Source organism: Benincasa hispida, chromosome 4 (genome assembly GCF_027475165.1).
Source record: "Benincasa hispida cultivar pf3 chromosome 4, pf3_genome.v1.1, whole genome shotgun sequence".
NCBI classification, from domain to species: domain Eukaryota; kingdom Viridiplantae; phylum Streptophyta; class Magnoliopsida; order Cucurbitales; family Cucurbitaceae; genus Benincasa; species Benincasa hispida.
In genome coordinates, this window is record NC_143481.1 from 25865266 (window position 1) to 25936304 (window position 71039).

A 71039-nucleotide genomic window follows, 5' to 3' on the forward strand; every position below is an offset into this window, starting at 1 on the left:
CCTTAGGTTTCCTAGTAAATCCAGAGTCAAACACAAGGATTACTAGTAGATATGCGACAAACACCTTAATTCTATTGAGGTGGTAAAAACAAATGAAGTGGATAGTGTTTTGATTTAGAGTTTTCCTCTACGACGGATTTAAACGTGGAGTGATGAAAGCGTAGAGTTAAATGAGTATACGATGAAGGGGTTGAAAAGGGTTTTAGCTAACATTTCCTAAGATTTTGCATAAGTTATGCGATCATACTATACACAAATTTCAGTACAACATCTCTCAATGCAAAATGCCTCAATTCCTATTTCTAGGATGCATGCGATGTATATGCGAAACAGTCGATAGGACTTATTTCTAAGTCTCTACTCTTGCATATACGATGATGAATGATGCACACATAAAACAAGGTGACCGCATACCACCATTCCTATTTCTAGGGCGCATGCGATGTGTAAATAGCAATAGAACTTATGCCTAAGTTTCTACTTCTTGCTTATGTGATTCTAATCCGACTCTCTCAAGCCTAGATTCTATCTTTAGACTCCTCTCTCAAGTATGTCCAAAGGGTGAATGATGCATACATAAGACAAGATGATCGCATAAAATGTAAATCTTAAGTCATGCTAGCTAAGTACTTCGCAATCCATTTAGAAATTTAGCTACTCATGCATGGTACGGAGAGATTGAACATAGATTGAAATGAAGTTTCCATTTTCTGCAGATAAAGTACTGAATACAAAATAACAAATAGATTTGGGAAATGAGAAACCCGGTAAGCAATGTCTTGCTTCCCACAACCTTTTACACTGCTCTTTATCACTTCAACTCGGTTATAGTTGTGTATTCTTGCTCTCGCAAATGTTGGCCCTCTCTCCTTCATGTTTCTTTCCGGCAGTCTCTCGATCTGTCTGGGAGCGATTTCTCTTGGCTTTTTCTCGTCTCGTTGCTCTCTCCGTCCCTTAAGTATATGTATGAGTCTGTGCGTGAATAGACTCATTCTCTCATTTTTCTCTCTGGTGGCCTTCGGTATTTATAGATTTCAAGGTGAAACAGCTTCTCTTGCTAATGATTGCAATGATGGGCGGCATGAATTCCCCTATTCTGTTGCGCCGTTTAATAGTCATCGAAAGTTGAATGTACTTGCTACAGTGTGGCTTTTAATGGCTTGTCAACTAAATTTGGAATTGACCATTATCAGCTTTCTGTCCCATCATAATTTATTATGCTATCACCTTGATGCGAAGTCTTTATGCGATTGTCTTTTTAAGAGACTTCTCACGATCGCATGATTTGTGATCGCAACTTCAAGCGCGCTAACCCATTGTGCCCTTGGATCGCAATTTCATATGCACCATCGCATTGTACCTGCAAAAAATAGGTAAATTAACTGTTTTTATGCGATGAGCACTCGCGATGGCAATTCCTTTTAGTTTAGCTCTTTTGGACATGATATTGCCTATTTTACCATCGTATTCTCTCATTGTTTTACTTATTTGCGCTGTAATAACTTGTATTTCTACCTGTTATCATTATTGTCTCTCGAAAGTTGGAACAATCAGGATTTTAAATGATAAAGTCTCATCTATCTTAAAGGAAAACACATGGAATTCTTCAAACATTACTAGCCTTTACAAAAACATTCTTTTTGATAAAATTGTGTCACTAACGCGTCTCATCACAGGGTTTTAATGCATAGAAGATACATTGGTTTGTGTTGTTCCTATCAAATCATCACTTACAAGTATGAGTATCTGAATGTCGGCGTCTGAAAAGCAACTGAAATGGTAGGCGGCTGACTAGGACATGGAAATGAATGTTTTCATATCACATGTTGCTGAGGGAAAACGCCTATAAATAGAAGACTTGCAACCGAAAAAGCAGCATAGCATAGATAGAGAATCTTAGAGCTTAGATTATAGTAGTTTTTCTAATATAAGAAGAACACGGGAGGAAAAGAACCATTGCCATTGTTAATCAAGGAGAATTGAAGAGAACCAAGCTCGATAGAGAACTTTTCTTCATTTCCTTAACAAGTCGGTTGTATACACATTAAGATCAAGCCAAAGAGGAAAAAAATCGAACTTTACGGCTTGACTCTTTTATTTTTACTTTATTTCCATTCATTATACCATGCGATTAAGTGTTGTTATTGTAAAGACAATTTCTTTCTTTATAAAATCATGTATTTGATCCATCACATTTGCCTCTACTTACAATCTACTGTGTTAAATGCATTTGTGACTTTGTGCTTGCTAAAATTCTAAAGCTTTGATCATTTTGATCATCTAGTTGAAATTACCTCAGCTGAAACCATTTGAAAGAATATGATAGCCAGAAACGCATTAAGTTTAAAGGCACGGTAGCTTTAGAGAAAAAAATACTCATGTTTCACTACTTTCTGTAACCAACGCATGCACCCTAGAGATAGGAACATGTGGCATTTGCATTGAGAAATGTTGAATGATTAGATAAACAGAAACCCAACGCTTTGACATACATTTGATTGTAAACATGCATCTTTCATCTTCATTCCTACCCACACACTTTCGTGTTCATCTTACTTGGATCAATGCATTTACCTATCACTTAGCACCATTCTTTCATTGAACCCTATATTTCAGTTGAGCTCATGTTTCTTCTTGTACGCATGCAGTTAAAATAGTGTAGATAACTTTTCTAGCATTTATTTAGAACCCTTTATATCTATTGCAACGCAAGGCCTGCGTTAATCTAATCTAAATCCCTGTGTTCGTCCCTGGACTTACCAGGAACCTGAATTAGATTTATACTTGGATCTAGCACAGAAAAGCTTGTACGCATTAGCGAAAGAGTGTGACGCATCATCCAATCTTCTCACCTACAGAAGTCATTTACCATTCATCTTCATTTATATCAATCTCGTCTTTTATCTCCATTTATAATGCACTCCTAGCACACATTACGAAACCACGAACAAGTATATTCCTTAGTTTATTATATTGTGTACTTTACTTTGTTTTATGCTTTGTATTGTACACCCCATTAGCTTTAGGACAAGTGGGAGGTTGTTGGGTTGGTGCCCTAAATCTTGCGGGTTTTGTAGTTTGTAAATTTACATACACGAATTATTTATTTAATAAAATAAGACGCTATTTTATTAGACATTTAGTTTTCATTTACGCAGTCCAATAAACTAATATCTAAGATTATTTTATATGTAACTTAAACATGTATGTGATTAACATACATGTGGATCATGTTTAAGCAATAACCTAAATGGTCTGTAGTATAGGGATAAGATTATGTACCTTATCTTAGTGGCACTACGAATACGACCCACTTTGTAATTGTTATAATAGTTGTAAAGCGTTACAATCGATGTGATCCAAATCGTTCATGTGGAGACATGTGAGTGGAAATATCCTATACAAATAGTTCGTATAAGACCAAACCGCCAGATACGCCTACTTAATAAGCTTATCATTTTGGGGATTTGTCCGAGTAGGGAGTTGGGAACACAACTACACAAGATGGAATTCATTCCTTCTCGTCTTTAGGATACCAGATGAATTGCTCATTTAATAGCTAATTCTGGGACTTAAAACCATGAGGTTTCACCCTCTCACTGGTTCGGGAGAGATTAGTTCATAGCTGGACTATAAACTATTTGTTCATTAGAGAGATTGGTGGTACTTAAGGAGTTAGATGTAACTATAGGGGTAAAACGGCAATTTAGTCCAACTGTAGTTACGGGCGACTCGTGAAGGGTCAACTTACTGTTGATTGGTTATATCCATGGAACATAAATATATCTACAATGTGAATAGTGCAGCAGTAGGTCTTTAGTGGAGTGATCTGCAATTAATGAATGTTGATTAATTGAATTAAAGAGTTTCCGTAACATTGAAGCTTTTAATATATAGGTTCATAAGGTCCCCTTTCCATTAAGGGCAAAACAAGAATCAATTATTTTTTCCTTTAATTTGAATTGTTCAAATTAAATAAGAAAATTAATTATATAAGATACAATTAATATAATATATATAAATACATTATATATAAAGTTAATTTTGAATTAGATTCAAGATTATACTATATAATATGTGAGAGATAAATATTTGAATAAGATTCAAATATTAATTATATGAATAAAATTCATATAATACTATAGGTTATAATTAATGTGAATGAGATTCATATTAAAACTATAGGTTATGTGAGAGAATGTGTTATGTATATGATTCAAATGAGATTAAATATGTGATATTTAATTTTTTTTAATTAGTTAATATTATATATATTGAATTTTATATTATTATTATTATTATTATTATTATTATTATTATTATTAAATAACTCCCATCGGGAGTTATTTGTGAAATGGTGGAAGAGAGTTGTAACTCCCTCTCCAACCACTTCATGTGGGGGTAATTATGTTCCAAGAGAAATATACACAGAAAGAAAAATTGTTTTTCTCAGCAATCTTTCTTCCTTCCAAGATCTCTTTCTCACAAAAATACACTATCCCTTCCAAATAAAGGAGACCACCCTTCCTTGATCTCTTGTTCATAGAATAGTGAGGACTCTAAGTGATGGTGTTCTTCGACGGGTTTACTGTTCATGAAAGGTCTTGTTGTTCATGTAGAGAAGATCCCCCATTCTTTGTCAAAGGTAATTTTCTCAATTCTTTGAAAGCATGCTTGACCTTTACTATTTTGTCTTAATTCTGTAAAATTTTGTATTGCAATTCAAAGATAAAGAGCGATAAAACGCTTCTAAAAGATATGTCCCTAATTGGTTAGATAGTCAAAGTTTTACGTTATATTACATCGTTCACAATAAGTAATTTGTCATAAACATAAAACATGAAAAATATCCACTTATCAACTAATAATTCTCTTGTTCATACAAGATCATTAATATCTTTTCAAAGTCATAGGTTATGATAACTCTTATTAAACCTTATATTCAAATATCTCTAATTGTCTAATTCATTTCTCAAAGTGCCAAATTGCCTATAAATAGTGGCATTTGGTGGGCTTTGGAAGACACACACATTGGCCAAATTCCATGAAAATTGGAGAAAGTAGAGAATTTAGAGAAATTTCTTATTTTATGTTTTGTTAATTTATTTTTTTTATTTATATATTATGTTTAATTTATTTTAATATTTATTTATTTTACTATTTTATTTTATTTTATTTATTTTAAATATTATATTTTATTGGTATCCGTGTTCTCATTGTGCTCCTTAAGTTCACAACATGTTATCAACACAAGCTTATTTCATTTCCCTCGCTGAAGGTAGGTCCTAATGGTATGTCGGTTTTCTCTCTCTTCATTATAATCAATAAATTAAATGTTATTCTACATATTTTGATATATATTCAATTTCTAATATAAATATAACATTTTGTAATAGTGTTACTATGCAAATATTACAAAATTAGAATTTGTAGCATTTGACATTAAAAGTAATAATTAGTTGTCATTAGTACTTAATGCTAAAATACACCTAGATGTCATAAACATGTGATCATCAAAAAATAGTTTTTCTTCTTAAAGCTCATCGTCAATGGATGTAGTTGAGGCTCCAAAATTTTAAATCAATATGTTAGAGAAGACATAGATCTACATTTTGGATATGCTCCTACAATAGCAATATCGAGAGAAAGGCGTAAACAGTATTCTGAACTAATTTCATGTATTCTCGTGGCCGAACAAAATAATGAGTTATTGACGAAAAATCAAGAATCTCGACCAACTGAAACAACACCATTCCCTAAAGTGAATGTTGTGAATATTAATAATTGTGGCCAAGGTCGTGGTCGCGGTCGAAGTCAGGAAAAGCTCCACAAAATAAGTGTAGAAAATAAATGCATCCGATGTGGAATGATTGGGCATTAGTCACACCTGTCGTACATCAAAATATTTAGTTGATCTCTATCAAGCTTCCCTAAAAGAAAAAGAGAAAAATGTGGAAAAAAATTTTGCATACCAGGATAATGACATATTTGACCCATCCTATATGACAAATTTGGATGTGACGGGCTTATTTGAATCTCCTGAAGAGAAAATCAGCAAAATTGATGGAACATTAAGTATTTCCTTTGACTTTGAAAATGTCTATATTTAATGTTTTTTTAAATTCATCTTCATATTTTTTTCTTCTTTTAGTAGACATTACCTTTGTATATTCCAAATGTTGTTTTTCTTATTATAATTATTTTCTTTTAATGAAGAAAACTGGACCATTTTCATATGTTGGGTGACTAAAAATTGAGTAAAGAATATCCATGTCTGGCAGACAATGCAACTACACATATAATACTTACTAGTAGAAAATATTTTTTCAAACTGATAATGCTGGAAGCAAAAGTCAATATGATATCAGGTTATGCAAACTTGATTGAAGGCTTTGGAAAACCAAATATTATTTTGCCTAGAGGAACAAAATTTACAATTAACAATGCATTGTTCTCTAGTCAATCAAAGAGACATCTACTTAGTTTTAAAGATAAACGTTACAGTGGTTATCATATTGAGACTGATAGAAAGAATAATATGGTGTATCTTTATATCATATTTACTGTCTCATATAAAAAACATATACTGGAAGAGTTGTCTGCTTTATCTTCTGAAATATTTTATACTCATATACGAGTAATTGAAACATATGCAATAGTGAACCTGAAGTTCATGAATCCAATCATATTTACAAATTGGCATGACAAATTAGGTCATTCAGGGTCTATAATGATGAAAAGAATTATTAAGAATTCAAATGGGCATCGATTGAAGAGCCAGAAGATTCTTCAATCTAATGAATTATCATGTGATGCTTGCTCTTAAGGAAAATTGATAATTAGACCATCACTAGCTAAAGTGGGGACTTAATCATTTAAATTTTTAGAATGAATTCATGGTGATATATGTAGACCTATTAACCTCCCAAGTGAACCATTTAGATATTTTATGATATTAATAGACACATCTAGCAGATGGTCACATGTTTGCTTAATATCAAGTCAAAATCTTGCATTTGCAAGATTACTTGCTTAAATAATTAAGTTAAGAGCACAATTTCCTGATTATACAATTAAGACTATTCGTATTGATAATGCTAGTGAATTTTACATATCAAGCTTTTGATAATTATTGTATGTCAATTAGGACAAGTATTGAATATCCTGTAGCTCATGTTTATATACAAAATGGTTTAGTAGAATCATTCATAAAACGTTAGCAGTTAATTGCTAGACCATTGCTTATGAGAGCTAAGCTTCCTACATCTGTATGGGAATATACTATTACATGCAGCGCCACTTGTACGCATTAGGCCAGTATCGTATCATAAGTACTCGCCATTACAATTAGCTTATGGCCATGAGCAAAATATTTCCCATCTAAAAATTTTTGGATGTGCAGTATATGTTCTAATTGTTCCACCACAATGTACTAAAACGGGTCCTCAAAAGAGGTTAGAAGTATATATTGGATATGATTCCCCATAAATTATCAAATATCTTGAACTCTTAACGGGTGATGTATTTACTGCTCGATTTGCTGATTGTCATTTCAATGAGACAAATTTTCCAACATTGGAAGGGAGGAATTAAGAAGTTGGGAAAATAAATTACATGGAATGCATCGTTATTGTCTCATTTATATCCCCGTACAGATCAATGTGAATTTGAAGTTCAGAAGATAATTCATTGTAAAATATAGTAAATAAGTTACCAGATGCATTTATTGCAAAGAAAGTAACTAAGTCACATATACCAGCTGCAAATGTTCCTTCAAAAATTGATATCCCAACACAACAAGTTATCATTAATAAGTCTGAAACATGCCAAAAGTGTAGTAGACTAGTGGGTTCCAAAAATAAAAAAAATCTTCGAAAAAGAAAAATAATAAATAGTCAAGAAAACTTGGTTAAAGATATCCATGAATAATCCTTGACATGACCGGTGAGGAAGATGAAATACCTAAAGATAATAATGAGATTTTAATAAACTATGTCATGACAGGAAAAAGATGGAACCGAACTAATATAGTTATTGCCAACATTTTTGCATATAATGTTACTCTTGTTATTGTATCTGGAAGTGAGGATCCTGAACCAAAATCTGTTGAAGAATGTCGACATAGAAAAGAATGGCTCCAGTGGAAAGAAGCAATCGAGGCAGAATTAAACTCACTTTCAAAACGTCAGGTTTTTGGACCAGTAGATCGAACATCAGAAGATGTCAAACCTGTGGGATACAAATTGGTATTTGTGAGGAAAAGAAATGAAAATAATGTGGCCACGAGATATAAAGCAAGACTAGTTGTACAAGGTTTTTTTATAAAGACTTGGTATTGATTATGAGGAGACATATTCTCGTTGGTGAATGCAATTACATTAAGATATTTAATTGATCTGCCTGTGTATGAAAGTCTGGACATACATCTTATGGATGTAGTCACAACATATTTATATGGATCTCTTGATAATGATATTTATATATGAATCCCAGAAGGATTTAAGGTACCAGATGTTGGGTTTTATGTCCTAAAACTTGTGGTTTGTAAATGATAACTTATTTGGTAAATTAATAAAGTTGTTATTGAATTTTGATTCAATAAAATTGTTATTGAATTATGAATTGCTTATTTCATTTTAGAAATAAATCCAATAAACTACGAACTTTATGTGGAGACATAAGAGTGGATAAAGTTCGAGTAAATAGTCAAAATGGTCTATAGTATATGAATAAGGTTGGGTACCTTATTCTGATAACACCATTGGATGTGGCCCGCTTTCTAGTTGTTACAATCATTGTAAAGTGCTACAAACGAAGTGATCCTAATTCGTTTATGTAGAGACATAAGGAATTGGAGTGTCTTGTGCAATGAGTTTGTATGAGATCGGACCAAGAAATAAGTCACTCTTACTTTATAACGTTGTTTATTGTTTAAGACTGACTATTTCAAAGCGATGACTTAGGTAACTTAACCTTAATCCTGAGCTAACTATGAACTTCTGTTTATTTGGGATTATCCTTAGATTTGCATGGGTGAGGGTTGGCTCAACAGCTCCAGTTCAATAAGCTCCCATTTTAAAGGTGAGACCGAGTAGATAGCTGGGAACATAGGGTGCAAGATGGAATTCTCTCCTACCCGCTTTTAAGGATAGCAGAGAGGTTGTTTCCTTAAGTGCTGACTCTGGGTCTTTAACAAGGGGTCCCACCCTCTCATTGTCCCCAGAGGGATTCGGTTTGATGAGTAGATCTCAAACCAATTGTTCATTAGAGGATTAGTGGAACTTAAGGAACAAAAAGTATTCTTGGGGTAAAACAGCTATTGACCCAACCATTATTACGAACAATCTATGAAGGGTTAACTTACTAATCATGTTTACATCGAGTGGACACAATATATCTACAGTAAGATGAGTGCAACTAGGGCTTTAGTGGAATGACCCGGTAGTTAACGAATGGGATTAATTCGGTTTAAAAAGTTTAGCCAATTAATCTCAGATCGTTGGAGCCCATGATTTGTAGGTCCATTAGGTCCCCTACTAGCTCACAAATGGAATAAACTTTAGAATAACGTGATGAGTTAATTTGAAACGTTTAAATAAGAATAAAGGGAATTATTAATTATATGCGATATAATTATTCGCTTAATTATTGAATTAAACGAAATTGGAGAATTAATTGATATTTAATTCGATTTAAATATCAAGTTACATGAATAAATATTTGTGGTTGTGGAATTGACATGTAATTAATTTAATATTTGATATTTAATTAATAGAATTTATTAAATTATTTAATTAATTGAAGTGAATTTTGTGAAAATTCAAATATTAGAAAATCAATTTTGTTTAATTTAATTTTTGGAAAATTAAATTAAATTTAGATTTTTATTAAAAATCCATTTAACTAGTTTTAAATTAATTGATTTTTGAAATTAAATATTAATATGATTAAAATTTAATTTAATTAACAAAAAATTGGAAAAACCTAATGTTAGTGGGTTTTTCCAATTCATGTCATCAAATTTCACTTAAATCCTCCAAATAGGAGGGATCTACATGATATGCAATTTGATTGCATGAGTAGACTGAATAAAATTTGAAGTTTTGATTTGGAAAGATCATCATGCAATTCTGAATTCTGAAGAAAGAAAAAAACTGATGAAGAAAGGGTTCTTCATCTTCATAGTAGAAAACCAGTGAAGTTCTCCTCTCAATTCCCTCAATCTCAACTCATCTTGAGTCTCACAACTCAATCTAAGATTCCTAGAGGATAGTTGGAAAGTCCTTGTGGTGGTTCACAATCAGAAGAGAAGAAGATTGCAACTGATTTCGTGGATTGAAGAGAGTCTTCACAGACATTTCTGAAACCCTCTTTTCATTTGTTGAACATGCTTAATTTGAAGCTAAAATTGATGAATTAGAATGCTTAATGATTCTGTTTTCTTCCGCTACACGCTTTTTGAAACTAATACCAGAAATATATAAATCAAATTCACAAGAATTGTATTCAATAAAGTTACATAAATTGCTATATGGATTGAAACAATCAGGACGAATGTGGTACAATCGTCTGAGTGGATATTTATTGAAAAAATGATATCAAAACAATCCAATATGTCCACATGTTTTTATTAAAAAAAATCACAATCGGGATTTGCTATTATAACTGTATATGCTGATTTAAATATAATTGAAACTTCTGTAAAGCTTTCAAAGGTAATAGAATATCTTAAGAAAGAATTTAAGATGAAAGATCTCAGAAGAACAAAATTTTACTTTGGCTTACAAATTCAGTATTTAGCAGATAAGAATTTGTTCATCAGTTAACTAATACAAAAAAGGTTTTGAAAATGTTCTATATGGACAAAGCACATTCATTTAATATTCCAATTGAAGTTCGTTTACTAGACGTGAAGAAAGATATATTTCGACCTCGAGATGATAATGAAGAACTTCTTGGTCCTGAAGTACCCATATCTTAATGCAATTTGTGCATTTATGTATTTTACTAATAATACAAGACCATGTATTTGCATTTTCAGTAAATTTATTTGCAAGATATAGTTCTTCTTCAATAAAAAGACATTGGAACGGAATTAAGTATATGCTTCATTATCTCCAAGGAATGATTGACATGGGTTTGTTTTATTTAAATAAATCAAATTTTGATCTGATTGGTTATGCAGATTCTGGATATTTATCTGATACACACAAAGCTAGATCTCAAACTGGTTGTCTATTCACATGTGAAAAAAATGCTATATCATGACGATCAGTGAAATAGTCAATAACGGCTACTTCGTCAAATTATGTTGAAATTTTTTCAATTCACGAGACTAGTCGAGAACGTGTATAGCTAAGATCAATGACTCAGCACATTCGTGGAACATGTGGTTTGTATTCTAGTAAAAATCTTCCAATAATATTATACGAAGATAATACAACATGCATATCTCAAATCAAAGGAGGATATATTAAAGAAGTTAGAACAAAACATATTTCACCAAAGCTTTTCTACACTCATGATCTTGAAGAAAATTGTGACATCACTGTACAACAAATTTGTACGAAAGATAACCTGACAAATTTATTTACAAAGGCATTACTTATCACAATTTTTAAAAATTGGTGCATAACATTGGAATTCGACAACTCAAAAATCTCAAGTGATGTTTCCATGAGAAGAAGTAAATATATTTTCTAAGAGTATAAATTATATGAAATATGTACTATTTTCCCTTCACTAAGATTTTTTTCCCATTATGTACCTAATAAGGTTTTAACGAGACATATTTCATATATATAATGAGCATCTAAGGAGGGTATTATAAATATTATGATAGTAGATACCCATAAGATGCTCATGTTTAGTGTCTATTAACTTCGTGTCATGCCCTCATTTTCCAAAGAGTCGTCCATATGTCTCAACATTACACATCATTAGTTCTATGTAATCCACCTCTTATTTGCCAAATTGCCTATAAACAATGACATTTAATTGGTTTTGGAAGACACACATTGGACAAATTCTATGAAAATTGGAGAAAACGGAGAATTTAGAGAAATTTCTTATTTTATATTTTGCTAATTTATTTTATTTTGTTTATTTATATATTATGTTTAATTTATTTTAATATTATATTATATTAGTATCTAAATTTTCGTTGTACTCCTCAAGATCATAACCAGCAAAACGCACTTAACTTCCCGCCCTCTCTAGAAGTCAGTTTTTGAAAATTAGCCGCAATGACACATCAAATTTACAAAATCACCCCTAAAAACTCAAGGCGTAGAATTAACGAACAAAAGAAAGAAGAAAATGAAACAGAAGTAAATAAATGATGAATGACTCAGAAGCTTCCGACTGGTCGAGCTGAGGGAGGAGGAGGATAAAGCTATGGCGTCCCTGAATGTCACCACCGCTTTTTTATCCCTCCGGCAGCCGGAGTTCCCTTCCGACAATGTGAATCGCCGATGCCTCATCGGAAATTTCCCTAATCGGAGACCGACCAGGCCGCTCTCCATCGCTGCAAATTCTTCTGAGCCATTTCTGTCCACTCCTGCCGAAAAACCTGAGATCGAGCTTGAATTTATTGGGGTAACTTCGCGTGGAAGAATTCGTTATCGGTAATTTGAGTTTAATTCCGTGGATTTTGTTGTTTGGTAACTGTTTGATGTTTGTGGTTCTTTGGTTCGAACAGCCGAAGCCGGGAAGCGACGGATCGTTTCCGGTGGACAAGGCTAAGGCTATAAGTGGCGAGAAGCTGTTGAGGAATATAATGCTGGATAAAAAAATCGAGTTGTACGCCCCATATGTAAGTTTTGATTTCTGCACAATATGGAGTGTGTTGTGAATTGTGATTTATTTTTGAACCGATTCGTATGTTGCCTAACCCGCAAAGATTTAGCCATCGCAAGAATATAGTGGATTATTAATGTCATTGTCATCAACTTCTAGTAATGTAAGAGAAATGTGAAGGAAAGGATGATATGCGGTGATCCATGGAGTTTGCCTACGACGGTATTGGATAATGATGACTGTTTCTTGAAACCTTTTTAATGAGTTTGAGCTGATATTAGAATACCATATTTAGGACGACGCCTTAGTCTGTCTGATCATCATGCCTCAGTTAAACCATGTTATAAACCGTGGCCTTGCAATTCAGTCTTTATTCCCAACAATTTCGTTAAAGTTTACATAGTTCAATCCAGTAAGGCCTAAAGACTAGAGCAATCGCTTTAGTTAAGGCATTTTTAATAATCATTTAGTTAATAGTATTTGGTTTTTGATAATTAAGTTTGAAAAACACTACTTCCATGCCCCGTATGCTGATTGGGCTCTTCGACCTTGGAGGTTGAGGATGAGGCAGAGTGGTAGGTTGGCCCAAAGGCCCTACTCCCTTCCCTTGGCTCCATTCGCCTTGTTTCGGCCTCTATTCGGCTTCTTTTTTCCCCTATTTATTAGATTTGTTCTTTTGGTCCAAAATTACTCATAATAATGGTTTTTGAAAATTTAACTTAAAAGCACTACTTTCATCATAGTTTGATTTATTCTATACAATCTAAAAAGCTTTAAAATCCACGTTAATTTTTGGAAAATAAAAGTTTTTAACATGCATTTTTTGTTTTTGAGTTCAGTAAAGAATTCAAATGTTTCTTAATGAATGTAAACTCAGTAAAGAAATTGTGAGAAAACAAACACAATGAAGTTGTAATAAAATAGGCTGGAATAATTCAACATTCATTGTTTTGATGATTAATCAATGATTGCCAAATTATTGATAAAATATTTCATTCTACATAACCTGTCAACTTTAAGTTTAACATGTTATAAGAGCAAAAGATCCTTAGGTATGAATGCCTGTATTGTCATTTCTTATCTTGTGCAGATTTCTAAGCGTACAGGACTGGAGGAATATTAAATAATTTAACAATGAAAATAATACTTAATCATTGTCGCCTGTGTTTTCTTGCATGATGTGTTATTGAAATGCATCCAAATGTTCTCAGGGAAAATTGATGAACTGTGGTGGTGGTGGAAGTTGCGGGACCTGTATTGTCGAGGTAGTTTCCTAGCATACCCTTGTAGTTAGAGCTCCAGTACTTTTGCTCTGACCATTTTTTTTTCTGCTAGCCTGCTGGTGAAGTAACATAAAATGAAATTGCGCCTTCTTTGAGGTTGAAGGTTAGACTGTGGTCTGCTTCTTCTGGACGAAGCAGAACAAATGCACGTCAAAGTTGTAAATAATTGAGATGGAAAATTGGAGAGTAGAAAGTTCACCCGTAGGCTAAAGATCGGGATTTTTCTGATTGCAAAACAGTGGGAAAAGATGCTGCTTTTTTTTTATTCAACCATACAAATATTCTAACCATTTGATTTTTAGTTTTTTAAAAATAAGCCTTAGTCTTGTGATCTACTTTTTTCAATGTTTTCAAAAATCGAGTCAAGTTTTGAAAATTAGAAAAAGTAGTTTTTAAAATTTGTTTTTATTTTTTAAATTTGGCTAAGAATTCAACTCTTTTACCAAAGAAAAATAGAAAACATCATAAGAAATTGAGAGAAAATAGACTTAATTTTCAGAATCAAAACCAAACGGTTGCATGACGGGCCTAAATAATTCATTTATTCAATTTTCTCTTTTCATCACTGCATCACGCCTTGTTGAGTATAAATTATAGGTAGAAGAAAATCTAAAGCAGAGGACAGAGATGTGCATATCTTTTCATTTTAATACAAAGAACTGGATATCTGATGAGGGTCGCTACATCATTGTGCAGATAATTGATGGGAAGGATCTATTGAATGAGAGAACAAATACTGAACTCCGTTACCTGAAGAAGGTATGATAGTAATTGATAGACCTATCTCTTTTTCTCAGCCTTTTTTGTTCTTCTAAAACCTTTTTATTCACCATGGTACTTCCATGTTGCGTTATTAGCTATGAATTAGTTTTTATTGGCCAACATAGCTCCTACTGAGCTGTACTCCTCCCTTTCAAGTGAGAGGTTTAAATCTTCACACCTCGCATTTGTTGCACTAAAAAAGGAAGTTCAAGTTTTTCTCTACCCGTCTGTGTATTGTGTTAGGTTAGTCTTCTCTAAGGTCCAATAAGAAAACATTTTATCCCCAAAACTGCATGTGTAGGGCCAAGTTATGATAGGTTCTATAATAACTTCATCACTGTTTCTCTATTGTTAGCCCAAACAAAATCAAAATCATAGTCCAGGTAAACAAGCATTGAGGAATTGTTTGAACAGTTCAATTAATTCTAATCTAATAAGTTCAACTTTCTGAAATATTGTCGGAAGCCTGATTCTTTTTTCTTTTTTTTTTCATATTTTCTTAAAGTTTTTCATTCATTATTTGTTCCCGTGGAGCGATATTAACTTCGGTTGTGACAATTCAGAAACCCGAAAGTTGGAGGCTTGCTTGTCAGACAATTGTTGGCAATAAAGAGAACTCTGGCAAGGTACTGCCAAGAACCCATCATCTTAGTACCTATTTGCTTCTTTGTTCAGATCTACATGACAATCCTTCTATCATTGCATTGAAAATATAAGATCCATGATAGCCCTAGTTGACCTCCACATGATTAGACTGCCTTTCTTTTGATTAAAGGCAAGCTCTCTGGCACATGGCAAAGCCAATTTTGATATGGTGGGACAAAATTTTACTTCAAACTTTTAATACGTGTATATATAGACTAAACTACAATAAATACCCTAAACTTCGTCTTCAAAAAAATACTCCTATTTTTTCAAAAATTGCAATACTATCCAATCTATTATCTGCTCTTCAAAATCAACCACCTTGAAGTAGAAATCCATTAGAATGTTGATCAAACATTCATACTTGGTTGGAACAATGTGGTAATGACCTAGAATGATGTGACAGCCATTCCAATTTTCATTCTAGGTCACACCATATCGTTCTAGGTCTTATTTTCTATTCAACAGTCTAATGGATTTTAAAACACATTTGCGAAAGATCGAAGTTAATTTGACAACTTCTGAATGTTTGTAAGATTATTTTTTGAAACATAGGGCAAAATTATATAGATTCTTAATTTAGGTAAGATTTTGAATCTAAGATAAAGGAGGGATGATAAACAATAGGCTTTCTCCTTCTTTCTTTCTATCCTTGCTCAAGTCCCCCTTCCTTCCATTAATATAGGTGGACCATTGGTTACAGGTTGTGGTCCAAAGGTTGCCCCAATGGAAGAAGTGATTTAGAGTTGCATCTTTATGTAGAGGCTGTGATTTGTTGCAAAATCAATAGATTATATTATTCTACACCAACCAAGACCTACCTTGAAAGCTGCTGCTCATAAACAAATTTGTGGCTTAACACTCAAAATATTAGTTGTTACCACGTTTACTTTTGCTTTACCTTTATGTAAGTTGAAATTGTATATGTTGAGAAACTTAGTGGAAAAATGAGAGATCAAGTCTTTTAATTGTTAATATTGGCACGTGTATTGTTTATTCCCACTTTCTTATACTTCATGTATGAAATAAGATTGCGAAGGAACAGGAAGATTATAGCGTGTGATTTGCTTGGACTTTAACATAATTCAACTGGTATACATATATATTCTCGAGTTTCAAACTCAAGATTCAGATATTCATCTCGATTAAGTGCGATTCAGATATTCGTCTCGATTAAATGTTTTTGAATGGACAGATGTGACTAATTGAATAAAAATAACAGCATAGTTCACTAACACCAAGGATTTTAGTCAAACATGAGTTGTATTTACTCGATGGAGAGAGATTAGCATAGAAGAGAGGGAAAGGTGAAGAATATGCCAAAAAGAGTTTTTTTTGTTTTTTTTTTAAATATTGTGCCAATAAAAGTTGAATACTTACAATTTATTCTCGCAATCAAATTGGTCCTTTTAAAAGAATTTAGAAAAGGCCACCTTTAGTTTAAATTACCACTTTTTTAAAAAGAAAAAACAAAACAAAACAAAAAGTTTAAATTTGACTCATTTAGTTTATTTCGACTCCATAATTTGGTTAAATATTTTTAAAACGTCTTTTTTTTAAAATATCTTTTTAAATATTTTTTTAAAATATCTTTTTCTATTATCAAATGTTGATAAACTTTTTAAGTGGTTGTTTTCTTTGGACACCAATAATATTGTCTCTTTCTACCTCATCCACGGGAAAGAATTGGGACTTTTTGGAGATCTAATCAAATAATTAAGATCGTGACAAAGCTAATAAACCTATAGCAATTCAGTTGTAGAAATGAACAGAATTTAGGTGGGTTGAATAATCATTTGATTTTTACTTTTTTTACTTTCAACAAATATAAATTTTGAAAAATTAGTTATTTATAAACGTGTGGTAATCATTTTATTTTTTGTTTTTTATTTTTGAAAATTAAATCTATTCTTCTTTATTTTTTACAATGATTTTCAATTTTCTTAAGTATAATGATTGAATTTTTAACAAAAATTCAAAAACAAAAACAAGTTTTTAAAAGCTATTTTTTAGTTTAGTTTTCAAATTTTGGCAGGTTTTTTAAATCAGTGGGAAAAAGTAGATAGCAAGTGAAGAAATTTGAAGGTAGAAGTAGTGTCTATAGTTCTCTTCATTCTGATCCTACTACATTTGGATGAAATTTAACCGGATTGAAATCTTTCTTCTGTTTTATTGATTCCTGTGAAGAAAAAAAAACAATTTGAATATCGAGTGGGATTTTTTATTTTAATGAATCCGTTTTTATTTTATGTTATTTCGTACTATGCAAACCTTTGTTTGTGGGATCATTTTCTCACAAGAGGTAATTAAAAGAAATTATAGAGGGGTTGTTACCGATGCCTAGATCCAATGGGATAAATGAAAATTTTATCAATAAGACCTTTTCAATTCCAATATTCGGGGGAAAAGAGACTTAGTTTTCAAAAACAAAATGATTAACAAACAAGACTTTTGTTTTAGAAAAAGTGGGTAGAAAGTAGATAACATAACATACAAATTTTGAGGTGAATATAGACTTTATAACCTTAATTTTCTAAACCAAAAAACTGAAATCAAATAAATATCAAATAAGGGCTTAACTATTAGCATTTGTGTTTGATAATTATTTTTTCAAGTCTTTGAAAATTGTGATTGTTTACTCACAATTTCGTTTAAGTGGTTTTCATCTTGATTGAGATAATATATTTGAAAATGTTTAAAATTACTTCATTTTTTAGTATTCAATTCTTGACACAGGTTTTAAAAATAAATTCATAAATAAAATTTAAAAGTAGTGTTTATAAACTTAATACTTATCTGTTATTCGCTATGAAACGAAACCTCCCCAGGTCGACAATGCTGGTAAGTGGTGAGCAAAAAGGAAAAAGTGGGGAAAATGATAGCAATGGAGCGGAGGTTGTTGTTTTCTAGGCTCCTTCAAAGTTGGTAATAATGTGACTATTTGAAATTCTCTCTTCCCTTTGTATTTCTATTTGAAATGAATTGGAATTTGGGTGCCCCTTATCCTCCTCCAACCACCCCTTCCTTTTGGGACCATTATATTTATCCTTTTAAAAACTAGCCAACGAGACCGTTGGTATGTTGGTTTCAAAGTTTTAATTTAATTAAGTTATAAGTTGGATTGACTCAAAAGTTTCACAGTTGTATTTAATATGTCTCTGAACTTTTATATTTGTACCTAATAAATTTATGAACCCTTTAACTTTATGTTTAATAAGTTTTTTTTAGACAATCGAATATATAAGAAGGATAACTAAGAACTTGGATCGTAATAACTACTACTTCCTATCGAGTTTTTCTATTTTGAGACTATGTCCCAGATGTAAATGCATTCAATGCTTGGGTGTACAAGTGAGGTGGTGTGTGCTTATTGAGAAGAGCAATGATTAGGTTGCACCTAACTCTTATACTCCCCACTTATTAACCACGTAAAAATAGAATTAGAAAAAAAATTATCTTTTAAAAAAACAAAAATGCCACATGGCTAAATTTTATTTGACAATACTTGGGATGTACTAAGATAGGTGCATCCAATGGAGCACCCAATTTTTTTTCTATTGAAAATAGGTGAACCCTAAATATTTTAGACACTCCTAAAGTTTAGGAACTTATTGAAAATCCATAGGCCTATTCGACACGTTTTGAAGTTGAATGAAGTTTAAAAATTAAATTTATAGGACTCGTTTGGTAACCATTTTGTTTTTTATTTTTTTATTTTTTTAATAAAATAAATTAAGCATATGAATACTACGTTCACCTCCAAATTTCTTTTTTTGTTATCTACTTTTCACCAATGGTTTAAAAAACCAAGCCAGAATTTAAGAACTAAAAAAACTAGTTTTTAAAAAGTTGTTTTATTTTTGAAATTTGGCTAAGAATTCAACTATTGTACTCAATAAATATGCAAATGAAATACGTATCAAATGGTCAAAATAAATGGACTCCTCAAACTTGAAAGGTAGCTTTAGGGTTAACTTTTCTTTTTCTTTTAAAAAAATCCAACTCAAAATACTATCTAAAAGTGAGTGATTTGTTAAATATTCTAAACTTAAAACTTTGTATCCATTTAGTTCTTAAACTTTTAAAAGTATCTAATATGTGTTTAAGCTTTTAATTTTGTGTTTAATAAGTTTAGGAACTTTTAAATTTATGCTTAATAAATTTCTTAAAAAATTCAAAATTATTAAAAATTAATTGATCTGTTAGATATATATTATAATCATATTCCGAATGGAATTTTAAAATTTCATTTCCGTATCTAGTAAATCTAATTTAAAATTTTATAAAAATTCAAAGGCTGATTTTGTAATTTTGAAAGTCTAAAAATTAAATAGACATGAAGCTTCCAGATGAAAAACTAAACTTCCAATTTATTATTATTATTACTTTTTTACTTTTACTTTCTTTTTTTAGCATATATACGTCCATACATAGGGTCGGTAAATCGGTTTTATAGTAATTTTTTTGTTTTAACCTTAGATGTGAAACATGATAACTAACTTCCAACTTGAATTTGACTTTTTAGTTTTCAGTGTTTCAAGGACATTGAGAAGAAGAATAATAATTTGATAGCATGTGAATAATCATTTTGAAATTTTAAAATCAGCTGCTCTTTCTAGAAACTCTCGATGTTTTCTTTTTCTTTTTTTTTTTCAGAAAAAATAATAATTTTTTTTAATTAGAAAAAATATTCTTAAATAGGTTTACTTTCTTCCATTTTTATTAATCGATGAATATTTTTATACAACGAATTACTATTCACAGAGCGTTTACTACTTGAGTAAAGTCTTTTAATAATCTATAATTCGGCTGGTGTAAACTCGAATATTTTACTTTTCGTGTTTCATTTCAATTTATTTTATTTTATATAAATATTATGATATTTTAAAACATAGAAAAATAACACAAAATAGCAAATGGATGGTTTATCGATTTCTATCTAGATTTTTATTAGCTTCTATCGTTGATAGACACTGATAAACTTCTACCCGTCTATATTAAATATGTGTCTATCAATATTTTTTTGCTATTTCTATAAATAGTTTAACATTTTTTCTATCTCTGAAAATTTTTCTATATATTATTCGTTAACTAGGTATTCTCTTTTCGTATAAAGTGATCGTTGATGATTGAAATTCGATTTGATAATTATTTGAATCTGGAATACTTGCTAATTTTCTGTTATTATTTATTTCTAATCCTCAAAAAATATTCTTTTAATTATATTTGTTCAACTATTTCAGAATTTGTTTGATCTAATTTTTTTTATAAATATATTTGTGAATCTTCTATTTAATTGCCATTTTTTATTTATTTATTACATTTGATTGGAGTTCCTATACTTTGATATATTCCCTATATCTTACATATATTTAGAGAAATTGCAAAATCATCTTACTAAAGTCGCACTATTGGAACTTTAATTTCGTAAACTTATAAAATGGTTGCAATTAAACTCTAAAATGCAAAATTGTTGCAATAAAATACTTAAAAGTGTTTTTTTCAATCAAAATTTATAGTTTTCAAATTACATCAAAACCAAATTATTTAATTGACGGACTTTTTTGTTTTTGTATTTTTTTTTTATCGAGAGGTTAGCTCAATGTTCATGAGAAAAATTAAGATCTTGTTTGGTAATTATTTTGTTTTTTGTTTTTGTTTTTTAAAATTAAATCTATAGACACTACTTTTACCTCCAAATTTTTTTTAAAAAAAATCATCTACTTTTCACCATTGGTTTAAAAAACAAACTAAAATTTGAGAACTAAAAAAAAATTGCTTTTAAAAAGTTGTTTTTTTAAAATAAAAAAAAAATAGCTAAGAATTGAGTCATTGTACTTAAAAAAGATGCAATTAAGAAATGTGATGAAATAAGTTTAATCTTCAAAAACAAAAACCAAAAACTAAATGGTTACCAAATGGGATCTAAAATATTATAATGGATTTTATACTTTTTAGAGTTAAAAATTTAAATCAAATTGTGACAATTCTATTATTCAGAATTTGAATGGTAACAATAATAAGTGTGGGGGTGTTTGTGAATTATGTCATTTTTCAAGGTTTAATTGCAAGAATTTCCTTAGTTTAAGTGGGTGATTGATTCAAATTGAAAGCTTGATGATTTGATAATATCAAATCCTATAATTTAAGATGGTTTTTGCAATTTTTCAAACAAAAAAAAAAATCTATTTATCTTTGATTTGCAACCAATGACACAAATATTTAGTAAACTTTAATTAAAGTATAAAGACAGTGAACTTGAGCTTTTAAAAGCATAATGTCCAATTTGAAAATGAGACAACCCTATAAAAGAAAATTGTGAAGATATGGACTTTTATTAGAACTGAATTATACATATAATATATTAGAAACTCAATTGGTAATTTTATCAGAATTTAAGTACTTTTATATTATACAATTTGTTTATTAAACATTAAACTAGGGTTTTTGATTTTCCTTGGAGAAAAATATGTTGTCAACTAAAATATTATTGGAGCATAGAACATCAATTAACTTTCTAAAGGTGAGATAAGATAGCATACGAATATAAAAACAAATTAAAGATCATGCACATTTTTTGTTATTATAACGAATATGAGGATCTAACATTTACTGTAAGAAAAATTACATAAATCATATTCAAGATAGTACATGTCAATTACAGTTTAATTATATTATTCTACAAATTTTTTCTCTTTTTCTTTAAATTGAGAGTGTGTTTCGTTTAACTTTTCAAATGTTTAATGTTGAATATAAGTCATTTTGAAAAATGTGAAGTGTTTTGACAACGACTTAAAATAGTTTTTGAAATAATTTAAAATGTGTTTAAACAGATTCAATCAAAAGAATTTAAATAAAATTAAAAATTATTTTTTCTCTAATTACTCGAGGGTCTGAATCTTTCACTTCTTAAAAAGGTATCATGTCAACTACGATTGAACTATAATAAATTAATAAATTATGGATAATATTGTCACTATCCAATTAATTCAAATGATATTTATATGTCTGTTCGGTAGGCGACTCGTTCAAAAAAACTCCATCTTCTCCCCGCTCCTCTTCTGTTGACGCTCCTCGGCCCTGTTCCTCACCCGCTAGCTCCGTCGCTTATGGCTGCCGTCTCATTCCATTTTTATGTGCTCAAAGCTTTGGCCGACTGGCTGATCGGAGAAGATGTTGGAATGGAGCTTCCTGTGATGCTGTAAGCGTAGTTGCGGTTTAACTCCGTTTCTCTTTAGCACGTGCTTGTAGATTGATTATGCGGTGAGTTTTGGATTCAATAGAAGTTTCGTTTTGCTTTTCTTTCAGCTCTTCAATATGCAGCATTGTCTTGCATTTACGATTACTTGATTTCAAAGTTGTCCTGTTCTGTGAACTCTGAAGTTTTTCTTTGTATGTTGATAGCTGCTAATCGGAATTGATGTTTATGCATGCGAATTACAATTCGGATAGCTTGAAATTTCCCTGAAATGTTGCATTTAGCGTTGACTGATTTTTTGTGCGATAGTTGTTCCTTGCTGCAATATTGTTCTATTGCTGAAAGAACGAAATAGAACACTATTGATGGCATCTACGGGTTAAGATCCTTGATCATTTCTCTGGCAGATAATGCAAATGAAATTGCGCATTCGAAGCAGAGCCAATCTGTTAGCCAATAGGAATTGATGTTTCGTTAAAATTTAGCAAGGGATTTTCTGGATATTCTTAGAGACAAGAACGATGTATAGAAGTGTAAAGTTACTTCGGTTTTGTTCAATAGCACAAAAATAGACGTAACATGGTTCTGTATCAACATGCCGAGCTCAATTCCTTTTCATATAGGTTTCAGATGCAGTTTTAATTTCAAATTGTTAGCAACATTATCATTGCCAGTTCAAATGCCATGGTTTGTCTTATCATGAACATTAATTTAATGTTACAACTGCAGGTTGTTGAAGTTATAGCCATGTATTTGCTTGTCCACACACAATAGATCTGTCCAATATGATGAAAGAAATGAAGGTTGCTGTCAGAATCACACGCTCTCAGTCTAATTCCTCGAGTAGACTAGGAGCTATTTCACCCTCATTACAACTTTCACTCAAAGAATTGCGCAAACGTGGTCATACAGAAAACTCTGAACAAGCACAACTAGATGGAAGTAATGCTTCCCCAACTATTACTGTTGGTGTTCGGCGCAAAAGAAGAGCAGTGCTCAAGGATGTTACTAACATGTCCTGTGAGAGTAATAATCTGGGGTGCTTGCATGCTTCTAAAGTTCAGGTGCAAATTTTTCATATTTCAAATTGTCAACTGCTTCATGGAGTTTGAATTTTAAATTCATGGAAGCAATTACATTCCTCGAGTGTTTCTTCAAGCCTCTAGCTGAAAGAATGGGGAAACGAATTGCGTCTTTATAATCATGCATGACAGTATTGCCTATCAAAAATGAACAGAAGTGCGGGGTTTTTTTTTTGGGTGGAAATTCATAGGTACAAGAGGTTTCACAGATTGAATCACTTGAAGATTCACCCATTAAAAGGATGGCCGAATCACGAGGTACCTCTCCAGTGATGATGTCAGATAAAAAAGAGACAACGCAGGAGAACAAGTTTCAGAGTGTAATAGGATGCAAAAATTGTGCATTCCCTGTGCCTTCAGGATCAAACGACCACCAAATGAAAGGTTTGAATACTAGTTCATAGTCATGGCATTTTAGTCGAGCATAACTTGGTAATTATTTAAATTATGAGAATGCCATTCTCAAACACTCTTTAAAGTAATTACCATCGTGGGAATATTTTCATCTTATTCTTACGTGGGATTGAAGAAGGAATTTTAATTTAATTAATTTAAATTTCATTTTAATAATCATTGTCATATTACCCTTGACCTTTCATAACTACCCTCGATGACCACATGATTCCATTTAATGTACTTTCTGTGTACGTAGACAGAATGTAAGCTGTCTTATTTATTCAATGGCGTAAGAGAAGTAGATAATAATTGCTTGAGTGACATGGTTTTTAGGAATGTATTCAATAAAAATTTCCCAAATCATATAATGATACAGAATTATATCAATTTTTATGTTACTTCAATTTAAAAATTATATGTCATTTTCAATTTAACCACTTGATCTTTAGGAGTACCATCACAAAATGTGCTTGCATTAGATTCCATGTTTCTTTATCAGCTGCTTGAATGAAAGTGTGTGGTATGTGCTTCATTTTGTTTGCTTACCCGCATCAATTGTTTTAGTAGTTATTCACCCTGGCTCAAAGAAACTCCTAATAAATCTTGCTTATAGTTTATGTTTCTTCTCTTTGTCTAATCCTTTTCATTTTGAGAACATAATTATGTTTCCACGAGCGTGACTTCCAGTTACTTCATAATTGACTGAAAATTAATGAGTTCAAGGAAATTACTTTACGAGATGTGAGACATTAAGAAGTGCAGTTTACGTACTATTGTTCTAATTGACCATTGATCTTTCTGAAAACTGACTTCAATTTTAACTGAATTTAAATTCGGGTTCACAAGAAGCTTCTCTATTAAAGGAGATATTAGACATTGATGTGTAAGATCTTCTTGTAGACTTTTTGATCTTCCAGAATTTTCATTCACTCCTTGAATGATATCTTGCTTCATCATAAAAAAAATAGGATTATACTTTTCAATTACAAATTATCAATACCACATTTTGTTTATATGATTATTATTAAACTTTGCAGTTGAGGCTACGGTTTGTGAGAAATTAAGCCATCTCGGTACTTTGGATGCTGTTTCAAACTCAGAAGATCCTCGAGCATGCACCCTATATGCCCATAATATATATGATACTAATCGTGTTATAGAGGTTTGTGTTTGAATAGAAAATTTTTCATAAAGTTCTTAAAGAGATTTTTGGATTTTGGGTACTAAGGAAAATGGAGAGCCCGTTAGTTTCTCCTTTTTTTTCACTATGACTAATATACTTGTGCTAAATCGTTGAAATGTCTTATTCTTCAGCTTGATCAAAGGCCTTCTACTAATTATATGGAAAAGCTACAGAAATTTATCACTCCAATCATGCGAGGGATTCTAATTGATTGGCTAGTGGAGGTTAGTAGTAGTACTCATTCATAGCTTGTCATAAACAAATTGAATTTTGTCCAGATATTCAGGCTTCAAATATATGCATAGTTTCTTCTGTCATAACTATATCAAGAACACCAGATGTGGTTTTATACGAATATAATTTTGCTAGAGCTCACTTTATCTTGAGTTCTAAGCCGGTGTCAAACTCCTTATTTCAGGTTTCTGAAGAATATAAGCTGATCTCTGACACACTTTACCTCACTGTGAATCTCATTGATCGGTTTCTCTCTCAAAGTTACATTGAAAGACATAGATTACAACTTCTTGGTGTTACTTGCATGTTAATCGCCTCGTAAGTTCTAAATCTAGTGGGCTGATGTTCATGGTATTAAACATGAAAAGTACATTCACATGAAATATTTTGCCTTGCAAAGATTTATGCCACATAAATTCTCTTGAACTCGATTACTGCTGATGTGGCTATAATTCCCACCAGAATAGAAAAGTTCTTATGAACTCCTGGTATTAAATGATGGTGGAAAAAAATGTAAGCTATCAAGACTTGAAACAAAATTTTATGTGTGAAGGCCTGTACGTCTACATGATCTTTAAACATCAGAGTCCAAACTTTCAACATTATTACCAAATCAAATGTTTCAAGTATTAAAGCCATGTTGCTGGTTAGTGTTTAATTGATGTGTTTTATATACTACTTTTTCAATATTTTGAGACCACCTCTCTGGAACAATATGATTTCATCTTCTCATGTGTAAGGCACAAACTTTCTTTCTATAAGATTGTCCACTTGCAACTATTCTCCCCTTTTTTATGTAAATCTCTGTTCAAATTTTGCTGTGATGATTTACTTTGACATTATTGAAATGATAATACCCTATATCTACTAATTAGTGTGCAACCTGTGATATGTTTGCTTTGTGGTGCTTGAAGTAAATATGAAGAAGTCTGTGCACCATTTGTGGAAGAGTTTTGCTGCATCACAGACAACACCTATGCGAGAGAAGAGGTAGGCTCCTGGTCAATTGGCATCCCTATTTTTGTCAGCAATATTATGGGCAAACATTGATAGCTCTTCTGCTCTCCTTTTATAATATGCCATTGAATTTCTCCCCTATAATTTTCAACTCTTCATAATGTCGCCTCTTTTTTTCTTTTACAATTAATGGTTTCATCGTAAGCCAAATTTTGTCTTGTCCTCCTCATGCTTAGACCAATTAGACCTGGAAACACGTAAACACGAATCCTAGGAAAAGGTTATGGATATCCAATTCTGTTGTCTCATATCACATGTGATCCCAAGAGAACCCTAAAAGGCGTGATGGCATATACAAGATGCCTAAAACTACTTTGATTGGGGTCTGACTAATGCATATGTGGCAGCATGTAGTTAATTACTTGAGGCCTTAAGTTTTATTACATGTTTGCCATTTGATGAGTGTAGTTCAAACAGGATTCTCAAAAATCTGTGCTTTGAATGTTACTGGTTTTTCCTTGGTCCTACTAGATTGATATCATGTGGCAGGTACTAGAAATGGAGGGTGAAGTTCTGAACGTGCTTAATTTTCAGCTCTCTGTTCCCACTACAAAAACTTTTCTCAGGTACCTTCATACCATAAGCTTTTTTCTTTTCTGTGTAATACTGTCGTTCTAAAAGTTTCATCTTTGCAGGAGATTTGTGCAGGTAGCACAGGCTTCTTGCAAGGTATTTTGGGACGATAATTGTACTTCAGTAATTGCAAAAGAGTAATTTAGAAAAAGCTATATAATTCGTATAAGTTAGTTCAATTAAGTTGTCAAGTGTTTATTCATTAAAAATAATGGTTAAGCAACAAAAATCTTAGCATCTATGTTTACATTATTTGCATCCGTCAGGATTAGCAAAATTTCAAACGTTTTTGTTTATTGGTTTCCATTTTTCGTTTGTTTTTTCTTTTGTAGTAAACAACAATAATAGAATAGTTGTTTTTTCTTTTGTTTTTTAATAAAATAATGTGTTCGCTAAACAAAGAATAATTGTTTATCTTTTGTTTTTTTTTATTGAAAATGTGTTTGGCAATAATTTCTTATTTTTGTATCTAACATTTTTCATTAAATTTTGAAAAAGCTTAATATGAAAATTATTTTTTAAAATTAATCACTCGAACCTTTTGTCTTATATTAATATTAAAATATTTTTCAAGCATTTTATACACCAAGAATAATAAAATACTGTTTTTATGTCTTTGAGTTCAACAACATGTGATGGAGGGATTTGAACTTCTAACCTCTTGATCGAGGATATATGCCTTAACCAATTGAGTTATGTATAGATTAGCTAAATCAATATTTTTATTTATGTTGTAGCAAACTAAAAAAACAAAGAACAAACTACAAGAAACCTGATTTAAAAAATAAAAAAAAATACGATTATGAAAAATTAGAAGCCCCAAGGGGTGGGCCCCTTGGCAAGGGTTTGGGATCTCTTGACCATATTGGCTCAGAGATATCAAGTTCGAACTTTTGGATAAGCTTAATACCAAAGAAAACTTTAATGTCTATCGTGTCCGGGCCTTAGGTGGGTGCACTTTTGTTTTTCAGAAAATGGAAACTAGAAACAAAGAAGTACGTCATCAAAGAATGGTTTGGAATCTGATCTTATTTATGGTAGAATCCATTATTTATTTCGATAGATGTTAACACTGCAACTTAAAACCCACTCTTTTACCAGGAACCTTGTGTCGAGTTCGAGCATTTAACAAATTATTTAGCAGAGTTGACTCTTGGAGAGTACAGCTTCCTCAGGTTTCTGCCTTCAGCAGTAGCTGCATCAGTGGTGTTCTTAGCCAGATGGATTCTGCATCAACCAAATCAACCATGGGTCCGTTTTCCTTTATCCCTTTACTGTTCCTTTGTCTCTTGTTTTCTTTTTCCCAGTGGTACAATGTTCAATAATTCAATTACACTATCCACATAACCTAGCACGCTTTTCAATTTTGCTTGCATTTTCTTCAACTTGCAGAACGAGGCTCTAGAGCAATATACCAATTACAGTGCCTCCAAGCTAAAAACTACAGTACTTGCCTTAGAAGATCTAAGATTGAAATCCAGAGATTGCCCTTTAAACGCCGTATTCCAGAAGTATAGACAACAGAAGGTTAGATACACATTTTGATCAAACTTCTTTATAAGGTTAGCTTTTAACTATTTTAAACCATAACGAGTGATTTTGAAAGGGTTAAAATAATCTTTTTATTTTAAAACATTTCAAAACATGTGTTTAATCATTTAAAACCAACCATATGTTTGATTTCAAAACATGTTTGGAAGTGATTTCTAACATTTTTGTCATTGACAAAATCACTTTGGAACGTACCTTTATGTTCCGTTTGTTAACCTTTTGATTTTTTGTTATTAATTTTTTAATATTAAATCTATAAATCTCCTTTCACGTCTAAATTTCTTGTTCTGTTATTTACTTTTTATCATTTTAAAAAACCAAATCAAGTTTTTAAAAGTTTGTTTTTGTTTTTGGAAATTTTCATTTTAAAAAACCAAATCAAGTTTTTAAAAAGTTTGTTTTTGTTTTTGTTTTTGGAATTTTGTTAAAAATTCAACTAGGATCCTTAAGAAAGATGCAAATTATTGTATGAAATTTTGAGAGGAAATAGATCGAATTTTCAAAAATTAAAAATTAGGTTCACTTGGTAACCATTTGGTTTTTGTTTTTAAAAACTAAGTCTATATAAACACTATTTACACCTTCAAATTTCTTTTGTTGTCATCTATATTTTGCCAATGGTTTAAAAAACGAAGACAAATTTTTAAAACAAAAAAGTAGCTTTTAAAAAATTATTTTTGTTTTTTAGAATAATTCAATCATTGTAATTAAGAAAAATGCAAATCGTGGTAGTAAACGAGAAGAAAATAGGCTTAATTTTCAAAAATAAAAAACAAAAAACAAAATGGTTATCAAACAATGTCAAAATAATTACCAAATGAGGTCTCAGTCATTTAAAATCATATTTGATGATATGAAAAAGTGTCATGTAAAATGTAAAATCAAACATTAAATTGATTTTGAACTATTAAACCGAACTTGTTGCTACACTTTTAAACGTGGTTTTCCTACCATTAAAATACAAAGAGAGAGAGACCATGCTTTAATTGTTATAGACCGTTGTATGTTTGACTGACCAGTCCTTTTCAATCGTGACAGTTTGGAAGTGTGGCAACTTTAACCTCCACAAAATCAGTTCTCTCAGCTTTGCCAAACCAGACAGACACCTGAATTCCAGGGACATTTGAGACACTTCCTAACTAAACACACCCTTAAAACCGCGATGAACGAGTGGTTTAAAAGAAACAAACAAGGATTCAAATATTTGTGTCGATGTTTTCAGCTTATTTGTTGCCTTGCCACTTGCCACTTGCCACGAGGTTGGAAGCATTTTTTATTATCGAAAAGCAAAGTGGAGGAAATGGGTAATTTAAATTAAAAACAAGGAAACAGAGTATCTTCCACATCCAAAGTCCCAAGTGTTTGGTTAACATCATATGTTTGGAACAAGTGAGTAAAAACAGAGTGATGGACAAGCAAACATCATATGATTATTAAAAGACAATGGTGTCCCCACTTTTAGGACCACAAAAAACTGAATCCATCATATTTACTCAGTTGCATGAATGCCTACCTACTTATACATTGACTTTCCTCTTTTACTTTTGCCGTGAATTCCACTAAATCATCAACTATCACCTTGAATTTTTTCCCCTTCACAAATTTCCGGCTTTGTTTCCATTCTCTTTCTTCTTTTTTTTTTTTATTTAATCATTTTTTACCCTACACTTGTTGTCAATTTGGATCTTAAATTTATATCAGCATTGCAAGAGTTTATGATTAATGACCTCCGTCTCACAAATGTATTAAATCGTCTTGGTCATATTTATTGCTATATTTATTTTTTTTGTTTTGTTTTCCTCATTTTTTTTCATAGTTTGTTTGGATTCCCTAAAAAAAGGTGAATATGCTATAGAGATGTTTATTGCGTTATAACTACGATAATCGATCCTTAACGCGATAAGTTATAACATGCGATAGTGTGTTTTGACATAAACAGAATGTTAGATTTCATACGTTTGTGAGAGGTGGGTAATCAATCATAAAGATCCTTCTGAAAGGGTCGTTCGTATAAAAACTCATCTTGCAATGTATTAAGCTTTTAGTAATTTACTTACTGATTTTAACTATATATCTTTAAAATCTTATTAACTTATATATATATATATATATAATCAAATTTTGCACAAAATAAGTTTATCAATTCACAATTTAACCATTCATCAATTCCCCATATCCTACATGATAATTGGACCAAAAACTTGTTACAACACATTTGATTAAATTTAATGTTTAGGATCTGAATTCATTCAACCGTTACAAGTTGAAATTGATTTCTCTTTTTTTAAGAACCATTTAAGACTATTGCCAAAACAATTTTCATAAGAAACATGCTTTACCTTATTTATTTTTCCAAAATACAAGACAAAAAATATGTATCCTGTTCTTTTTCTCGGTTATTTCTTGCAATAAATTGAAGATTTATATACGTTAGAAAGGGGGGAAAATTAGGACTTCACGACAAAGTGATAACAATTATTTTCTACCTGAGAAGCAGAAATTTTGCAATTTGTTTGTGGGTGGAAGATGAGTATTCAGCGACAAAAGTGGGGCCCATGATAAATCATCCATATACCATAAGCATTTATTATTTAAAGTAAAAACCAACCCAAAATTATATATATATATATATATATTTATATTAAAAAAAAAAAAAACCCTCAACTAAAGTAAAAGTTACTGGCATTGCAGACAAAACCCTTAGCTAAAATATGAGCTCATTACTTTGTAGCTTTTAAAATAATACTTCTTAGAAAATTAATTATAAAAGAGTAAATGAGTGTCCGTTAAATTTCGAACACATAAAAATATACAAAATAGAAATAAAATAGAAATTAATATAGTTAGTAACTTAGTTAGACGGTGCATGAGATTTTTTAAAAAGTTGAGGTTAAGTTATAGGATTGGTCGTTATAGTAGAAAAAATTTTAAATCTAGTCTCTATAGTTATAAATAGTTATAAAAATTAGAATTTAATCCTTATAGTTTGATAAAATTTAATAAATAGTCTATAAATAACCTTGCAATTAAAATTTAACCAAAAGTTTCTCATTTTAGAAAAAAACTATTATTCCCAACCTAAACCAACATATATTATGTCAGAGAAGGATTTTTCCTTTGAAAAAAACTGAGTTAAGAAGGGAAGAGATCCAATAAATTTGCAGAATAGGAGTTAAACATATCCAACATCATTATAACATTACAAGGTGGCTGCCAGAGAAGGACCAACCCAAAATTACATATTCCAATTCCCATCCACAACCCAAGCCAAACATGTCCCTTCTTTTCACATCCACATTCCCTCTGCTATTTTCCACACAACAACCAAAGAAAACATGGTGGGACTGGTAGTTTGATGTTGGGAATGAATTTCATCTTTCCTTCCCCCCCCATCTCATCAATGGAAAACAAACTCATCAACAGTCAGCAGGCTATTGAGGATGCTAAAGGAGTTACCAGCACAGCAGTTTTCCCCACCATTGGTTGCACATTCGCTGCTGCATTCTCGAGTTGCTCCCATATCTGCTTCCGTTTCTTCGCTTCTAACGTTTCTTTCACTTCTTCTTCCTTGAAATGTGCATGGCAGGATACGAATAGGTCATCATCCATCTCCATGAACATCTTTCTAACATTAAGGGTTAGGTTCACCACTGCTTGGTTCCAATGGCTTTGTGCATTCCTTTCTAACGCGGGGAGTATGATGGGCAATATCACATGTCGATTGTGCCCGATCAAGTTCACGATGTGGTCGTTGTTCCACAAGAAAAGGGACCTTTCAGCTACCTGAAAACGACAGCGAGTTGATTGAACAGTTTCAGCAACACTGGTGTTGAAAGAACACTAAACTTGAAAGGTGAAAGATGATCTGACTGACTGAATAAAACAAAACTAAATTAAACCAAACCAAACCAATTTGTTTGTCAAGCACAAAGTTAAGTGATGGTGACATATGAACCATCCATATACCAAATGTGCAACAGAAATTGTTTTTAGATCTATCTATATATCTATATATGCAATGGTATGTAACAGTGGCAGTGAAATAGATCCATCCATGATGAGAAACTATGAGAATATAAGCCCGAAATGACTAGAACTTGAACAATAATTAATCTTTCAAAACATATATTGATTAATATGCAAACTTTGGGAGATTACTACCTGAAAGTGGGAACTGTTAATGCAGCATCCTATTCGCCAGAACAAGGGAACCATGACTTTCTGGAATTCCACCATGTTAACTGTTTCCAAGATCTCCTCTAACTCACCCAGAAACATCACCTCTTTCTGACTACTTGTTATCGGCCAATATTTCAACAGTCCTTTAACCACAACACTCGCTAACTTCGGTTCCTTCTCTACGAACTGCGTAATGCAGTACGAAAGTTGTTGGAAGTAGGCACCAATAGATTTCGGTTTATGCAGAGGAATCAAAACCCTCCACAAGAAGATTTTGTGTTCCTCTTTAAGAGGTAATGCAAACCCACTGATTATACTTCCAAATATCTCCAGTAACTCAGCAATACCATTATGTCTTTCGGTTTCGGATACGAACCGATAAAATATATTGTTGATAGACTTTCGAATAAACGGCCGGTGAACCATGAACTTCCCATATATCCTATGTAGAATCGTTTTTAAACATTCCCTCTCTCTGGGATCTTCTGAATCAAACAACTCCAACAGTTTTAAGATAAACGAATGATCCATATACTTCTTTGCAACCTTAGCATCAACAAATGAAGAATGTATAAACTTAAGTAGCAAATCATACACTAGCTGCAAATGTGGCCAAGCAGGATCAAACGTAGGCTCATCATCATCATTTTCACCACCACCACCACCAATCATGTTAGCTCGATAATTCGGTGGAAAAACTCTAAACAGATTAACACCACACATTTTACACAAAGCATGAATTGCAGGTTCGTTGAATTTCATAGTCCCAGCTCCAACAAAATCCACAAGTTCAAGCAACGTTTGTCTTTTAACACCTTTTTCAATGGAATTCTTACTGGGGTCGGTGAAATCAAAGGTAACACAACAAAGGCTCAGTTTACTCACAAAGAGGTTCATCTTCTCAGAAGAAGGCACATCTTTGAAAGGCACCAGCGGCTCGATTCCAGCCACAAGGCTCGCAGGGAAGACTGCAGAAGAAGTTTTCTTAGTAGCATTAGACCGCCCAGAGGCAGATGCTCCACCGCTCGATCTTGGGGTCCCATGGCCAGAGGACGTAGAACTACTTCTCGGACTTGAACGGTTCGACGAAGACCGTGGCGTCCTTGGTGAATCGGACGAGTCAGATGACTTTCGAGGAAGCTTGCTAAGGATCTGCTTGAGCATTGTGAAGAAAAATCGATTCAAGGCTAAGATCAAACCCAGAAGGGAAAAATTGATCACTACAGACCCAAAATAGTAAGGAGAAAGAACCCTATGTCTCGGCCATGAATTTGAACGAATCAAAACACATTCAGGATGGAAAATGTAGAGATTGCAGAGGACATTGACGGAATGTCAGATCCGCAAAAATCTGAGTTCTCCCGATGAATAACATGGGAAAGCTGAAAAACACCAATTTGAAAGAAACCCACAAACGGAAAAGGAAGAAAACAAAATGGGTCAGGCAGAACAAACGTTAAGAAAGCCAAAAATCCCAGAACAGAGCAATGTCTCAACACAGAAAAGAAAGAAACCCAAAAACAGAGGAAAGAAGAAGACGAAGAAGAAGAAGATTTAGGGTTTGATGAACACAAAAGCAAATCAAAATCCCATGATTCAAAAAAAAATCTTTACAAAATGAGAAAGAGAAAGGAAATTGAGGGGAAGGGAAACAATTAAGGAAGAGAGATTTGTTGTAGAACAATGGAGGAGATACAGAAAAAGAAGAGAGAGATTGTTGGTCTGGTGATGGGTGTGAGGGAGAAAATTAGGAAAAATGTTGGGGGAAGTTCATGAAAAGAATGGATGAATGAAGATGATTAGCAGAGGTGTGTGTCTGGTTTTGCTTTTTCTTGGTAGATGGGAATGGGAGAACCCTCTCAAGTCTCAATGGCATTTTCCAAGAGAAAATGCAAGCGCTTTACAAGACACCTATTTTCCATTTAATATCCCCCTTCTTTCTCTCTCTCTCTCTCTCTTCTTAATCTCATTTTCAATCTTTTCTTTTCTTTTCTTTTCTTTTCTTTTCTTTTCTTTTTCAAATCTATCTTTTTTTATCCATATATATTTTTATTTAAAATTTTGCAAATATCACTCCTAAATTATAGAGTTAATAAATATCATTACACTTCTTTTGTTTCCCAAATATATGTATATATATACCATTACATTTTTTAGCTTTTAATGCCATCTATTGTTTTCTTAACTTTACTATTGGGTGTAATTACACTTTTGAATTTTTTAATTAGATCAATTAGCTCTTGTAATTTATTAAAAATAATTTACGTTTACTCTTATTTGTGTGTCACGTATGTAAATTATTTTTAAAGTGATATTCTATGAAATTTAATGTTTATATGGAGAAAATTGGAAAATAAAAGGAAGTAATTGAACTATAACGTAATAGTAAATTTGAGTTTTTTTAATTATAATAATTACAATTTAGGATGAAATTGAGCTCTAGTTAAAATTCACATTAAAGAATTAACATATTGATATAGCATAAATTGACGGGTTCACATTGATATCGATGATTATTCGAAGTTAAGTAATAAAATAATGATGTTGATAATAATATTGAAATAATATCTAAAATTCAATTTTACATATGTATCAAACATCAATACTAATAAAGGAGATTGATTACGATAATTAACACAAATTACATGAGGTTAATTGATCGAATAAAAAATCCAAACATGTGATTATAACATACTGCATAGTTCAAAATGTAATTGATCAAAATAGAAGTTAAAAGGGTATAATATAGTTTATGTGTGGTTTGTGCAATTTTCTCTTTATTGACTGTTTGGAGCACTGAGTTGAGATAGAATATATGGAATTCATGTATCTATGGAGTTCACATGTTTATGAAGTTCATATGTCTGTGTTTAAGGTACAGAGTTATTTGGTCTTAGTTCATATGTCTGTGTTTGTGAAGTTCATATGTTTGTAGGGTGCAAGTTATTTGGTCTGAATTCGTATGTGTTTGGGGTGTTTCTAATACAGCTTTTTGAACTCTAAATAATATGCTTTTATGACTACTATTTTTGTTTTGGAACTTTTTTATTCAATAATTCTACCATCTATTTGAATAAAATATGGATTACAGTTTTTTTTCTTTTAATTTTTAAAACTTTTATTTATTTCTTTCTTTTTCTGGGCTATGAACAATAATTAACCCATTACGTTTCTTCTAGAAATGTGGTTAAATAAAATGAGAAATTAAAGCTAAATCAAAACATTTGATTATAGCTAATTTTCTACATGAATTTCATTATCATTTTCTTCTTTTTCTTTTTCTTCGTTTTGTTGCTCTATATTTTTACTATGTCATGAATTTTTAATCTCCCCCATCATCGTAACAACCAATGGAATGTCACACATTTCTTCAACAGTTCCACTCTCATTTTCTCTAAATTTGGAGAATCGTCATATAAAAAAATCTATATTTTTCACTAACTTCTGTGGGAAAATGTTCCAGGAAAAAAATAATTTTATGATTTTTTGTGTTATATGTTACATACATTTCGATCACATACATACTTTTCGTTTAAATATTCTTAATACTTGTTTGATATGAGAATTCATTACCCATAAATATTGCACTTAATGTAAATAAAATAATATTTTTTAATATTATCAACAACCATACAACATACTTTAACAGACATCATTCTTGTAGTAGTCGAAAGTGGTTGTCCAAATTAATTATCGAATATGATTTTTGCTGGAGTTTTGTAGTCGGGAGTTGGTTGTCGAAGTTTGTCATCAGAGGTGGTTTTCGAATCCTAGAGTTGGTCGGGTGAAAGTGGTTGTCAAAGTTGATCATCGAATATGATTTTCGTTGAAAATTGTAGTTGGAGGTGACTGTCGGAGTCCGAAATTAGTCGCACGAAGGTTGTATTAGAGTTGGTTGTCGAAGTTTATCGTTGAAGGTGGTTTTCAAAGCCTCGAGTTAGTTTTCGAAGTTGCTCGCTCAAAGGTGATAATCAAAGGTGATTTTCATCAGAGTTTGTAGTCGGATCCTACAAAGATGGTTGTCGAAATTGGTCATTAGAGTTTGTTGTCGGAGTTGGTAGCGCGAAGGTGGTCGTCAAAGTTGGATCACTGGATATGGTTGTCGGAGGCCGAAATTGGTTGTCAAAGTTGGTCGTACGAAGGTTGTCGGAGCTCGAAGTTGGTCGTTAGAGCTGTCGTCAGAGTACGAATTTTCATTGTCGGAATTGTTATCGGAGGTGGTTGTTGGAGCCCGTAGTTAGTCGGCGGAGTTGTCATCGGAGGTGGTTGTCAGAGCCCGAGGTTGGTCGCCAGAGTTGTCATAAGAGGTGGTTGTCGAAGCCCGGAGTTAGTTCTCGGAGTGTGACAGTGGGCGATGGGTGGAGCCATTAAAAACATGGGAAGAAGGGAGAGTTGAGGTGAGTTGGTAAAATATACCAACTCAACTCCACCGACATTTAAAGTTGGTAGGACAAACAATGAGTTGGTATATAATACCAACTTAACTTCACTCATATTGGTGAGCCAAATACTCCTATAGTTTTTTTAAACAAATATTTTTTATTTAAAGAAATGAATGTTAAAACAATACTCAGGTGTTTAAGACACTACTAAGTCGAGTTATGAAACCCGTAGTTAACATGTTAGTTGGAAAGCTTGTATTTGATTGCATAATTGTTAAAATAATAATAATAATAATAATATACAAAATAGAAAAATAAATAAAAATAAATTTTCTTGATAAATGTGCAATACTATTGAAATTGAGTTATTTATAGCAAACTTATGGGGTTAGTGAGCAAATATCTCCTATTATTGAGTTAATTTACAAAGTTAGTCTCTTGACTTTTAAATTTGTATCAAGTGAGCTGCCAATGGTCTATTTGTTGGTAATTTGAATTTTATTTTATATTATATTATTTAAATATTTGTTTGGTGGGCAACCCATATGCAATTTGTAAAAATTATTTCGGATTTATGTGATTTAAATCATGCAAATTTTGAAAATAACATTTATATATTTTTATTATATCTCGATTTTGAATATTGGATTTTAAAATGTATAATTATATTAAATAAAGATTAAAAAATATTTAAAAATTTAGTACGTCAAATTATAAACTCAAATCATTTATTAAAAGTTAAAATATGTATTATTTAATATATTATAAATCATATACTATTTCGAAATAAAAATTATACAAACTTAAAACACCTTCATAAATTAATTAATGATATTTTGTTTGTCAACTCGTACTTAGTTGATAACAACTAGTTGTATGATTTATAAGTATAGTATCGAACTCATTTTACAGCAAAATATGTGTTTGTTTTTTAAAACCATTCTCGGGTCTTGTGATCTTCATTGTAAATTCTGAAAACAACAAATTTCTATGTTTTTATTATATTTAAATTTTGAATTTAAAATTTTAAAAAGTAAATTTATATTAAATAAAGATAATACATTTGGAAATACAATATGTCATGTTATAAATTTAATCATTTCTTAAAAAACATAATATGTATTATTTGATATATTATAAATTATATAGTATTAGAAACTAATAATTATATAATTTTTAACATAAACTATATTCATATATAAATTAATAATAGTTTATTATCAACTAAATATTAATAAGTAACTATAACTAGTTTTATATAGTATCAAACACATTTTAAACAATTATTTGAATTATAATTCCATCTTTAAACATGCTACTAAATACATATCTGAAAACATGAAATACGACTATGTTTTTATTGAATCTATAGTTTTCAAATTCTCTACCAAACCGGTCATAACCTTTCAAATGTATCTAAAAAGTCCCTAAACTTTTGAGATCATATAAGTTTTTGAACTTTCAATTTTGTGTTCGATAGATTATTGAACTATTCCAAAAATAATAATAAATAAATAAACCATGAACATATTTTGCATACAATTGACATATTAGTGTCTTATTGGATAGTAAAAGTAATTTTAAGTTAGATATAGTTGTTGATTTTACAAAATGTTGAATATGTAATTAGTTTACTTGACATATAGTTCAAACTTTTGGGACATATATGATATTTTCAAAGTATAGAGACTTACTATTCATACAAGTGAAAGTTTATAACCTACTCAAAACTTTTTAACTTTGAGATCTATTAAACATAAACATAAAGTTTATATACTATATCTATAACTTAACTATGTTATTGTCTTATCACTTAACATATATCCGTTAAATACTTACGTCAATCTATAATAACTATAATACATGTTTGCAATAGTATGTTAAGATTAACAATTAAATCTTTGGCTTAAATCAATTTATCGAGACACTATATAATTTATCAAAAGACCAAATTTTGAATCTTCGAATCCTCACTCTTACATATTGTCGAACTAAGAAACAAAAATGTAGAATGAATTTGTTAAAACCAAAATGAAATTAAAAATTGCAATAGTTCTTTGTTAAGGATTTAAATCCTATTTTGCTACCTAAATTTTTAGATTTGTTTGTTATGATCATCTTTCAAAATGTGCTTTTGATCTTTTAACTTTTAAAAATAATTATTTCAAATTTTTTTTTACAAACTCATAATGTAATTTTTTAGTGTACTTGATTTTAAAACTATAGATTAGACAAGCACATGGAAAAATAAAAATTATATGGAAATAATATAATAATGACCAAAATAGATCTCATGAAAGTTTAAAGGCCAACGATATTTCCAAATGTGGTTTTTCTTTTTAACTCCACTGCGTAAAACGACGCCGCTTTTATGATGGGCCTAGAGCTTATCGTAAGGGCCCAAGCCTTGGCCTCTGAACTAGCCCACATTTGACTCTCCGTACAAATTCGGCCGGTTATCAAATGGATCCGACTAGGCTCATTTTGACTTGTCAAGCCCATTTAATAAACTTCCATTTTGTAGCAAAATTGGTCTCATCTAAGAAGGTTAGAATTTAGTCCTTATATTTACGATTATAATTTAATTGATATAATTTGATAAAACTTCAAAAGGATCCCTACTGCCAGGACTATTTATGAGAACGTTATTAAACCATAGAGACCATTTACAAAGTTTTATCAAATCATAAATATTAAATATAACTTCTATAACTAGGTAGATTAAATTTTAACTCTCTCCAAACCGTAGGGATCAATTGGTAATTTAGCCTTTTAGATTTAAATCTCAAGTTGGTTATAAAATTGTATGTTTATTTTATTCTAGTTTCTAAGGAGGCATTTGAGGCAAGTTTATACTTGGGTTATAATAGTTTGTGTTTTGGGTGTAGATTGTTTTAGTTTGAGTCATAATAGTATGTGTTTAAAGTGTAAACTATTTTAATTTGAGAAATAAATAGTAAACATTGTAGTAAAAAAAATGATGAATGTAAAATAGTAAATATTGTAACAATTAGAGGCTTTGAAATAATATTTATTGTAGCTAATTGGAAAATACAAGATAATATTGATTGTAGCGAGAGGTGGTTATTATAGTCTTAAAATGGTCTTTGCTCAAACATACCTTAAATTTTTAATGCCCCATTTGGTAACCATTTGATTTTTTTTTTAAAAAAAAAAAAAATTAAGTCTATTTCATCTACTTTTTTTTATAATGATTTGCATATTAGGTACAATAGTTGAATTCTTGTCAGAATTTAAAAAACAAAAACAACTTTCTAAAAGTTACTTTTTTTAGTTTTCAAAATTTGGCTTGGTTTTTTGAACTATTGGTAAAAAATAGAAAACAAAAGAAGAATTTTGGAGGTGAAAGTAATGTCTATAAACTTAATTAAAAAAATGGTTATCGGGACTTAAATTTTACTTTTTGGTTGTTGAATTTTCAAGATTTTTTTATTTTAATACTTTTTAAAAGTAATCACTCTATTTTTTACAATATAATTTTAGGTTAAATTATTAAATTAGTCTCTGATCTTTGAAGTATAAATTTTGAACGTGGTAAGAGTCCATTGGACGCAAAATTAAGAATTTAAAGACTTATTAAGTACTTTATAAAGTTGTTGGACCTTTTAGACACATGATTAAAAATGTAGAGACTTATTGGATAAAAAATTGGAAGTTCAAGAAAATATTAGACATTTTTAAACTTTTTCCGACCTATCATATAGAAATTTGAAAATTTAGAAAACTTTTAGATACTTGAGTTTCAAAAAGAATAGAAACGACTATAATTTAATTGTATTTTTCTCATATAATAATGTTTACTTGCCCAATGCTCGTATTCAGCCTATGTGACTTGATCACATTGCTTATTGACAATCTAAACACGACCCAATTAATAGTACACACTCTTGATCAATAGATCAAATGTTTGAATCTCCTACTTTGACGTATTTGAACTAAAAAAAACATGTAATCGCATTAACAAGCCAACATATATACTCAAACTACCGTCATTCATATGTTAATAACAAAATAAAGATAGAACATAGTATAGTTAAGATTTGGGAGTACAGGTACAATATAGTTAAGCTTTAAGATTTAACAAAAGGTTAAATTTCAAAACTGAATGTGTTCTTTTGGCCATCTACTATAATTCTCCTTTAACTTAATTCCTAAATGCTAAGTTAGAAAGAAAATAAAAAGTGAAAAAGAAAAAACAATTTGTTAGATAATAACTTTATATATATTGTTAAATTCATAAATATGAGTGGTTTTGGATAGATTATCTAAAAACACCATCAATCTAAATCAAAAACCTATTTGTACCCATTTTGAATCGAGTCAAAGAGGTTTAAATATCGCTCTAAGGTCGATGTTTTAATCTTTACTCTTACACTTGCTTAAATTTGTAGGAAAAAAATAGTTTATCATCGAATAATTTAGTTGAACTAGGTTATCTTGTTAAAATTACTCATTTATGTATTTTCATATACATATTAGGTTGAAAGATCATATTTTTCACATGCTAGTTTAAAAATAATCTTCATTTTATAAAAATAATATTTAGTTAATTAAAAACATTTTTTTTCTATCAACTAACAAAACTTTAAAAAATCTTAAAAGTCAAAAATGAGGGAACATGCAATTTCAACGAATCAACTAGAGATTAAAAATATATATATAAATCAATTTGGACTTATGGACATTGAAGTAAACACGACTCAATTGAAGCAAACTCGTTATCCAAATGAATTTATTTATATAAGTTTCATATCGGATTTTTTAATTGTTTCTAGCGATTATATTTTTAGAAAATTGGTGTTTGTGGTTCGGTTGGCTGCTATAAAATAATAATAATAATAATAATAGATAAATAATGAGAGATAATAAAAGAGAGAGAGAGAGAGAAAAAAAATAAAAATAAAAAAAGACTATAAAGTGTGGTTAAGAAGAGTAGCCTCAAGTGGCGTGGTATAAAGTTAGCCTTCCAATGTGTAGATTAATAGAGGGGCCATTCTTGTGGTTTACATTTATGTCAAACCAACAAAAATATAATTAAATGTTTTTTTTCTAAAAAAAAAAAAAAATAGAACCCAAAGTAATAGTTAGAAGAGTATATATAATTTAAGGAAAATTTTCGAAAAAAAAAAAAAAAACTATTTATATAAAATAGCAAACTTTTAATTTTATTAATAGACATTAAAATAAATCTATAATTACCTATCAGTGATAGAGCATTAATAAATAAGTTAGAACGAATATTTATTGGGATAATTGCAGGTTAGGGATTTGAATCACATATTTTATGGGTACCTGAATATCTATTAAATTATGTTTTGTTTGGCCAAATATATTTTTTAAAAAAGAAAAATTGAAATGGAAATTTGCATTTAGCTAATTTTATAAAGAGTTGCTAACAAATTTACAGGTATATTGAAAACGAGAATACATTCAACTTTGGCTTCGACAACTCATGAGATCAAGTTATATTGTCGTAAATCTTTTCCCAACAATAGTTTGGTTTATGGAAATAGGAGGTGATAATGGAAAATGATATTTTATTATCATGTTTGTTACGAGTTTTTAACATTGGGAATGAGAATATCTTTCATATTCTATCTAGGGTGGTTTTTCATAACCCTAAATAGTTGAGCTTTCCTCATTTTCAATGGATTTTCGCTCTTTATTGCTTTTTATCTTTTAATTTTATTTATGATTATTGATTGATTTATTTAATTTTGTAAATATGTTTAAACTAAATTTATAATTGACAGATATAGTATTATCAACGATAATGCTAATATAATAATTTATTATATTATTATGAATTAATATGAAAAATCGTAATATTTTAGGTGGCATATTGGATAATAACTATTCTGAAATTATAATAATCACCACTTGCTATAGTAAATACTATTTAAAAACCTTCAATTAGCTAAGTAAATATTACTTCAAAACTCTCATTTGCTGTATTTGCTATTTGTTATAGTTTTGACCATTTTACATTCATCGTTTTTTTTTTACACCTCAAACACATACTATTATAATTTAAATTAAAAGAATCTACACCCCATATACAATCTATGATATGATAACTTAGACTACAATAACCAACTTCCTGCTCTAAACGCCCTCATAAAAAACTATGAATAACCATAATTATACTTGTTTAAATCTCTTTTTGTTGATAATATATATTAACATCATAAATTATTTGTTAAAATTATTATAAGTCTTTTAAAAAATATTAATTAATTAACTAATAATAAAATAAGTTAATTTTTTCAATTAAATAGACTTGTACACTTGTACTTCTAGTTTTAATATATAATTATAGTTATTTTTTAAAATTAAGAACATTGTTTGATTATTTAAAATCAATTAATTTATACCGACTTCTTTTGTATATATATAAGACTTATAATTGACATTAAACAATTGGCTAGTTGACTCTTTAATTAACGAAACGAAAAAAAATAGATATTTAAATTAGTTACCAATGTTTTTTTTTAATAAAAATTGATAATATAAATATGCAATATAAAAAAATTAATTGATAATAAATATATTAAACTAGGAGGGTAAGTGGGTAAATTTAACTAAATTTTAATGGCTTAAAATTAATTTAATAACTTACTGTAATAAAAATAAATTAACAAATAAGAATTAATTATTGGAATTAATTTTGATTAATTGTATACTTTATAATGGTATAAAATATAACACATTCTCAAACATCCCATTCCTATTCCCACGCAAAATCAAACACAGTCATATTTGATTTTTGACATCTTATTCCCAAGTATACTTTGTTCCCATAAAACCTTGGTTTGATTTTCTATTTCTGTTCTTTAAAAATGTAACTATCTTGAATGATAAGATTGTTAGAAATATTTTCAATTATAATAAAATACTATTGTTTATCAGCGATATATACTAACATCGAACAATGATAGACATTTAGTCTATTCATGTTTATGATTGATAGACAATACATTTTGCTATATTTGTAAATATTCTAATTCATTTTGCTATGTTTAAAAACAATTATTTTTAAAATAAAGTCTATAAAACCTCAATTCCATATTTGAGTTTTTTTTTTATTATCCACTTTTGATCATTATTTAAAAAAACCAATTCAATATTTGAAAAAATAAAAAATTATATTTTAAAAACTTATTTGTTATTTTTGAAAATTTTTAAAAATTCAACTATCGTACTTAAAATTCAAATTATTGTAAGAAATCTGGAGAAAATATGCTTCATTTTCAAAACCAAAAAACCAAAAACAAATTAACTACCAAGCATGACCATAATTTAAAAGTAATTTGAACATACATATTAGATATAAAATTAAAAAAAAAATCAAGAACTTATTCATATTTTTAAAATTAAAAATCTATCTATCAAACATAAAATTCAAAATTAAAAAAAAAATTACTAGACATTTTTAAAGTTTAATGATGAAATAACCAAAAGCCAAATTATAATTCAGAATAAAATTGAAAAAAAATACCCCTAAACTATAATCTCAAACTTAAAAAATTTTAATTTAACCAAGAAAATTTGAAATAGTTAAATTCATTAATGGAAAAGTTAGTGTATAAAGAAAGGAAGAACGAACATAAAGAATATCTAATATATAATAATAATATATTTTTTTCCCCATCATTCAAAAAGGAAAAAAAAAGTGATCTATAAATACAAAAAGGAAAAGAAGGGAAGATTCTCAGGCGAAGGAAGGCAAGCAATGGAGGTCTAAAGCTGGCTGACTCTATCCCTACCTCCCCGATAAAGCAATTTCACCAATTTCACTTCAATTCTTCAAACGCCGTCGTTTCTGCACTCCTCCGATTTCCTCTCCGCTCCCTCCCATCGGCGTTGCCTCAGTCCGGTGAGGTCTCCGTTTCCTGCAGCAATTCGCTTTTTCTTTCTTTTCTTTTCCAATTCGGTAAATGCTTTGTGTAATTTTTGTATCTTTCAATGTAGAAAGCTACTTAGAAATGGTTTTTTGTTTCCATCGTCTTGGGTTTAGGGTTTGAATTGATGATTATTTTGGTCGGATCATTTTAATTTATTAGAGGATCAGTCAACGTTGTGGAGTTAGGGGTTTTGATCCGTGTAATTTGGGAAACTCAATTCGTAATTTTTGTATTTCGTTTGAAATAATGGTTGGAGTTGTGCATTTAGTCTTTGTTTGGTTCCGTATGATTCTGAGAAACTTAGGGAAATTCTGAGAGTACGGTACATAAGGGAGTTGTGCATTTATCTTTCCTTTTTATGATAGTCGTGTTAAACCTCTTAATTTTGGTTGTAAAAGAACCTTAGAGGTATTTCATTAACGACTCGAGTAATGTTACTTTCAGAAACGCCATATTGCTTGAGAAAGTAAGGGGTCTTTCATATCGGCTACGCGATTTCTTTCCTTCATTTCTCATTCTCTTTTTCTTTTCTTTTTGTTGTGGTGGTCGTGGTTTGGAAGGGGATTTATCTTTGAAAAAAACAGAATCGTATTTGCATGATGTCGTGGGGTGGAACTGTTATTAACTTATCGCATGCAAGTCTTTATTTGATCTTCCATTTGTTGTAGGCATGTTAAACTTTATTTGGAAGTCACGATACTAGTTGTGTATGATATGTCTAAAGAATTTAGTTACTAGTTGATCGAATGCAAGATCTGCTTTCACCAGTACGATATTTCATATTTGTAAATATAAACTATGGCTAAATTTCTGGAGGTTATTTACTTCTTTAATATGATTTTTGGTATATTTTTTTTCTCTAGATTGGCAGCTTTGTGGATTGACAGAGTTGCATCAAAGGGCTGCAGCAACATCACTTTAAGTTATCTGTAACTGTAAGTGATAGATCTTTCTTCTTCTTCTTCTTCTTCTCTTTTCTTTCCTTTTCTTTTCTTTTCTTCTTCTTCTTTTTTTTTTTTTTTTTTTTTTTTTTTTCTGGGTCTTTCGTTTTGTCTCGACTTTATGTGTTCTGAATTGGTTAGGTGAAATGCTTTGTTCATTTCTTATTAATCTCTGAAATTTGGCTTTTCTATATAAATTAGTTAAAGAATGCTCTTATTGTTTGATTTGAACTATTACTCAGATTGATACTATTTTTAAAAAATGAAAACCTAGTGATGCTAGTTCAAGTTATAAATATAAAACGTCTTGTTCCATTCTTTTGTTGTTTTTCCCATGGCAGGTTTAAATAATGTTTGAGCTAAATTCAGCAACCTTGTATTCCTTTTTGGGGGATGATATGGTTTTCACTTGCTTAAAATTGTAGAAGGGAAATGTAAAATAATGCTTGATAAAATAGTCTACGTTTTTCTGTTTCCTGCCAGCATATATAAATGGTATGTCAGAATTTATTGCTGTATAATTTTTTTCTCGTTTGGCAGATAAAAATTTGTTTCTCTTCTCCATCTCTTTGTGCTGTCCGCCAAATTGGTTTTCTGCTTATGTCTTCGACCTGACTGATATCAAATTGATGTCAAATCCGTGAATAGTTACGAATCAGAAGTGACACGTAGTGGGATAAACGCGGCAGCCTTGTTTTAGAGTTCTATGCTTTCTTTTCCTTCATTGTGTTACTGGACTTAGATGGACGTTCCCTCAGTGGAACTAAATCGTGAAAGTGAAGGAGACTCTTATCCTTTATTAATGGCACGGCCAGAAAATTCTAACAGCAGCGAGCATATCATTGACATAACTGGTACTGGTGATTCTGCCCCCTCTGGTTTGCCTCATGGTAGGAGTTCAAATGGCTTAAATTCATTGCAGCCTGAAGATAGACCTTCAAGTAGTACACGAGTTCCCTTGTCTCAACCTTCAATTTCTTCTACTGGATCAAATTCTAGAAATTCCTCATTCATAAGAAGAGGAGATGCACGACGTCGTAGAAGTCCATTAAATTCTGGCCTATGGATATCTATTGAATTACTACTCACTATGAGCCAAATTATTGCAGCTATTATTGTCTTATCATTGTCAAAGAATGAAAAACCTCGTGCCCCTTTGTTTGCATGGATCGTGGGATATGCATCTGGATGTGGTGCCACCCTTCCTCTTCTCTATTGGCGTTATCGACACCGCAATCAGGCTTCAGAACAAGATTCTCTTCAGTCCAGCCAGAATTCTTCTCGCATTAATGTTCCTGCTGGGCCATTCTCTCTTTCAGTTTCAAGGGCATCAGAAGGCGAAGAACTTCAGCATCCTGCCCCATCTCCTAGAGGCAGTCAAGGGTCAGGAGTACTATCAGCAAGGTGTGGTTTTTTATGCTTGTACCGCTATACTTTAATAATTGGCCATGCTTGGTTGATAACTCAATTTTTTAGATCATGAAAGTTGAATTGGGAGAGAGAGAGAAACACATCCATGTAATAATTCTGGAAAATCGTGTACAAGAGCTCTTCTTGCACTTTTGTCTTCTTTATATTTCCTTACTTCAATTTTCAAATTATGCACGAGATCCCGATTCCCCTGCATTATTACATGTCTGTAGATCAATCATCAGAGCCGTTCATCTAACCTCATAAGGGTTTGAAAATCTCATTAGGCAGGTGGTCATTTTGACTGAATCACACATTCATCATTACACCTCGAGTCTATTCCTTCCTCTTGAACATAGAGACTAAACGTATGCCAGAACTGCCATGGCCTTGACCTTGATTAACACCAAATGCCTCTATGTTCAAGGGTGTGGCAGTCTCTTGCTTACTGTAGTCGCTCAATTCCTTGTTTTTTTTTTCTTGGTGCTTTGTTTTCCCTTCTCTCGATGTTCAGCTATAATTGCCCTTACATTCAGGACTTGTGGTAATTTTTCCTGCAGATTAAAAGTATTGGTTGAATATTTTAAGATGGGCCTGGATTGCTTCTTTGCTGTTTGGTTTGTAGTTGGTAACGTTTGGATCTTTGGAGGGCATTCATCCGCCTCTGAGGCTCCTAACTTGTACAGGTTTGTGCTCTTACACCATTTGTATTTGTAGATGCACAGTAGCATTTCTAGAATGGGTTTTATTAATTTCTTTCTCTTTCTTTTCAGGCTATGTATAGTGTTTCTTACCTTCAGCTGTATTGGTTATGCCATGCCCTTCATTCTGTGTGTAACCATCTGCTGTTGCCTACCTTGTATAATTTCCATCCTTGGCTTTAGAGAGGACTTGACGCAGACCCGAGGAGCCACATCAGAATCTATTAATGCATTACCAACTTATAAGTTTAAGCTGAAGAAAAGTAGATGTGGGGATGATAGAGAAAACAACTCTGGGGCTGGTGAAGGGGGAGGGGTTGTGGCTGCTGGAACTGAAAAGGAGCGAGTGATTTCTGGAGAAGATGCTGTAAGTACTATACATTCTGTTCTATTCAATACTAATTTTGTCATAGTTTTTATCAGTATCTGTTTCTTTGTTGTCACTTGATAATCAGTTTGTATTCTATTTTTTATTTTTGGATAATCATAACCATTCACCATTTGGCTTTCAATTTCTAAATTTGGAAAGCAATTTTGAAATTTTAGGGAAAGTTTCTATTTATTTATTTTATATTTTTAGCGTTTAACAAAAATTGTTTTTCGTTGTTTTGTCGGGGCTTTTGCCGTCTTCTTAATAATACTCTTTGTTTCTTATTACAAAAAAAAAGTTTTTCAGAATCTCACGTTTTCTCACTCCAACCTACCATTTCTCTGCCTTTTCTCTCCTCATTCTAGAATATTTCCCTCTCCCTTATCATTTCTCTATACAGTTCTTCCCTTCCTCGCTTTAACTTACCATTTCCCTCTTCAACGTCTCGCTAAAATACTTGTCATAGGTTTTTTTCTCCCCCTCAAACCTATCTTTCTCACCCTGTTTTCTTTTTCACATTTCTTTCTCCAAGATTTTTCCCTCTATAACCTTTTCTCTCCCATCTAAGAAGACTAACTTCTATTTTATTTTATTTTATTTATTTTTTTTTAAAAGAAAGGATGTTCGTATTTCGCTTTCTTGTTTTTCAAAATCAACGGACCCTGCTCGATGACCATTTGGTTCTTAAAAATCAAGCCTTTAAACACTGTTCGTTTCTATGTTTTGTTCTCTATATTTTACGAATGTTATCAAAATTCAAGCCAAAATTTGAAAACTAATACAAAGAAAATGTCTAAGAACTTGTTTTTATTTTCGGAATTGTGAAAAAACAATCGCAATCTTAAAAAGATAAAAACTAAATACCAAATGGTTATCAAATAATAGTTAAATTATGCAAAAACCTAAACTGGCTGGAAGGGTTATGGCCTGAGATCTCTATGAATCTGCTTGAAGTGAAGTATTACTTGAAATTATATGATGAAAGTTCGTTGCGATGAAACTTATATAGGTCACTTTTATCAAAGAAGAGATTTATCGATTACCTGCCTGGTTAATACTTTTCGATTTCATGAATGGTTCCATGAATGTTTCAATGAGAGCCTAGTAGTTTTTGTTGCATTCATTCTCGTAGCATTTATTAAATACGAAAATAAAACTAAATCTAATTGTTCTGAAAATTGTGTGCAGGTCTGTTGCATCTGCCTCGCAAAATATGCTAACAATGACGAACTGAGAGAGTTGCCGTGTTCACACTTTTTCCACAAGGACTGTGTAGATAAATGGTTGAAGATCAATGCACTGTGCCCCCTTTGCAAAACCGAGGTCGGTGAGAGTCTTATCAGCTCTCTTGAGGGGACAAACAGACAACAACAGGGTGATTAGCGAGGGGAGTGGCTAGAATACATTGTGCCGGGTTTTACACAAGTTCCCTGGGTGGGTTCTGCAGGAATTTGAAATTTCACTGATGGAAATGTAGTATGTGCAAGCTCATCCTTTCTCGAGCCGTTCGACCTTATTTTTGGATTCTTATGCGGCATTCGTTAGAGCCTTGAACAAGTTCCTCTTGTAGCAAATCCATCCATTGTCAATATAGGCAGGGTTATATGGTGCATGCTGGATGTTCTGAACGAGGAGAGTTCGTTCTGCGACTGCTTGTTTCAACAGGAAGTGAAGTGAAAATTGCAAATGTTGCAAGGTTTATACTTGTATAATCACCACTCCTTGCTCTTGTTTTACCCTCTTCAATTTTGTGGTATAATGGCTATTGGTAATGAATAATGAGTAGAGTATACTGTGCAAGTCTAGTATAATATATATATGTTTGCAAGTTCACCCATTCCCTTTTTTGCTCTGAAGAACGCCATAAATTTTGCCACTAAAAAGGCAAAAGGGCCAAGGAAGCAACACATTTATGCAATTCCTATATCTCAAAATGGTACTCAACATTTGAAGAGCTTTATCAATTCAATAATCAAATTTGTTGATAATTTAAATTGTTTTTGCTAAAATGCTAGTAGAGCTATATTGATGTTTGTGTCATATACAGACATTCCACAAAGTTCAATATTAATAAACTTGTGAGAAAGGTAAATTACAAACGCTAAACTTACCTATCTCTGTTCAAGGCCATATAATGTTATTCTTTGGGACTGTACTGTAGGCCACAGTTCGTATAAACAGAATTTCCAACTCGATGCATTCTTGAAAAGCAGAATAATTTCTTGAAGATCGACGATAATTTGAATATCATAACGTGATGCATTTGCATATCTGATCCCGGTGCGTATAGCATGAAATCTCATGGCCTTTCAAGGTGGAAGGAACCTGAGACCGTGGACACCTCTCAAACTTTATAAAAAACTTGAACGGAAGGCTGTCTGGTCTGAGAATAAGAATGGCAGATATCTTCCATTCACATATCAATCAACTTGGCTGTTCCATTGCTACATGTAGCTAGAAATCAATCATCCACACGGTCCGAGCACCAAATTTCAACCCATCCACGAGTGAACAACCATAAAACGCATTTTGCTGAGTTTGCTCAATACCTGAATTCACCAAACATTTTTCTCAACGAACAAGTCTTTTATGTCGTTAATTGAGCAAACATATAGAAACATTGAAACAAAATAAAGATGATATCATGTATCATCAAAGAACTCTAAGCCTAAAATAGTTTCTCAAGGGAAGTATATCCAACACCACAAATGAACTATCCTAAACTCTGAATCCAAAGGGCCTGCATGCTAGAACCTCAAAATCTAGAGTCAAGTAGCAGCTAAATATAAAATCCTCCCAAAACAAACCGGGAAAATAATCAAGGGCAGTGAAAAGATCAGAAACAAAATAAAATGAAGTGTGGTAGACGGTTTGTGTTTATATCTCACAGAGATCCTAAGAAGAAAAAATATCATCACTTCTAGCAGTTACTACAGCACGTCTGCTTTTTAAAGAAAAAGTTGCATAGTTTCATACCTTTATCTCCCACTCAAACTAATGCTCACCTAAACATAACTTACTTGGATCTTAGATATCATCTTCGACCCCCGTAGCCACTAATTTCCATAACAGCCGACTACGTAGATGACTTTTCCAAGATCCAAAGAAGTCGCATAAAAAAGGAGCAATTTCATATCTTTATCTCCTAATGCTCAATAAACATAGCTTAATTGGATCTTAGTTATCATCTTCGACCCTCGTAGCCACTAATGTCCATAACAGCAAAGTACATAGTGAGATGTCATCTCCAAGACCCGAAGAAGAGGCTGAGGTCCAAACTAAAATTACCCCCCAACAAAATTTTCTGCCTGCATTTTCTGAATTGTGTCTTAGAAAGAAGATACGAGATGGAGGAAGCAAGGTGTAAAATTTATCTGATCTTAAGTAATGGATTATGGAGGTTCATGACAAAATCAAAATATCATAATGAAATCTTAATACCTGGAAAAGCAGGCAAAATATCAAGGAAAAGGTCCCTCAATGCTGCTCTTCGCGTTTTCTGATGCTGGTGCATGAGATGAGAATGTGGTCAACTGCTCCATCAGTACACACATTAGCCATTCACCAGCACTTTATGTATTTCAATCAATTGCCCCATGCTATAGAAACCATGATCCATAACCCATGAAAATTCTTCTTTAGAACTCCAATAATTGAAATCGTGCCATTAGTTTTTCACCATCCTGTCATAAGTCATAATCCAATGCCTATTTTTTTGGCACCACAGCCTTCAACAATCTATTGTACATTTCCATAGAGGGACTAAGTCCATTCCCTAGAGTTTGACCCCTGGTAAAGAGAGCAGTAGATATATTACCATCCTGACAAATATCATTAGTGTTTGAACCATAAATAGAAAGATCAGGAGACAATCTCTGCTTGTACATATCCTGAAGCAGTCGTTCAATCAAATTGTCATCACACTTCCTTAATAAGGCACGTAGAAGAATACTGTAAGTTTTTCTGTCAAGCAACAATCCAGCATTTTGGAGATCCTCAAATATCTGGTATGCAGTGCTTATAAATCCACTTCTGCAAAGCTTGTCAAGGAGAATATTGAAAGTGACACTTGAGGGAGCAGGACCATTACATACCATGTATTCCAATAATTTCAAGCATTCTGAGTATCTTCCCATAGTAGACAAATATTGAACCAAACAGGTCAAGCTTATTACATCTGGCTCAACACCTCTAAATTCCATACAATGCAAGACCCTGCGAATTAGAACTAAATTCCCAAGTTTACATGCTGCAGAGAGAACTGTATTGAATGAAATCACATCAGGGCCGCTCTCAAGCCACTCGAAGCATTCTAATAGCTTCAATGCATGTTCAAGTTTATGATCTCTACAAAAGCCCCTTAAAACTGTGTTATATGACACAGTAGTTGGAGCAATACCTCCTTCTTTCATACTTTTCAACAGAGAAAGTGCTTCTCTTGATCTAGTATTTTGACACAAGCAATGTAAGTATATATTGTACACAACAACGTCAACTGTACAGTTTCTCGAGAACACATTGCACAATAACTCATAAGCAATGTCTGACTTTCCTACTTTCATTATACCTCCAGCCAAAGCAGTATACGTATATGCATCAGGAGAGAAACCTCTGTGATGAATCACCTGCAAAATCTCAGCAGCATCATATGCTTTATCGTGAAGGCAAAGAGCACGGATAATTATATTGTAAGTTACCAAGTCTGGATCACATCCCTCCCCTTCCATGAGTTTCAAGAAATAAAATGCTTCACCAATCCTTCCATCATCACAAAGAAACTTAATAATGACCGTGTAAGTAATGACATTGGGCTTACATCCATCACTTCTCATTTGATCTAAACAACAATAAAGATGTACCCACAAACGTTCCCTTCCAAATCCATAAAGCAAAGCAGTATATGAACATACATTATGAGTCATGCCTTTCTTTTTCATCATATAAAAAAACTGCAAAGCTATAAAACTCTTGCCACACTTACATAAAGCCCAAAGAACAGGATTAAATACATATGCTTGAAAATTAAAACTTTTGGATAGAATTGCAGCACACAAGCTGAATGCCTCTTCCAACATCCCGGCTTTACAAAGCATACAAACAAACATGGCTAAAGTAGGTTCAGTTGGCAAATGATTTAACCTCAACATGAGCTTGAATATCCAAATAGAATGAACTAAACTACCTGATTTCATCGAAATTTTAAGCAATTTGGATAAGGATGTAAAGGATGGATTTATCCCACTCTTGCTCATCTCTTCTGCAAAAAAATATGCATCTCTAAGATAACCCAACGACATAAGTCCATTAAGGAGTATGTTGAAAGTCGTTTTATTTGGGGTTGGCCCAAACCTCTTCATTCCTATATACACTTGAACCAATGGTTCCAACAGAACATTTCCAGAACTCAAATATCTATGAAACAAAGCGTTGAAATCATACACAGAGGGCTTCCCAGCAACATTTCTCATAAAATTCAAAGTCTCAAGAGCTTCAGCAAGATCACCAGAAGCCGCATAGTTCTGCATTCGAGACTGCAACTCCAGGTAATTCCAGTTGTGGGTATTGCTCTCTTCGATGATATTCAAACTGCTGAGAGCACAGGACGAAAAATAATTCATCAATAAGCAAACATTCCGGCGAAGTTGGTGTGGGTGATTAATTGCGGCAATTTTACCAAAACGCATGGCAGGTTGAACTGGGAGTAATTGAGCTTCGAACTCCAATGGCGGCAAGGAGAGGACGAACAAATGCAGAGGCGAAGCATTCGCGTTTTAGGGGCAGAAGCCCTCTGCTTAATCAAAATGCTCTAAATTTAAGCTAAAAAATCACAGTTGTGTTTGCGGTTCGGCTTTAAAACCTGAAACCGAACCGTCGAGATAGTGAGAACCAACCCGTCTTTGAGGATTTTGGAAGGATATCTGGTCTGCGGTTCGAAGGAGAGGAAGAAGATGAAAAATCCGGCGAACGCAGAGGCTGAACTGAAGAAGGAGAGACTGACGGTGCAATCGGCGGCGGGGAAGGGAGGAGAGAGAGAGAGAGAGAGCTATTTTAAGGGGGAAAAAGTCCAATGGGACATGGGTTTTTTTTTCACTCCAAATTTTCAATTCATGAATTGGATTAATTGAATGCTTTTTTTTAATAATTCCATGAAACTCTTCAAATTTTATGTGCTAGCAAATTGCAAAAGGAAAAAAAAAAATCTTATAAATAGAAAAATCCAAAAATATTTATAAATATTTTTTATATTTAAAAGGACCCTAAAAAAAGTAGGGGAAGAAGGGGAAAACATCTTTCTAGTCTTTAAGATCCGTTGGTTAACTATTTTGTTTTTGGAAAAGTAAGCCTATAAACACTATTTCCACCTCCGAATTTCTTTTTTTGTTACCTACATTTTATCCATAGTTAAAAAAATCCAACCAAAAAATAGTTTTCAAAAAGTTGTTTTTGTTTTTGAAATTTGGTTAAGAATCTAACTATTGTACTTAAGAAAAATGCACATCATTGTAAGAAATGTGGATAGAGCAATTTAATTTTCAAAACAAAAACAATAAACCAAATGGCCAAACTGGACCTAAGTTTTTAGGTTTCAAAATATTATACTTTTAGTTTTTAGATTACAAAACAATACAATTTGATTTCAATTTTACACTCTCAGATGCCAATTGAGTTATGTTCGGTTTGACCTTAATTTATCTGTCAATTTCAAGATTTACACTTCCAATTTTATTTTTTTCACTAAATACCTACCTTTCAATTTTCATCACTATTAAAATTCCATTTCATAATTATTTTAAAATAATTAATTGATATTGGCACCACTTAAAACAAAAATTTGAAGCTAAAAGTGTAAATCTTAAAACTTAAAGACTTAAATTAAATCCAAACTCGAAACTTGAATACTAAAAATTCATTATTTTGAAATATAAGGATTAAACAGAAACTAAAACCAAAATTTAGAGAAACAAGATTTTTTTCCCAAAAAAAAGAGCAAAAACATGTCTTTTAGGCCAATTAAATAAAAGTTGTTTTTTTTTTTTTTAATTAATTTGAGGATAATTGTTTAAAATAATAAAACTATTTAAAATATTTTTAAGTAGAGCAAAATGTCATCATCTATTTGTATGATAAACTGTAATTGACTTCTATCACTGATAGATGTCTATAAATCGCAATTGACTTCTATACTGATACGAATAGATGACTTCTATCTGTGATATGGATAGATGTCAATTACGGAATAAAAATTTCACTATATTTATAAACTTGTGGATTTTTTTTCTCTCTCTCTAAAACAACCCTTAATTTGAGCCATATTTTCCCCCAAAATTAGATGAAAACCATCCTACAAACTTTAACTCATATGGATGACCCGAGGACGTGCTGACACAGAGAGAGAGGAAGCAAGAAAGAGAACAGAGAAAGAGAGCGCAAGGCTGAAGTAGCAATGGCGCTTCTCAATTCCTCTCTATCTGTTTCTACTCCCACCAACGCTTCTCCTCCCAATCTACCCTTCTTCAGGTTCCATCTCTTTCATTTTTAACTATCTCACACTCACTAATTGAATTGCCTCTTATCCACTGAAAACTTATTCCCAACTTATTCTCTAACTCGCAGAAACCGACCCAGAAACTTGCCTTGTCGGAAAAGAATTGAAATGTACAAGAAGTTCAATCTCTGTTCAACTTCAATCTCAAAACCCACCTCAGAAAATGGATTTTGCAGGAGAGATTTGTTGCTGTTTGGGCTTTCTTCTTCATTTGTTCTGTCATTTCCATCTTCAGGTCAGTTTTTCTTGCTGTGGGTTGCTTATTTTTCTGCTTCTTCTTTGTTAAAAAACGGCTGCTTAGGTGAATTTTTGTGATGGAATAGCTTGAGCTATGAGATGATGGAGGTTACCCTTTATTTTCAGATTCTCTCGCGGAGGAAGAGTTGAAAGCTGCCACAATGGTCGATGAAATAAATGCTTATTCTTATACTTATCCGGTGGAATTGTCGTCTTCTAACTTTGCCTTCAAATGGTAGAGATTTCTGTTTGAACTTTTAACTGTGTTCTCAGGCTACGGCTCATCCTTACAACAAATTTTTGGTAAACTTAAAGTGAAATGACAGATTGTGGTTCTGAATGTTCTATTTTGACCCTACAAAAATCTATATCTTGGCAATGTGACCTGAATCTTAGATTTCATTTCATTTTCAAAATTTTGGAAATCTTTCATGGATAAAATGTTGCAGCAGAAGTTGTTTGATGGTTGAGTTGAAGCATCAACTGAGTAGGTGTTTTCGATGTCTAGAAAAAGATATTTCAGCCAGTCAAAAACAGGTTTCTTTAAGTTTTTTCACTTGGAATGAGGCTTAGAAGTGCAAGCCTAAACCAAACATAAGATCCCGTTCGAAATGACTTTTTAAGTGCTTGAGAAAACCTCTTAACAAGTGCAAAAACATGTTTTTAATCACTTGAAAAGTCATGTCAAACAACTCAATTCTTTTTCATTTCTGAACATGTGATCTAAATTTGAAAGAGTTTGCATTGCATATAGTGTGTAATCTATGAAGGATGAAATTTAAGTTCACTAGCAATATGAAGTCATTTTGATAATTAATGAAGACTCTAAATTTAGTTGGAAAACAGTTTCTATCTTTTTCATTGTTGAGTGCTTCTGGCCTTTCAGTTTCACTTTTCCTTGTACTATTGAACTTCTTTTTTGACATTTGCTTACGTTTTTTTTTCTCCCCATCATTGTTTCATGTCATTAAATTGTATGTTACAAACTCTTCTTATCTTTTCAAGGGTGGAATCAAGAAAACCAGAACGCTATTCTTCTGCTGCTCCGTTGTCTCGTAAGTTTAACTTACATTCCAATAGACCAACAACCTACAAATGAAACATATTTTCTTCCTTGAGCAGCTTGGAATGTCATCCAACCGCTAGAAATTTGTTTCCCACAATGAAAAGAATGAGAAAACGTGCTGTTTGGTTTCATTTTTTTTAGTAATGCTGAATTTATCAAAGAAAATGTTATCATTCATTAGTAGCTCTACATTTTAAAAGGAGTTCCAATGCACTATGCTCACTTTCCGAGTGAATTATTAGCAAAATGGATCGTGGGATGCAGAATTTCTTCATATTAACTTCATTTTGTTTGCACGTCATAGCTGATGCTCGATTGAGGATTGTCTCTGAGCGAGTTGATTTCATTGACAACCTTATCATTTCGGTTACGGTAAATTCTTATTCAATTTGTTAACAATTATTCTATTTTCTCTTTTTAGGTTGATAGTTTTTATCATTTTTTTTGGTTTCAGATAGGCCCTCCAAATTCCATGTATATAAAATCAAAGGACAAGAGTACTTGGGCAGCAAAAGATGTTGCAGACTCTGTTTTATCCGATAAATCTGCACTGGTAATAGTTTGCTTATTTTTTACCCGTAAATATTTTGACCAATCTACTTTTCACGATAACTTTCCTTCAGCTTATTTGAAGCAATCTTATGTTTTTTCCAAGATAAAACAATTCACTAAATGGAAGTAACATGACATGAAGCCTGAGAAGTAGGTTTATGTAGTCATGTCAAAATGCCTGGAACAAGGCTGAATTTCTCTTTTCAATCAGTTTGTTGGAATTCATATCCTAAATGGTAAATTCTAACTCGAGTCCTTTGTTTATCTTGCAGCGGGTTACTTCAAGTCAGCGCCTGGCGGAGAGTTCAGTTCTTGATACTCATTCAAGCAATGTAAGTAACTAAGAAGTCGTATTGTATACATCTATAGGGCGTTTCTAATTGTCTTCTCACTCTCACAGATTGATGGTGAGCCATACTGGTATTATGAGTACCTTGTTCGAAAGTCGCCAACAAAAATTGTATGTCTCGACTTTCTGATCACCATATTCCCCCTCAGTAGAGGACATTACAATATTTGATTTTTGAGGAATCTAATGAATCCTGCAGGTCGGGGAATCCAACATTTACAGGCATTATGTCGCATCAACAGCAGAACGAGATGGTAAATTCTTGATTTTTAGTCTGCAGTGTGTCAAACAAGTTATAAATGAGTAGAACTTGCTATAGCATTTTACAATCTCCTTTTTGATAACTAGGGCATCAGAAGTTTTTTCCTTAAATAATGCTTATAACCAAGTTTGATTCAAGACCTATGAAGGTATTTCTAGACATTCTAAACACTTATATCAAAGGGAAGAGATAAAACTATTGCGATTGGAAAAGAAAAGAAGAAAATGTGTTAAATCTCTGAATTGGTGATTTTATGTTGGCTCATCCAAACTTCAGTGAGTGGCTGGAAAATTTGTTCAAGTTTTTGGTTTTGTTGCGACTGACGAAAGAACAAGAACTTGTTTGTTTGCATAAATGTAGGTTTTTAGTTTCATGAACTGAGGCTACTAATAATGCTTCAATTGCAGGCTTTCTGTATTCTATCAATGCTTCAACCCTCGGTGCGCAATGGAACAAAGTAAACTCTCTCTTTCTGGAATTTAATTATGTCACTTATGTAAAACGAGTGCCTAGTTACTGATAAAATGTCTCTTTCCGGGCAGATGGGACCTTTTCTGCAGAAAACCGTAGAGTCTTTTAGACTTCTTCCTCCTACCGAAGACTATGTTCCTCCATACAAGGATCCATGGAGATTTTGGTGACATTTTGTACATCCTCACACTTCCTTTTCAGGCATTTTTGTATCATATTCTTTTGTCATGTGGGTTTACAAATGAGTTCTAGTTCACTTTTGAGATCGAGGCATAGTGGCGAGAGGTTTTTCTGGGTCAACTTCCATGAGAAGATGGGAGAAAGTAGATCTCTGTCTTATTTATGTTCAAAATTTCTCTCTATGATCAAACTAAATTGTGGATTTGATCACCATCTTCAAGTCCAAAATCCTTGAATAGCATAAAACTACGAAAAATGGTGACAAAAAAATCAACAATTTTTTACTTAAAAATCAAGTTTGCTGGTTTATTCTATTGGATAACTCTTTGGCAAGCCTTGTGTTTCCGGTAGTAGAATTGTAAGACCGTTGGTAAGTTCAGTGTTTCAGTGATGTAGAATCTTAACATCTTGATTATTTGTCATAATAGATAATTAGAATTTTAATAGGATTTGAATAAGTGAATATCAAACAACCTTAGAACATCAGTATAGAATTAAGACTGTTCACTAAGCATTGTTTTATGAACGACCAGAAAAACAGAACTTTTGCTAAATTACCTCAACTGTTTAGTGTTTCTTTTTGATTTTTTTTTTGGTAATGCTTCCATCCCCTGCCATCGTCTCTTTTCATCCATTTGTTAACATTATTTCTTATTCTCCATGGCTGCTCAAAGAACAAAGGCAAAATCGCGATGGATGAATATCTAAAAAAGTGACTTTTAGTTATCATTGGTTTGAGGGGAGGATGGTTTAAAATGTAACTAAAAATTTGAATTTTTCTGAATCTATTTCTTTTAAGTAGAATTCAAAATCAAAATGATTAATAATCAAAGTTCAAATTCTGATGGGGTGGCTTGAAAGTTAAAAACATTTTGAATGTGAGGAAGGGATGGTCAAATGAAGGTGGCACACAGAGTCCAACGTATCTCTTCTCAATCTGAGCTCCATTGTTATGGTCAAATGAAGACCAGATCCAAGGAGACTGACTGCAATGACTTGAGACATACCCCCAATGATTAAAAAGCCTTTTTTGCTAATGGGGAGACTATCTAATAACTTTTCGAAGACTTTTTGAACATTTGAAAATTCAGTCCAAATAAACTCTTACAAGAATTTATAAACTTGGGGTGAAATTACTTAAGTTAAAATATCCACTTCCAAGTTCCAAGTGAGATACTCTTGATATGGATTCTTTCTTTACACCTATCATTTAAGACATGAGAAATTTGTACGGATGACCCAAAAATTGGGTCAATGTCGAATGACCGAATTTTTAAAAAAAATGTTGAATGACCATTTGCTGTCAAATTCAAGTGAAATTACCAAAATACACTCGTGCGCGCATGGAAAAGTATCTCGCTCCTTGCCCTCTCTCTCCCTCTATCTCCATTTCTCTCTTTCTCGCTTTCTCTCGGTCACGGTCTCACCTCTCTCTCTTTCTTTAGTTTTATCAACTTTATTTTTGCTGAAGTCGGTTAGAGAAAAGTCTCAAGCATCATCGATAGAACAAAAATAAAGAATAAAAGATTTTAGTCGAGTTAGTCTGTTGGAGAAGAAGAGGAAGTAAAAAGGAAAAGACAAAAAGAAAAAAAGACCGAAGGTCATGCTATAGAAGAAGAAAAGAGTAAGAGATAAATCTAAAAGAAAAATTTATAACTTCACTCATCTATGACATCAGTAGATCATTTGACATTTTTTTTTTTTTTTTTTTTTTTTTTTTTTTTTAAAAAAAAAATTTGGAGTAATTTATCATTTTAAGCTCAATTTTGGGGCATCCATACAAATATTCCTTTTAAGGCATTCAATCCATAAGATCCTTCGAGAGACCAATAAAGAGGGCTATTCAAACTGCAGTAATTCAATGTGTTCAGGAGGTCGAGTTCTTTAGCGATGCATTCCCCAAATTAGAAGAGAAGTCATAAACAAGAACCTGAAAATTTAACAGCTTATCTAGTGCAATATATGGAGACAAACTATAATTATAAATTACTGAGGAGAAAAAAGAAAAAAAAGGTTTCGCCAATTGTTTTGGCAATTGTCACGATGTAATTAAGGCCTCTTACAATTCACAAACTGACACATTATCAACATTATATCGGACCACAATCCAGATCTTCCGACTGAAAAGTACATAATATGCATGGGATTGCCTAACAGGAGGTATGAAAGAATACGAAGGGCTACTAATAGACAACAAAAAAAAAGTAAGTTTTCTTTTTCCCTCTTCATTTTTCCAATTACATTTCTCTCTTCGACGACTATGCCACAAAAAATAGGAAAACCATGAGGAAGAATATTAGTACAAAGAAAATTTTGATCATCAACCACCTATTTGATGATATACTGCTTAGATACTTGAGCAAAGCTCCCTGTGCTCCCTCCACATTTGCCAGAGTATCGTCCATGTTCTCATCGATCCTGCGACAAACGACTGGAATTAACTTTTGAATCGTAAGCTATTTGGAGGAGACTTGGAGAATATGAAAAATGCATTTAAGATAGGCTACAGTATGTTCTAAAACCAATCATTTGCGTTTCAACCAGATATTTTGTAGATACAAGATCGGTGTGAAGTTGTGTGGGGTACTAAATTAGAAAGAAACTAGAGAAATCTTGAGAATATCAAATATGTTCAGTCTCATAGTAATAATTGTTCTTTTGGCATACAAGTCTATTTGAGAGTTTCTTGCAACTCCATTAGCTATGAGAGATATTCCCTCTTCCTCTCTTTGCCTTATCCATCTTCCAAATATCGAAAAAACAAAGGATAACAATGGAGACATCCAACCACTAGAAAGTTTGGCAAATGGTGTAGTGAAACTGATCAGACGTTGTCTTCTACACACTATCTTAACCAGCCTTTCTCCAAAAGCATCCACGTTGAAGTAACAAAAGTAAGGTGGATAAGACAATAAAGTACTCCCTTTCCCTAGCACAAACCTTACCAAAACCTTTATGTTTTCTTCTCTATACACGAGTATCCTAAAAATTCATAGCCTGTTCAAAAAAAGAAAAAAGGGGGAAAAGAAAAAAATAGTAAAAGAGGTACACAAGTACCTACACACCTAAGGCCCACTTATATAACCTGTAAGTTTAACTTTCTTACAGCCAAAATAGGCCTGAAACGGTTATGCCTACCAGCTATTTGACAAATTGCCCAAATTATGACCCATAAGTTGGGTGCTTGCCATTGCTCACGTTACATATTCTATTCCAACCAGCTGTTAGCGTGCACGCCTATTGTCCAGCCTGAGCAGACCTTGATCTTTTCTCCTATTGTCCAGCCTGAGCATACCTTGATCTTTTCTTTCTTCCTAATCTCTGTAGTAATTAACAATTATTGTACCTTTTCAATCCATCGCAATTTGAGCAACTTTATATAAGCTCCCATGCCATAGTAGTGGATTGATGTCTTCCCTCTCTTTTGTAATTTTCATCAATCAAATTTAAAGTTTCAGTTTCAGTTTTAAGATGGAAATACCTACATGTACTTTCCAGTTTCCAGATCCATCGGTTATTCTGATGCATCATACCAGCAGATTACCAAATCATTCATCAGAAATATACAACTAATAAAGCCTCACCTCTTCTGCTCCAGTTTTAACAATCATAAAGAAAAATGAACAATAAGTAGCAAGAATATCCAAAATTTTCATCCTATTTCTCCACATCAAAATATATAAGTAACCATATTCTTTTCACGAGCTTGTTCCTCCCATTTATTACTAAGCACAAGAAGTGTAATATCTTTGCCAGGCTACTCTCGTCTGTCTATTTTATTGAATTTTTTAAAATAGATTTTTTTTTTCTTTTACAGAAATCAATAATTTAGGTTGGAGAACTTGTTTACTCCTCTTTTTAGGCTTGGGGATTCACAATTCCTCGTCCCTAAAGCCTACAGATTTTTCTTTCTTTGAGTCCTCTGTCAATGATATCTCTCTTTGTTCGAGTATTCTTTCAATGACATCTCTCGTTTCTTATAAAAGAAAAACACACACACGCATATACACAACAAAAATGGAAAATTTAAACCATAGCAAGTTAATAACCAAAGTGAAATCTCACAAGCCAATTTTCTAATAGAGGCATGCTTGGGGAAAACCCCTTAGAAAAATCATCATCAGATGGAACCAAGTTTCACAATCACGATGGTTGTCGAATCATACGTTTCTGAAAAAATATATGGTAAATAAACCCAATACATCTGGAAGCTATGACAGGTTAACTACTTATCCAGTTTTAATGAAGGCTATATTTAGACCAATTCAATTTTGTGTAGCACATTAAACTCTTTAAGGTTCAAGATCAACCTGAATGTAATGGACATACTGAAACCATATACCTTTCATGCTTTGTTTGTAACAGAAAAGTAATTATATTATCAGCAATTCTGAAATAGGTGCATAAGGGTAGAACCTGATAGCAATCTCTCCTTGTTCAGAAACCAGAGTTGCCAGCTGGTTGAAGATATTGCTCAATTCATGAATGGTGGATTCAACATTTTGAAGAGCTTCAGCTCTGCTCTGCATGTAAGTATCTTGTAATGGAACCATTTGTTGCTGTTGCTGCTGCTGCTGCAACAACGGTTGAGCATCCCCATCCACCTGCTTCCTGTAAATTTACAAGCAACATGATTTTCATTTCACCACATGATAATCATTTAATTAACTTTGACAGGATCACAGGAAAGTAGATACAGCAAGACCAAATAAAAGGATCAAAAGCAAAGAAGCAATATAGCACAACAAATTTTTTTAAATATAGGAGCTCATGGTGCACTTTCATTATAAACAAGGCAGCAAACGACTCTTCCCAGTAAAACCTCAACCCCCAATGTCTCCCACATAACAAACAAAACCTACGGGTCCCACACAAACACATGAATTACCCACACGGCTACTCCTGTCTTCACATGCATTCATACACTAGTAATTTGGAGTCTATCATAAAGTTCATGAACCAATTCAGTGGAGATGTATCTTTTGTTCATGTTTGTAACTACAAGTTGGGGATGGCGCATTTGCAAACACCAAAAACCACATATTATATTTTAAAAATATCCCACTATCATCTAATACATGCCAACCAAGAAGATGCCTCACATAAATAAGAAAGTGTGAATATATCAGCAAGAAAATTTTAAAAATTCTCACCCGGTAGATGTTTTGGAAAAAGATGTAGATGCCTTGGCCCATGGAGGAGGGGGTGCGCTTGGGGCACCAGCAGCTGATCTGGATGCTAATGGGCGCTGGCGAACAAAAGGATTTGTAGATTCCTTTGAAGCAGCAGAAGAAAATAGTTGTCTTCTGTTCTCATGAACCTTCAAATTCTTCATTAAACCAACAAATAGTGTAAGTTTTCTTTTTTGGAAAAAAAAAAAGCTGAAAAATGTCGTCACTGAGATGGATAAAAGCAAATTCAAGAAAAGAAAAGTGCAGTGAAACATTTGGGCTTACTTCTGTTCGCATGGTCAGAACTTCTTTAAATTCTTTTGTGGTGCTCATCAGTCGATTCTTAAGATCATCTACCACAGTGGTTGAATGACTAGTAGTATCACTGGATATGTTTCCATTTTCATTTCTAGAGTTGCAGAGAAGCTGAAGATCTACAACGGCAGAGTTCAATGTTGTAATGTCCTGCTTAATAAGAGCAGTTAGCTCCTGAATTTCCATTGTTGGGTCATCAAAAACTGAAGTCCTCTTTGCCACTGGAAATGATGATGTGAATATCAAAATTCAATCAGAAAATTTGGAACTTTTCATTGCAATGCTTCATGCAATATCTTTAAGAAAATTTATTTTCATAGGCAACATTAGACATTCTCCTCCCCCACATGCATGAAGCTCATTAACGTAACTAACAACAAAACCAACCCACATAAAATAGAGAAATGTTTCTTCCCTAGTTCTCTCTTGCATTTTGCAGACGAAATAAAATCAACTGCCTAAAATTTTAAGATCTCAATAAGATATGACTTACAAAAGGAATAAACCACCGAAGCTGTTTTTCCAGATTAAAAAATATCTTTGGATAAATAAATGGAATCTTAAGGAAAATGTTCAGTACCTGCTTAGATCGTAGTAACCACCCCATATGTTACCTACTTCTACATCTAACCATGTGATAATGTATACTGAAATCTCCCAATTTTGTTTTTCTGAATAAGGTCCTCAAATTAATGGAATTCAACAATAAATTTCTCAAACTCAAAAACTAAGGAATTGAACTAATGATTAATATGCCAGGCTTAAATTATCATATTTTATGAAAATTAAAAAACAAGACTGTGCGGATGCACTGCAGATTACATTCAACTCAACTACTTACATTTTGCCAACTTTGAGAGTTTCTGAGACGTCTGGTGTATCCCTAATCCAATCTTGGAAGCCCTTTTATTAAATTCAGACTGTAGAGCCACAGCAGAGCGCTGCTCTTCTGATTTTGAAACAGCACTTGGTCCAGTTGTTCCCGTGCCAGATGAGAAAGACTTTTTGAGCCTCTCTGTTATGTTCTGGAATTCCAGCGTCCGATCTCTAAACGAATGAGCTGTTTTGACAGCCATCTTCAACGCGGTAAAGCTCTACAACATCATGAAAAACATTTACATCAATGGACTTCGATTCTCAAACAAGACCATTATCGTCTTAAGCTCCTATAGAACTAAAAAAAAAAAAAAAAAAAAAAAAACTCATCTAGCCCAGTATATTTTCCGTCACCATAAACTTTTCTTGATTTCCACAATATCATAATCCATATTGGTTGAATTCAGATCGCGTCTTTTAATAGACATAGAGCATTCACATTCATATACAAATAAAAACAATAACAATAATAATTCGAAGAAACTGAATTCAAAACGAAACATTCTTATTCCAATCAGTCTAGAAAAATGTCGGTGCACAGCAATCCGAGTATTCAAGCCACGATTAACGCCAAGAAATACCAGGACGCCGTCAACTACACGTATCTAAACCAAACAATTCTTTCTCACACCTAAATTTGCGAAGACACAACGAAAAAACCCAGTGATACGAACAACGAAATTACCTCCTGCACAGACGCGAGATCCGAATCCCTCGAGCCTCAAAGAGAAAATCTAGCGACAAAATGCTAAATGGTAGAATGCGCCAAATTCCGAGAGGATGGGAAGTAAAACCCTAGATCTGGATCGAAATCGCCATTCACCCCCAATCGGCCAGAAACGCGTTGAATAATCCCGGCGACGAAGTTAGCCGAACATATAAGAAACGAATTTCCGATCAAAACGAGCAAGAAATCGATTGAATTTGGATCACGAATGAAATTGAAGGCGAAAGGGAATGAAATTGGGGGAAAGAAAGAACAAATATGGCGGTAACGGACCGAGTTAAGTAAGTTGAGAAGAGGCGCTGAACAGGAAAATTGGAGGAAATTACCGGCTACTGATCAAATCGATATACTGATTTTCCAGAACGATTAAATACTAAAAAAGAATGTCCCCCACCCCCCCAATAAAAATAAAAATCAATATCAATAAAAAAAAATTTAGTGTAGGAAAATTTTATTAGGAGTTAGGTTAGAAGTAACTAATTGTTGTAATTTTGGGATTATAGTTAAAAAAGTATGGAAATTTTGTTTGTTACACATTTAATTATGCGTGTTTACGACTTGTTGATGGTCACTTGACCTTTGGTGAATTTGTGTCGTTCATTGACGTGGTGTTTGTCGCTGTGATGCTTAAATTTAGATTTCAACAATTAAGAGAGAAACCTTTTAAAAAGGAAAGTGAATTATCTTATGTGAAGAAATATTGATTTATTTTTAGGGTTTTTGTAATCATTTTTTGGATTGGACTCAAGAAGGTAAAGTTAGGCTAAACTAGAGAGTAGAGAGTAGAGAGTAGAGAGTAGAGAGTCCAAGCCTGTTGAGGAATTACCTAATTACCTTCCTTGGAATCTTGTTTGGGCTTCGCATGCCCACAATATGTGTGTTTCGGCCTTGGATAAAATTTGACTACTTGTGTCTAGACTGTTACGTTTTTTTCTTGGCTTTTTCTTAGATCCAAAAATATCCCGACTTAATTTTTATTTATTCATATGTTGCTAGGTCTTAGAAATTCAGGCATCTTAATCCAATATGCCTAATTAGATTTGTAAAGTATTTCTTTCAAAATATTGTATAAATTTCAACAAATAAAAACTAACGAATACAAATTGTACAATTGAGTTCACAACCTTTTATTATTATTAATTTTTTCTGACCTGAGAGCTGATATTTGAATTTTCAAATTAAAAAAAAAAAAAAAAAATTCTGTTTGATAATAATTTTGTTTTTTGTTTTTATTTTTGAAAATTAAGTCATGAACACTATTTTTACCTTCAAATTTCTTCATTTGTTATCTACTCTTCACTCATGATTTAAAAAACAAAGCCAAATTTTGAGAACTAAAAAAAAAATAATTTATTTTTGTTTTTGGAATTTGGCTAAGAATGCAACCATTGAACTTAAAAAGACACAAATTTTTGTAAGAAATATGAACGAAATAGACTTAATTTTTTAAAAAAATAAAAAATAAAATGGTTATCCAATAGCTCACATTGGGACTCGTATATATAATCTATTTCAACTATTTTTTTAATTAAATTATTTCAACTAGTCAGAAAATACTCCAATGGGCAAATTTTAATAGGTTAAAACACCACTTGCAAACTTGAAAATGTGGGAGGAAACGGGGGGAGGGTGATGAAGGCCCATTTTCATTGAGAAGCTGATCAAGGGATTTTGGGCCCGTACAAGTCTATTAGCCCAATGGGCCTGAATCTGCCAAAAAATGAAAAAGTTAAGCGTCACCAAGAGAAAAAAAAAATATAAATGATTACCGAACAGATCTTTAACTTTAAAAATTTTAAAAATGCATCATTTTATTAATGTCACGGCGTTAGTTGGTTTTTTTTTTTTAGTCATTTTAAAAGAAAAATGACATAACATTTTAAGATTTAATTTAATACTGATCTTCTCATCACCATAGTGTTCTCTCACCTTTATTGTCGCTGAGCACCCCACCTCCATTCTCGTGACTATCCATCTACATCAAGGATTAAAATATCGATGTCGATATTGACATTTCAATTTTATGGATATATCGACAAAAAATCGATAATGACGGATATTTCTAAAAATCACGAATTTATAAAATTTATTTAGATTAGTAATTAAGTTAGTTTGAATATTTTTATTAGTATTCAATATTCATGTTCATATTGACTAAGTAGATGACATTTTGTTATGTTTTACAAGCAATAATAAAAGATGTTGAGATATCTATGGATATTTAATATCGATATCAAACTTTTTATGAATATATCCACATATCGATGGATATTTTCATCCGTGTCTATCAAAATCTTTCTCTCTATCTCAAACTTCAAGGATCAATAAAGTATTCATCACTTTTAAAATGTCACTATTAGATTTTTAAAATATTGTATTGAATCCAACGATTTACAATTATGATTAAGAATAATATTGAAGGAGAAGAAGAATAAAATCCATGACATTTACATAGCATATGGTGTTAGCATAATTACTTTAAATCTATATTAAATAGATCAACCCCAGGATCATTCATATCAAATTGCCAAGAATAATTAACCTACTGGATTCTATTGAGAGATTGATGACAACTTCAAGATGATGATAACTTTAAGATGACTGTTGTCTTCCTCAACCAAAACTCCGAATACTCTTAGTGGGATCTCCCTCTAGATGGGATTCACGAAAGACTGAGTGCGTATTATTTGGTGTATTGAGAACCATAACCCTAAGGTCTCTTTATACACTAGTTTAATTAGGGTTCCCATTAAAACCTAATTAACTAGGAATAAACTTGTACCCATTAAATCCATACTCAAATAGGAATCTAGGGCCTTAATTAATTAGATCACATAATAGGGCACAATTTAATAAAATAACCCAATGTGATAAATTATTAAACCACATACATATCTCATACTTTAATTATACGTATTATTATTTAAATATATCTAATATTCTCCCACTTGGGCTATGTCTGTGTACCTGATGTAATTAAATCACATAAACCTTAAGCGTGCATAAATAAGTTATTTCAATAATAGAATTTTCCCTTTAGTTCAATTCGGTCCATCTCCTGTATCAGTACGGAATCAAGGTGGATTTTTCACTACCCTTGTAACTAAACTTTCCTTGATCACCAATTCCAATACATTCAATGACAAAGATCAAGTATGGATGGATAGCATGGAAACTAGATGCAAAGTGATCTAGGTCATGCCTGTTTCCAACTCGTCCAAATTCCTTAGTGAGATAATTCTTAAAAACGTTATTCTAAACCGCATACATGATAAACAAGTTCAGATAATAAAACATAAACCATCAATTTTATTCTATATAGAAAATAAACGAATTAAGGTCAAAGAACATTCTCAATAACAAACTCCCATTAAGCCATGGAATCAGAAAAGTGATTAACACCCACGTGAGTAACATGCTCATGAAAAACTTCAAGTGGTAAACCTTTAGTCAATGGATCTGCCACCATAGAATTTTTTCTTGTGTGTTCTATCGAAATTTGACCATTCTGAACTCTTTCTTTCACAACTAGAAACTTTACATCTACATGCTATAATTTTGTATTGCCTATGTTGTTTTTAGAATACATTATTGTAAATTTATTGTCATAAAATAATTTTAGTAATCTTTCTATGCCAACCACTATCCACAACCTAGTGAAAATTTTTGCAACCATATTCCATGATTGGACACTTCATAATATGATAAACTCTACAGCTCTGGTAGAAGAAGTTATAAAACATAATCCCTATTAGAATACCCAATGATCTCTAAAATTTGTTAAGTGAGTACATAGTCTTTTGTTCTTTGCAAATACCTTATAACCTGTTTAGCTGCTTTTCGATGATCCATCCCTAAGTTGCACAAATATCTGCCTAACACTTCAACTATGAATGTAATATCTGGATGCGTACATACTTAAGTGTACATTAGACTTCCAACAACCGATGCATAGAGAACTTTCTGCGTCTTCTTAGTCTAGAGAACCTGCAGTCTTTAGTGCCTCACCCCAGAGAGATTCTGGTAAAAAAGAATGACTAATCATACTTCTTACCATATTATTAAGTGTTCTATTTTGTCTTTTCGCCACACTGTTTATGTTGGGTTTCCCTGACATAGTGTATTGCGGGACAATTCCACATTCTTCTAGGTATTTAGTAAGGGCCCTGGACATTGTTTACCTGATCCATCATATCTACCGTAGTATTCACCACCACGATCAGACTTGATAACCTTGATTTTCTTTCCAAGGTGAAGTTCAACTTCAACTTTGAAAGGTTTGAAAACATCCAAAGATTGAGACTTCTCATGAATTAAATATAGGTACCCATATCTTGAATAGTCGTCTATGAATGTGATAAAATATTGTTGTCCATTCCAAGAAGTTGTAGGGAATGGACCAAAAATGTTTGTATATATAAGTTCTAAGACGTCTGATTATCTGTTAGCATCTAATTTTCTTATATTTGTAATGTTTCCCTTAATACATTCGACACAAACTTCAATGTTATTTAAATCAAGGGAATCAATAATTCTATCTGACACAAGTGTCTGAATTCTCTGTTTAGAGATGTGACCTAAATGCTTGTACCATAAAATAACATAATTCTCATTTAATTTACACTTTGTACCACATGAATTAGATAATAGGATCTTG

General features: G+C 32.1%; 7 protein-coding genes across 11 annotated transcripts; 4 read left to right on the top strand and 3 right to left on the bottom strand.

Annotated features, from left to right (window-relative positions):
• Positions 1 to 12301: 12301 nt before the first annotated feature.
• Positions 12302 to 16463, top strand: LOC120075073 (2Fe-2S ferredoxin-like superfamily protein). 2 transcript variants are annotated; one of them, XM_039028233.2, is made up of 6 exons: positions 12302 to 12597; positions 12701 to 12814; positions 14010 to 14063; positions 14778 to 14840; positions 15407 to 15469; positions 16174 to 16463. In XM_039028233.2, exons 1-6 carry the CDS (start codon positions 12397 to 12399, stop codon positions 16225 to 16227), a joined length of 549 nt encoding a protein of 182 aa, XP_038884161.1. In that variant the 5' UTR covers positions 12302 to 12396; the 3' UTR covers positions 16228 to 16463. The 2 variants fall into 2 exon arrangements, with proteins under 2 accessions (XP_038884161.1, XP_038884162.1); XM_039028234.2 differs by having other exon boundaries at positions 12309 to 12597; positions 16192 to 16463.
• Positions 16464 to 22509: 6046 nt separating this feature from the next.
• Positions 22510 to 30286, top strand: LOC120075256 (cyclin-A2-1-like). 2 transcript variants are annotated; one of them, XM_090312626.1, is made up of 13 exons: positions 22510 to 22751; positions 23416 to 23750; positions 23960 to 24152; positions 25202 to 25326; positions 25479 to 25571; positions 25766 to 25899; positions 26496 to 26571; positions 27088 to 27164; positions 27234 to 27267; positions 28143 to 28184; positions 28273 to 28422; positions 28564 to 28698; positions 29761 to 30286. In XM_090312626.1, exons 2-13 carry the CDS (start codon positions 23472 to 23474, stop codon positions 29830 to 29832), a joined length of 1410 nt encoding a protein of 469 aa, XP_090168752.1. In that variant the 5' UTR covers positions 22510 to 22751; positions 23416 to 23471; the 3' UTR covers positions 29833 to 30286. The 2 variants fall into 2 exon arrangements, with proteins under 2 accessions (XP_090168752.1, XP_090168753.1); XM_090312627.1 differs by having other exon boundaries at positions 28143 to 28166.
• A 1568-nt stretch (positions 30287 to 31854) lies between these two features.
• LOC120076305 (Protein phosphatase 2A regulatory B subunit family protein) lies at positions 31855 to 34846 on the bottom strand. The gene is made up of 2 exons (XM_039030069.2): positions 32884 to 34846; positions 31855 to 32505 (listed from the first exon to the last, which is right to left on the bottom strand). Exons 1-2 carry the CDS (start codon positions 34063 to 34065, stop codon positions 32146 to 32148), a joined length of 1542 nt encoding a protein of 513 aa, XP_038885997.1. The 5' UTR covers positions 34066 to 34846; the 3' UTR covers positions 31855 to 32145.
• A 10073-nt stretch (positions 34847 to 44919) lies between these two features.
• LOC120075208 (C3H4 type zinc finger protein) lies at positions 44920 to 50467 on the top strand. Its single transcript, XM_039028417.2, has 6 exons — positions 44920 to 45180; positions 46072 to 46143; positions 46690 to 47553; positions 48120 to 48245; positions 48333 to 48627; positions 49819 to 50467. Exons 3-6 carry the CDS (start codon positions 46892 to 46894, stop codon positions 50011 to 50013), a joined length of 1278 nt encoding a protein of 425 aa, XP_038884345.1. The 5' UTR covers positions 44920 to 45180; positions 46072 to 46143; positions 46690 to 46891; the 3' UTR covers positions 50014 to 50467.
• Positions 50468 to 50556: 89 nt separating this feature from the next.
• Positions 50557 to 54753, bottom strand: LOC120075207 (uncharacterized). 3 transcript variants are annotated; one of them, XM_039028415.2, is made up of 3 exons: positions 54305 to 54753; positions 52072 to 54219; positions 50557 to 51179 (listed from the first exon to the last, which is right to left on the bottom strand). In XM_039028415.2, exon 2 carries the CDS (start codon positions 54153 to 54155, stop codon positions 52338 to 52340), a length of 1818 nt encoding a protein of 605 aa, XP_038884343.1. In that variant the 5' UTR covers positions 54156 to 54219; positions 54305 to 54753; the 3' UTR covers positions 50557 to 51179; positions 52072 to 52337. The 3 variants fall into 3 exon arrangements, with proteins under 3 accessions (XP_038884343.1, XP_038884344.1, XP_038884341.1); XM_039028416.2 differs by having other exon boundaries at positions 52072 to 54216; positions 54305 to 54706; XM_039028413.2 differs by having other exon boundaries at positions 52072 to 54751.
• Positions 54754 to 55901: 1148 nt separating this feature from the next.
• Positions 55902 to 59585, top strand: PPD5 (PsbP domain protein (Mog1/PsbP/DUF1795-like photosystem II reaction center PsbP family protein)). The gene is made up of 11 exons (XM_039028200.2): positions 55902 to 56148; positions 56245 to 56411; positions 56540 to 56648; positions 57419 to 57468; positions 57784 to 57851; positions 57934 to 58032; positions 58304 to 58363; positions 58432 to 58491; positions 58580 to 58634; positions 59050 to 59099; positions 59185 to 59585. Exons 1-11 carry the CDS (start codon positions 56075 to 56077, stop codon positions 59281 to 59283), a joined length of 891 nt encoding a protein of 296 aa, XP_038884128.1. The 5' UTR covers positions 55902 to 56074; the 3' UTR covers positions 59284 to 59585.
• A 1671-nt stretch (positions 59586 to 61256) lies between these two features.
• On the bottom strand, positions 61257 to 67059 carry SYP32 (syntaxin of plants 32). Its single transcript, XM_039029653.2, has 6 exons — positions 66341 to 67059; positions 65621 to 65873; positions 64750 to 65000; positions 64447 to 64622; positions 63710 to 63904; positions 61257 to 61711 (listed from the first exon to the last, which is right to left on the bottom strand). The coding sequence occupies exons 2-6, from the start codon at positions 65853 to 65855 to the stop codon at positions 61552 to 61554; spliced, it is 1017 nt and encodes a 338-aa protein (XP_038885581.1). The 5' UTR covers positions 65856 to 65873; positions 66341 to 67059; the 3' UTR covers positions 61257 to 61551.
• Positions 67060 to 71039: the final 3980 nt, after the last annotated feature.

Bases quoted from the DNA above. Each gene is read 5' to 3' on its own strand.
- LOC120075073 (XM_039028233.2), top strand. From the start codon at position 12,397: ATGGCGTCCCTGAATGTCACCACCGCTTTTTTATCCCTCCGGCAGCCG. The intron at 14,064-14,777 runs GTAGTTTCCTAG...ATCATTGTGCAG, and splicing joins GCGGGACCTGTATTGTCGAG to ATAATTGATGGGAAGGATCT. The intron at 15,470-16,173 runs GTACTGCCAAGA...CCATTAATATAG, and splicing joins ATAAAGAGAACTCTGGCAAG to GTGGACCATTGGTTACAGGT.
- LOC120075256 (XM_090312626.1), top strand. From the start codon at position 23,472: ATGATGAAAGAAATGAAGGTTGCTGTCAGAATCACACGCTCTCAGTCT. The intron at 27,165-27,233 runs GTACCTTCATAC...TCATCTTTGCAG, and splicing joins ACTACAAAAACTTTTCTCAG to GAGATTTGTGCAGGTAGCAC. The intron at 28,423-28,563 runs GTCCGTTTTCCT...TTCAACTTGCAG, and splicing joins ATCAACCAAATCAACCATGG to AACGAGGCTCTAGAGCAATA.
- LOC120076305 (XM_039030069.2), bottom strand. From the start codon at position 34,065: ATGCTCAAGCAGATCCTTAGCAAGCTTCCTCGAAAGTCATCTGACTCG. The intron at 32,506-32,883 runs GTAGTAATCTCC...TGTCGTTTTCAG, and splicing joins TTAACAGTTCCCACTTTCAG to GTAGCTGAAAGGTCCCTTTT.
- LOC120075208 (XM_039028417.2), top strand. From the start codon at position 46,892: ATGGACGTTCCCTCAGTGGAACTAAATCGTGAAAGTGAAGGAGACTCT. The intron at 48,246-48,332 runs GTTTGTGCTCTT...CTTTCTTTTCAG, and splicing joins GAGGCTCCTAACTTGTACAG to GCTATGTATAGTGTTTCTTA. The intron at 48,628-49,818 runs GTAAGTACTATA...AATTGTGTGCAG, and splicing joins TGATTTCTGGAGAAGATGCT to GTCTGTTGCATCTGCCTCGC.
- LOC120075207 (XM_039028413.2), bottom strand. From the start codon at position 54,314: ATGCGTTTTGGTAAAATTGCCGCAATTAATCACCCACACCAACTTCGC.
- PPD5 (XM_039028200.2), top strand. From the start codon at position 56,075: ATGGCGCTTCTCAATTCCTCTCTATCTGTTTCTACTCCCACCAACGCT. The intron at 56,412-56,539 runs GTCAGTTTTTCT...CTTTATTTTCAG, and splicing joins TCTGTCATTTCCATCTTCAG to ATTCTCTCGCGGAGGAAGAG. The intron at 58,492-58,579 runs GTATGTCTCGAC...TGAATCCTGCAG, and splicing joins GAAAGTCGCCAACAAAAATT to GTCGGGGAATCCAACATTTA.
- SYP32 (XM_039029653.2), bottom strand. From the start codon at position 65,855: ATGGCTGTCAAAACAGCTCATTCGTTTAGAGATCGGACGCTGGAATTC. The intron at 64,623-64,749 runs GTAAGCCCAAAT...GGTTTAATGAAG, and splicing joins TTCTGACCATGCGAACAGAA to AATTTGAAGGTTCATGAGAA. The intron at 61,712-63,709 runs GTTCTACCCTTA...CGTTTGTCGCAG, and splicing joins CAAGGAGAGATTGCTATCAG to GATCGATGAGAACATGGACG.